The sequence below is a fragment of the Sturnira hondurensis genome, unplaced genomic scaffold (genome assembly GCF_014824575.4).
Source record: "Sturnira hondurensis isolate 20B ecotype Veracruz unplaced genomic scaffold, ASM1482457v3 Scaffold0018493, whole genome shotgun sequence".
Lineage (NCBI taxonomy): Eukaryota > Metazoa > Chordata > Mammalia > Chiroptera > Phyllostomidae > Sturnira > Sturnira hondurensis.
This window is the reverse complement of record NW_028091124.1, coordinates 1,313,218-1,382,703: the sequence shown is the minus strand read 5'-3', so window position 1 is coordinate 1,382,703 and position 69,486 is coordinate 1,313,218. Positions and strand designations below refer to the sequence as shown.

The 69,486-nt window shown below is 60.1% G+C and overlaps 1 protein-coding gene across 1 annotated transcript; it reads left to right on the top strand.

Annotated features, from left to right (window-relative positions):
* The first annotated feature begins 30,840 nt into the window (after positions 1-30,840).
* TWIST2 (twist family bHLH transcription factor 2) lies at positions 30,841-67,224 on the top strand. Its single transcript, XM_037069204.1, has 2 exons — positions 30,841-31,515; positions 66,571-67,224. The coding sequence occupies exon 1, from the start codon at positions 30,998-31,000 to the stop codon at positions 31,478-31,480; it is 483 nt and encodes a 160-aa protein (XP_036925099.1). The 5' UTR covers positions 30,841-30,997; the 3' UTR covers positions 31,481-31,515; positions 66,571-67,224.
* The last annotated feature ends 2,262 nt before the right edge of the window (positions 67,225-69,486 follow it).

Below are 69,486 nucleotides of genomic sequence, written 5' to 3'. Positions count from 1 at the left end.
TTGTTCCCCTCATTCCTTGCATAACGCTGATTCCAGTCAGAGGGGGAACACAAATCTTGGGGGGCAGGGGGCTCCTGGACATGCTGGCAGGTGAGAACCTCTGACACCCACCTTGTGGCCGGTCTCCTCTCACCTGGACCCTGCCCCTCACTGAGAAGGAGCTACCGTTGGCCCCGGCTCTGTTTAAACAGACCGAACCTGAGAGGGCTCCATCGTCCATCCATCGTCGGTGGATGGCAGCACCTCCACTTCCATCGTCGGTGGCCTCTGTCCCTGTGTCTTTGCAAAGAGGATTCACCTCTGGGGTCAGGCGCAGGTGTGCTGGGAGAGGCCAAACCCAGGTGGTGAGGCGTGCTCCCCGTGCCCTCCTGTGCGGGGCTTTGCTCTGCCTGTGCGGTGGGCGGGCCCTGGTGGCCGTGCCCAGCACACGGAGAGGAGAGGAGAGGAGAGGAAGCTGCTCACCACGCAGCCTGTCCTGCTCACCCCCTGCCCTCCCCGTCTTCTGCCCTGGTTCTCTGCGCTCAGATTCCTGCGGGCCTCTCACCCAGCCCGCCCCCCCCCCCGCCCCCACTGCCCCCAGCAGATGCCTGGACCCCTCCGACCTAGCATAGCCCCGCTCGCTCTGCTGTTCTGGGAAGGGACCCTCAGCTCAACCTGGGTGGGCACTTCCAGGACGCGGGCCTGGGAGTGCGTGGGCTCTGGCAGCAGGGAGAGCACTGGACGGCTTGGAAGGCAGTTCCGCTGCGTTGGTGCTGGCGCCCGCGCTCGCATCCCTGCTGCTGTCCCCACAGGCCGAGGAGACTCGGTGGGAAGGGGGTGGGGGCCACAGGCATCTCTTCACATGCCCAGCATTTTAAAACCACATCTTGACGTCTGATGACCAGCGGCTCCGTCTGCGCGACTCCAGAAACGGTGGGGAGTCCTGAAGGGAGAGGGGCTGTGCTGCGTCCCCCTGCATGGGGGTCGCACGGCTGTGCGTGGATACATTCGCCAAAACTAGAGAGGACGGATTTGACAGAACGCAAAGGACGCCTCTGAGAAACACGGAAACAACAGGTTGCGGGACGGGGAAGGCAGTGCATTTGGCAGACATTTGGGCCACGCCAGGCCAACAGCCCCCGGAGAGATTTTTTTCATTACCCAACTCCGTGGTCAGGCTACCGCCCGGAACAGACCCAGCACTTAATCCTACACACCAGCCAGGCTTTCTGTCTCTCAGCCTCCCCTTCTTTCCATCCTTCCTCCCTCTCCTGGCACCTCCCCGCCCCATCCTCTTCCTCCAGGACAGGAACCAGTGGTCCCACAGGGCACTGACCCTCAGGCCATGGGGGCGGGCATAAGACCCAGTAGAGCCAATCAGCATGCTTCCCTGCAGGCAGGAGGGGGCTGGTCTTGTGGGAGGGGCTGGCCCAGCATGCAAGTTGCTGGTGGCCATGGCCTCGCCTTGTGTGAGAAGACCAGACACAGGGGAGGGAGACAAAACTTATGGGCCAAGAGATAGGGTCACAGCGGTATCCTGCCCTGAGGCCGTCTGGCCCCGTGCAATACGTCAGCTCTGTGACATCCTGGATCACGGGTCCCCCAGAGCGGAGACCCCCTGGCAGCTGCCCTCAGGGCCCATACAGCCCCCTGACCCCCCTGGGGCTGGTGTCCTAGATCAGGAACCTCTCCTCTGCTCGGAAACTGCGGGCTTCACCACGTGCCCTTTGCAGCTTGGCCTCAGAAACGTGCCGTTCAACTCCACACGCACTTTAATTCAGTCATTTCCTCCCCTAACATCCCCTTAAGGAAATAATTATGAACGTGTGCAAATATTTAGCTGGGAGGGTGTTTGTTGCGTTTTGTTTAGAGCAAGGAGTTCGAAACAGCCTGTGCACTGTGGCCGTGTGTCATGGCCCGCCGTTCCCAGGGCTGTCCGTCGACCGTGGGGATGGTGTGCAAGGGCGGCTGGTGAAGTGACAGGGGCCAGCAGCGCGGTCTGCGGCTGCAGAGTGGGCCCGGAGGGGCGAGCACAGGCCCCGACTGCACGGAGGCCCCACGGGAGGGAGAGGAGGGGGCGGGAGGCACTCCCGAGTGGGGTCTGAAGGGGCTTTTTAAAAGCAAATTCTACATCCTGCATTTTCCACAATGAACAGATATTGCTTTTATATTAAATAGAAATAACAAGTTTGTAGTAAAAAGTGAGTCAAAAGGGAGTCACCATCCCTTTTCCTGAAAAATCTCACCGTGCAGAGGAGGAGGCGAAGACCAGGCGGGGCAGACGCTCGTCTGGGAGGGGCCGAGGCCAGGAAGGCCAGCTGGGCAGCCTCGGAGTCAGGCCATGGAGGCCCGGTCTCCCTGGGGAGAGGGCCCTCGGGGTGACAAGCTAGCTTGTGTGTCTCCTTTAGGGACAGAGGACCTGGGTCAGCCAAGACGCAGTTTTCTTCATATCCTTTCCTGGGTCGTCCCCTGTGGGGACGTAGAAACGTCCCCGATTTGCACGTACTGACTTTGTTCTCCAAAACTGAGGAGTGCGCTAACTTGTTAGCTCAGGAGCATTTCTGTGGACTCTTCTGGGCGAGAGCATCGGGCCCCGGTTGAGGGGGCTCTGGCCGAGGGGACGGTCAGAGACTGGGTGGCCGGCAGAGCCAGGAGCCTGGGCTGAGCAGGAAAAGGCACCGCAGCAAGAACAGAAAGAAGGGCGTCCTGCCACCTTCCGGCACCAGGGTGACACGGCCTCACCGGAGGACTGTCTCCTGTGGGGCACAGGGCACCCCCAGGCCCTCACACCCCGCGGCGGCCGTGTGGGTAAAACGGACCGAGGGGGAACGTCTGCCAACTGTGGCGCCGATGAAGGTGGACTGAGAAACGAGCACGGTGGCTGGGGCAGCTTTCTCTCAGAAGAGGCCAGGTGTGATGGACCAGGAGGGGGACGTCGTTCTGTCCCCACTGTCCCCCATTACTCTGGACTCCTGTCTGCCCCGCTGTGTGGAAGCGGGGAGAAGGGCTGGGCGGTGAGGACACCCCACTGACGCAGCAGGTCCCTGGAGGCAGGGGAGCCTGGCCTCACCTGCAGACAATTAAGTTTGTAGGGAAGAAAACAAACTTTTGAAAGGTTATCTCAAAGTACAGATGAAGATAAGGAAATTCTGGTACAGAAAATGATAGACGAAGGAGACAGAGAATAAAATGCAACCCAGGACGGGAAGAGAGAGAAGAGAGGGCAAACCAAAGTCGCCACGAAGGGGCCTCTCCTGCATCGGGGGACATCGGCGCCTCGCCCAGAATGCCGCTCGCGGTCGGCGAGCGCTGAGGAAGACAGACAGCATGACGGACAGCGTAAGTCCCCGACAGGAGACCGGCCACGAAGCCAAGACTGGGCTGTAGCCTGTCTCTAGAAAGCAAGGCGGAGTGTCATAGGTGAGAAATTCCTCCTGGAAGAATTCAAATTCAAATTCCTGCAGGATTTCTCTAACTTCACAAAAAGAGAGGCCTCTGGAAGAAGTCATGTGGAAATGGTTTCAACAAATAAGGAAGAAAAAAAGGAAAGAAAAGAAAGAATGGGAGCAGCCGCCTTCAATCCACTGGAGCCGAGCGGGTGCCCGGCCCCAGAAAGGACCCGGCAGCCGGGAGACTTGTCCGCGGGCCTCTGGACGCTGAGAACTGCTGGGGTGAGTTTCCAGCACTGAGCCAAGTTCGCAGGCAGGAAGGCCAAGTTCGCAGGCAGGAAGGCATGCTCCGGTTCCCAGAATGAGGAGGAGGGTCGCAGAAGTTGAGGCTGCCAGTGACTATGAGCAAGGAGACTCTGGCATGGTGCTTCTCATCTGAATCCAGGAGACGAGAAATTGGGAAGTTCTCTACCACGAATGAACAAGAGCAGGCACACCTCTGTGTTCTGGCCTCTGCCCCTGACCTGGGAGAAAATTTCCTATTTTATTTTATTATTTGATTTTATTTTTTATCCTCACCCCAGAGCATGCTTTTTGATTTTAGAGGGGAAAAAAGGGAGGGAGAGAAAACAAAGCTGTGAATTGGATGCCTCTCGAATGCACCCCCCCCGCCCTGGGGGACCAAACCTGTAACCTAGGCATGTGCCCTGAGTGGGAATCGAACCCACAACCTTTCAGTTTACGGACAACACTCTGAGTCACACTGGGCAAAACTTCCTTTAAAATGCTGTGAAACGAGAAGAGATGCAGCCTGTGCTGTGGGTCACGCTGGCCTCGGGGCATGGAAACGCCGCACTGAAAACCGAGCTCACACTAGGAATTTGCTGTCGGAGAGGCTGGTGTGAACTGAACTGGACCACAGAACCCGCATCCCCCACCTCCCCCAAGGGGAGGGCTGGCACCCAGAGAGGTAAAATTAATAGAACAATCGGAAAGAAACACTGAACTAAAAATATTAAACATTCAAAGGGCCATGGGAAGGGAAAGAATCTTCAAAACAAGACTGGGCCAGATATGAAACAAAAACAAGCAAATCTGAAAAACTGTCAAGCAGAAAGCCTGGGTGAGTGAGTTTTTAGGCTCCAGTAGCAGACCCGATGCGGTTGAAGAGAGGAATAGACTGGAAACACGTCTGACAGCGAGCCGGCACGCAGCACAGAGGGACAGGGGCACGGAGAGAGGAGTAAGAAACGGGGCCCAGAACGAAGCAAGAGGCTGCGAGGGGACCTCACGGGGGCTCTGGGAAGAGGACAGCGAGGCTCAGGAATAGGCTGGTTTGTAGAGAAAGAACCTGGACGTGTTCCAGAACTGAAGGAAGACGTGGGTGCTGTGATTCAAAGCCATCTCAAAGTCCTGGGTGAGGTAAATAAGAGCAGATTCACATGGGCACAGAGCAGGGGAACCTGCCGAGTACCGGGAAAGAGGGGGAATCGCCCCCGGGGGCAAAGGTCAGGCCATCCAGCAGGAGCCGCGGTGGACAGTAGGGGCACAGGCGAGAGTCTCCGCCGTTGTCACGCGGCCGGCACTGACCCAGGACCGGCAGGTGGAAGGACAGAAGAGATGACCCAGGAAGAGGCCAGAGAGGCAAGTCCTTCGGGAAGGAGGCGCCTGCACGCCAGGCCTGGGCGGAGCGGTCCTCTCACCCAGCAGCTGCTGGGACAGACAGGTGCGGTCACTTCCTCACCCAGCCACCGTCGTCAAGGTGAAAGAGCTAATTCAAAACTAGCCAGACTACAAATTGTGGTGGGAGTGAATCTAAAAATAAGTTTAACACCACTGATGGCGAACAGACAGTGCAGATCAAAGCAGTGAGTCCTCGCCAGCCGAGATCTTAAAGTGCTCATGCTGGAGGCTGGGAGGGGGCGGGGGACGGGCGGCCTCCTGGGGCAGGATGGGGACACCAAGGGAGGGGACCCTTTGGGGAGGTGATTTGGAAAAACGTATTAACTATGATCAAATGCTTGCTGCCTTTGAGCCAGTGATGCATGCTGGGTCATCTGCTTTAGAGAAATAATCAAAGATGGAGACAATGATTTATGCTTGAAAGCGTTTCTCAGCACCTCATTTATAATAACGAGATCCGAAAACAGCCCCGATGTCCGTCATCAGAGCCGTCTTGCAATAAATAATGGGCAGCTAAGTGATGAAATACCACACCGTTCGGGTAAACTGTCTCCCGGGCGCAGAAGAGGTACACGGGACCATGGCATGCGTGGAAAGGCAGGCCCTGTCCTGGCGTGGGGACGCCCCCACGAGGTCGAGAAAGGGCGGGAGCTGCTGGCACTGCCCGCGCTTTCCCCTGACCCGTCCGCCCGGGGCGGGGTCTGCTCTCCTCTGCACCTGCTCTTCCATTTTCCACCTTTTCCACCCTAAGTGCGGTGCTTCATAAGCACAAGAAAGCAGTGACTGTTAAAAGAAATCAGAACCCCAGCTGGGCAGAGAATCCCCAACCCCACGTGGCACTGTGGCTTCGAGACGAGACGTCGCCCAGGTCCTGTGTCGCTGGGCGTCACAAACCTTCTACGGGGAGACAGGATGTCAGGAGGAGCAACTTGGAGCCCAGGCTTTGTTCTGACATCAGCCTTCTGGAGAGAAGTTTCTAGAATAGTGATTGTCTTGTCCCTGCGTGTCTGCCCGTGAGCCGTGCCGCCTGTCACCTTCTCCACTTTCCTTGGAGGATTGGCCTCAATGCACAGTGTGGCCAGGACTGCGCCGAGGCTGCCAAGACGGAGATCAGTTAGGACAAAGTCAATACCCCTGCCCTGGGAAAATGGTGCGGGTGCCAGGGCAGTGCCCCGAGGCCGACGAGGCGCGGGGCTTCCTGCGTGCTGGGCCAGCAAGGCCAGAGATGAAAGGGACATGACGGGCCCCACAGCCTCCTGGGCCAGGGCCCAGTGGGCAATTAGTCCTCAGCATTTATTTATGGAGCTCGTTTTGCGTGTATCACTCTCATTTCCGCCTGCAGATAAAAAGCAGAGATAATGGGCCTGGCTGGCTGGCGGGGCCCGGGGTGGGGGCCGGGCGGGATGCTGGGCCCCTGGTCGGTTCAGGGTCAGAGTCCACTCTCTCCATCGAATCCTCAGAGGGGTTTTGGGGGACGGCGACAGGATTTCCACCCCTGAGGGGAGACACTTGGAAGGAGAAACAAGCAGAGAGACCAGACATGTTCTCCTGATGAGAGCCCACGAGGCGGCCTAGGGCCATCATCACAGCCAGTGCTCCCCAGTCCCCGCCGTCACGGTCGGACCGCAGCCACAAAGGCCACCGGTGTCAGCACCGCATTTCACCCGCTGACTGCCTCTGGAGTTGGCGTCTCCCGGAGGCTCACCCCTGACCCGTGGCGAGAAGTTCCACCCTGGGACAGCAGCTTCCCCCGCACACGCATGTCTCTTCACGTGTGTCTCTTCACCCGTGTTTCTGGGTCCCCCAGCTCTTCCCCACAACAGCACACACAGGCTGCAAGATCACGGCTGGAGACAACAAGGACTTGGAAAATCCGATTTGTTCTCACAAAACCGTCCCCCCAGTCTTTGGCCTGCCGCCGTTAGCATTAGGGTCAGAAGAGCTTTAAGAAAGAAACCTATCAGCCTCACTAACAACCTGCCGGCCAGCAGTGGAGGCCCCAGACGTCCTCAAACGAGGGTCTTTGAGACAACCGAGAGACAACGGCACTGCCCCCAACAGCCCACCCCCCAAAATAGCTGCGGCCTCTTCAAGACTGAAATTAAAAGACCAGAGAGAGAAATAGATGACCCAACAGGTTTTGAGATTTAAAGTTAATTTTGTTATGTTAAGAATTTAGAATTTTTCCTGCTCCGACGACCATGTGTCGGCTTCCTGGTGGCGTTTTGAAGTCGCCTCACACCAATGGCATCGCCTCTGTCGATTGAAGCTTGTTCAGAGGAAGTGGAACGATTATCGAATTCAGACACACGATTCATCAGCGCTGCAGTGAGGACGTTTCGCATAGATGGACCTGTGCCCCGTGCGACACACAGACTCAGCCACGTCTCTCGGGGCGTGGGGTCAGATCCAGTAACTTGAGAAAATAAATATGGTAATTCTCCCGCGAAACCTAGAAGCTGGTTTCTATTAGCTCTCTTCGATTAAGAAAACGAAACGAAAGGGACTTCAAACATATCGTAGCCTGGCTGTTTAAGGCAGGCAAGGAAGACCCTAAAAGCCGGGGAGAGCATGACCACAGAGGCAAGCCCGTCAAGTTTAATTTCAGTGTTCGCCGAACAACATGGTCCCCGTGTTTCGGGGACCGAAGAGGGGAACCTGGTGCTGCCTGGCGCGTTTCCACGCACCAGGCGTGGGTGGGGCGCACGCGCAGGAGACAACCTTTCCTCTTGCCCAGCCTGCCTTCCAAAACGCTCCTGGATGGCTAGCCCCTTCTCTGCGCCTCGGAACAGTTGCTAACTATGTTGTGATCATTGCTACAAGCAGAATCTTATTAGAAAGATGATGAAGAAATGAGAAGAATCAGCTACTTGAAAATTTGCGGCAGACGTTTTTGTAAAGAGGGAGCACCTCACTGAAAGCACCTCTGTGGGTCCTCCATCCACGGGGCGGGGGGGTGGAGGGGGGAGGAACCACCTTCCACTTCTGCTCAGCCCTGAGAGGGGCGGGGGTGTGGCCTGCGTGAGCCCCGCCCACCAAGTGGGCATGTCTCTGCGGACCCGTAGGGCCAGGGTCGGAGGCCAGGGCCCAGGACTCTGGGCTTCCCTGGAGTGCCCTGCAGCGTCCGCAGGGCGGCGTGGCGGCATTGACGGCGTCTGACACCTAACTTGCCGGGCCGGCGGCTGCGCTGGCACCCGTGGCTCTCTCCTGAGCCCTGGACTCAAAGGCCCCCTGGGAGATGTCGACTCCTACAGATTCATACAGGACCTTCAGAGTTAGCATTTCTCAGGCATATAGGACACTACCATCCTGCTCCCACACCCCAGTAGAAAAAAAAGTTTTCCAGAAACCTAAGCCTGTCCCACGTACACCAACGAAAGAGCAGTGCTCAGGGGTGAAGGGGGTGCTGCCGCCACCTCTGGGGTGACATGAAGACAGACGCTGGGGCCCTGTCTCTCTTTTCCGTGGACAGGTGTGCGCGTGTTCAACGATCAGGGCTCCAGCTCCTTCCAGGGGCCTCTCTTCTCTCTGCGGCTCAGGCTGGCAGGGTCTGCTGCTGTCTGTCCGACTTCGCCGGCTCTCCCCTCCGCCGCCTCCATTGCACATGCACTTCATCCACTGCCTTGTCTATTAGCTTTTCAGGGACTGTTCTTCAAGCATCTTGGATGCCATGTTTATTTTAAACAGATCTCACTTGACCTTGACCCTGGTGTGTTTCTCTGCATGTCCTCCAGTCCCCCGGTAAACTCTGTACTAGTGACCATAGTGAGCTTTGAAAGCCGCAGGGACAATGCAGACCAAGATCGGGCGGCCCGCTTGGTGGAGACGGGGGCCCCCGCGCCTGAGTGTGGCCCCACGCAGTGGCCCTTGGGGCCTCCCCTGAGACACATCGTGCCTTTCCACTGCAGGGCTGGGGGGTTGTGTGGCAACAGACCAGGCACTCGGCCCCCCTCCAGCTGGGCTTGGTCCTGCTGTGAAGGTCCTGAAGGCACAGCCTGGGAGTCTGGGGGGCTCCCCCCCAACACGCAGCTCTGAGTGGTGATACGGACTTCTCTGGCTGCCCAGTGCCTGCTTCGGCCGCAGCCTGCCGACCCTCACGGAGAAGGGTCCGGGCAGCCTGACTGGAGTGTGGGAGCTGAGTGCTGGCTTAGACTCCCACATTTGAAGCGCCAGAGTCCCGCCGACCTTTACCTTTGTGTTTTTAAAGGGTCTGTAGGCTATTTGTGCCTGGGAACCATCTAGAAGGCTCATCATCCGCTCTGGACAGGAATCCAGACCCCGTTTCTGGGACCCTAAACCTGGGAAGCCACCATCTGCTCTCTGGGGGGCTGAGGCCCCGGGCCCACCTGCTCTGGGCAGGAATGTGGCCTCCACTGAGCCCCTCGGTGGACATGTCCAGCAGGGTGGTGACCAGAGGGATCCCCTGCCCCTCTCTGCTGCCACAGGGCCCTGGACGCTGCCTGGAGGGAAGAGAGGCAGGGCAGCTAACTGCGCTCCAGCCCCCTGCGCCGCCCCGCCCCCGGGCCCAGGGGTCTGGACAGCGGGCCCCACCCTTGCCCTGCTGGGTTCACTGTGCTCTCCCCCGGCCCCGGACTAAGCATCCCACTCGACGGCTCCAGAGGTCAGAGGTCCACGGTCAAGGTGGCAGCTGGGCCAGGCCCCGAGGGGCCTCCTCCTGCCTCTTCTGGCCTCTGGGGGCTCCAGGCGTCCCTCGGTCGTGGCTGCTTCACTCCAGCCTCCTCTCTGTCATCACACGGCCTCTCCCCTTTTCGGTTTCGTCTCTCCTCTTCTGTTTCTTACAAGGACATGCGTCCCCAGATTCGGGGCCCTCTGGGGTGATCTTGCCTAGAGGCCTTTTAGGCGACTGCATCTGCACAGCCCCCTTCCCAACTAGGGCCCCAGTGGCAGGTTTCGGGGGTTGGGACGTGGACATATCTTCCCCCGCTGTGAGGCCCAGTCACTGAGAGGGGCAGACCTCGTTCCGCCCCCCCCTCTGGAACCAGAGCACCAGCCCTCCCTCCATCGGCTCCTTCTCCGGACCTGTCCTGTTGTCTTGGGGATTTAGGTCCCGGGTTTGGTTTGCTCCAGCCTGTCTCAGGGCGGTGCCCATGCCACAGGCTGACAGGACAGGAGGACTCTGATGGGAAACGGATTTTTTTTTAAAGTCATCTGGAAATCAGAGAAAGGAAGTTCCCCTGTTCACGGTGCCCTATCTGGGTGCCAGTGACCTGTGAAGACACAGTGAGGTTCTGCTCTAGCTGCAGGTGACGTTCACAAGGAGTGCGGGCGGCGGCCCAGAGCCCTCTGGGTGACGTGGCCCCCCGCTTCGGGCAGAGCCCCCGTTCCTGCCCCACTGCAGAGTAACTTTTTCCACGGCCGTGTCTCAGGGCGCGCTGGAGGGCCATACAACATGCCTGCTTGCAAATCAGCTTCAGACCCACTGGCCTGCACGTAGAAGATGTTACTTTATTTGCTAATTAGAACCATTTCTCTGAGAGTTTGCTTTCCTCCCTCATTTGAATAACAAAGAGAAGCAGAGACCCAGCCACATCTGTTGGGCCTTCTCAAACATTCCTGGGCCTGGGCGGAGGGAAAACACCAGGCACCAGGGGCCTGATGCGCAGTCGCCGGGGAAACCGGGGACGTGCCGCCGCGCAGATGGTGAGCCAGAGGAACAAATGTGTTTCTGTTTCTGCTCGGAATGGTCTCAGCCCCACGAGAAGCGGCCTGGGTGCACTTCTCCTCCCCGGCCGCGATTCGGGGCCGAGTCGGCGCTGCCCTGGCCCACACTCGGGTGTCGCTCGCCGCCTTCCCTCTCTGCACCCTCCACTTCCGTTCTGAACTCCAAACACGCTGACTTCACTAGGATGTCCGAGGACCAAAGAGAAGAGGGACAAGTGGACGCCCAGCAGACCCAGACGAAGATGAGACAACGCGGATGCCGGATGTCTGTGTTCCTGCTGGACGGCACTTTCACGGGGTTTCCAGTTGACAGTGCAGTCGGGGGTCCGCATTGCCAAGTATACCCGTGAGGGCACCCTTCTTCGACGTTTCATTTCAGCCATGTGGCCTCTGGGCACCAGTGCCCTTTCTTCTGGCTCTTTTCTCGCCCAGACTCAAAGGGGACCGCAGCCCCTCTGTGCAAGGAACCACCTTCCCGGGGCAGGCGGCTCCTGCCTCTGACTTTATAAGTTCTCCCACGGTCGGCCAGTTCTGCTGGCACTCGCCTGGTAGAGGAGCTGGAAGAAACGGGGGTGCTGGGGGTGGAGGTGGGGGGACGGGGCCTGCCGGCTGGGACCCTCTTCTGCCCTCAGGGGCAGCAGCAAGGCTCGTGTCTCCTGTGCTCATGCGAGTGATGGGGGGCAACAGGCCCCCCCTTTGGGTCTTGCCTTAGTTCCAGTAAACGTGGCTCCTATCTCGCATCCACCCTTGACTCACCGGGCATCACAGCCAGTTGGGGACAGGTCCCACTGAGGCCTCCCAGACGCTGAGGACAGTGGCCCTCACACGGTGTCCTTTATTTTCAAGTGTCGGCTCCTGTGTCCGGCTCCTTACCTACAGCCCCTCACGAAGCCCTTGGGAACTTCTGCAGGGTGGGATGACGGTGAGGAGGAAAAAGACAAGGACAAGGGGGCTGAGAGCCCCATGTCTAAGATCAGAAACCTGAGGATCCTGAGAGCTGGGCGTTAGAAGGCAGGTAGGGCCCCGGCTGGAGTGGCTCCGTGGATGGAGCGCCAGACTGAGAACCCAAGGGTCGCCAGTTCAGTTCCCAGTCAGGGCACATGCCTGGGTTATGGGCCAGTTCCCCAGTAGGGGGCACATGAGAGGCAACCATATATCAAAGTCTCTCTCCCTCTCTCTTTCCCTCCCTTCCCCTCTAATAATAAATAAATAGAATATTTAAAAAAGAAAGCAGGCAAGCAGGTAGGGACCAGGGTTCGGACCAGGCCTCGGCACCCCTTTCCTCTTGCTCACGGTCCTGCCTCTCCCCTCGGTCTCCCAGTCTCCTGTTGCTCCGCCCCCTCCGTCCCCACTCCTCCACCATCACCGTCCCTGCCTGGCCACTGCCTCTGTGCCCAGCGTTTCCTGTCCAAATCCTCCTTCCATTGACACTAAAAGCAATCTGTGCTTGAAATGTTTAAACAGTCAAGCCCAGACACCTTGGCCCCGCACCCCCTCCCTCCCCCTGGGGCCCCTCCCACATCCTGGCCACCCCCTTCAGCTCCCACACCAAGCCTCCTTCTCAGGGCCGTTATTCATTTGCCCATCACCTCAGGACAGCCCTGCCACCCCTTCGGTCACGTGCATGGGCTCCCAGGAGAGACCCTGGGCCCTCCCCTCCTCGGCTCACACGCCGTCCACCCTCAGGGACCAGTGCACACGCACCCTCTGGAGAAAGAAGTCCTCTCGGGGCACCGGGACCCTCGGGCTCTCGGCTGTCACCCACCTCCCCCAGGGCACCTCGCAGGCCCTTCTCTCCATCTGGTCCTCGAGCTTCCTGAGGTCGGGGAGTGCGTCCTCCTTCTCTGTCTCTCCATGGAGACTTCTGTGGCCCTGCCTGGGACTAGTTGGCCCTCTGCCCCCATTCTGCCACCAGGGTCCTCTGCGCACAGCCCCGTGCTGCTTCTTCCCTCGCGGGCAGCCGCTGGCGTAGGGGGCACGCTGGCTGGTTCCTAGGGTTCTCACCTCTCTTTCTGCTTATCCTAGGGACTCTGGACTGTGCTTCCAGAACCTTCCGTATTCTCTGGAGTCACCCTGAGCGGAGGAGACGGGGCCCATGCCGATGGGGTCTGAGGTCCCCTGCTAACTGGAGCAGGCCTCACCCACTCTGGTCACTTGTCCTCTCTGAGCACCTGTTAACTCCCTGGTTCCAGTCCTGGCTCTGCCTCTCCACCAGGCCCTTGGGTGGTGACACCCCAGCCGTGTGGCTCCCTCAGTTTCCTCACTTGTACACCGGAGAGATTTCTCAGCCCTCCCCGAAGGGGGCCGGGGAAGGAGAGGAGGCAGTGCACAGTGAGCTGAGGCTTCGTGGGATGGACGGGCCCGGTGGAGGGTGGCCCAGTGTCTTGCATCGCTTTTCCCGTGGGGGCACACAGTCCCCAGGCGTTCTGAGCGGGTGTCAGGCCCCGTCAGCCTCTGGGACCTCCCTTCTCTCTGGGGCTCCGTGGGTGCGCCCTCCCCCGGGGAAGGAGACTCGTCTCCTCCCTCGGGGGCACCCACTGCGCAGACGCTTCACGAAGCGGAGGAGGGATGGCTGGGCGCTGACTGGGTGCCTGGGTTGTCGCAGCGCGGGGCCCAGGTGGCTGAGACCACACCTCCGCCAGGCCCCAACCCCGCGCTGGCACCCCAGCACCTTGCCCCGGCCGGCCTCTCAGCTCCGCCTCGGCCACCATCTGGGCCACCACGATCCCCAACTAGATGCAGGTTTCTCTTCCAAAGAGAAGAGCCCAGGAGGCCCCTTGGACCCTTGGTACCGGGACCAGCTGGACTCTGGTGACGCGAGGCTGAGGTGATGTTGGAGAAGTGTGGGGCGGGTGTGCAAGAACACGCGTCCGACGTGGGTCTTCCCGGGGGTTTCGGGAGCAAGACAGACCTCAGAGAAAACTCGCCGGCAGAGCAAGCCAACCACGGCGAAGGAGGGGGACGTGGCTGCGTTTGGGTCTCACCCTGACCGCCTGCGGGGTGGAGCGGCTCCCCACCAGAGCTGGGGGAGGGGAGGCTGGGCACCCGGCCTCGGCTGGTGGTGGGACCGATCCAGGTCGGCCGGGCGAGAGCCAGCGCGTTGGCCTGTTCCCGTGTCACCCTGTTCTGCTTCCTTCAGGGACGCTCTGACTCTCGCCTCCCAACTCTTCCGCTGAAATGCAGATTTCAGGAACTGCGTGTCCTGTCTCTTTCTCTTCATGTCACTTTTATTCTCTGTTCCTCATTCAAACCATCTTGTTCTGGTTGCGAAGGCGAGGACATCTCACTCTGAAGACGCACATTATTCGTTAGAGCGCTTCCCCCCGCGATCGTTTCCATTTCTTCCGGCCCTTGTTCTCCTGGCGTTCACACCTGAGCTGGGATTTTCACGCCAGCTCTCCGTTTCTGCCTCGTGTCTCCACCTCCCACACGAAGAGCTCATCTCTGAAATTCCGGTCTGCGTCCGTTCTGCGATCCAGACCCACCGGCAGCTGGCAAAACCAGTTTGCTGGCCTGTCTGCCCCCCGACCGACTCATTTTACCCCGCATGTGGCCAAACCAGACTCACTCGGTCAGCTGGCCTGGGTTACAGCGGCTGGGCATTAACACGACTCATCGGTGGTTAATTACGTGGAACGCAATCTACGCTCTGATGTGGTTGTGTTCGTGTTAAGCAGAGCTTCACGCAGAGCCACCACCAAAGTGGACCTGCGCCCCAACGACTCCTGATTGGCAGCTCAGGGAGGGGTTGGGTTGGCTGGGGGCGGGGGGGCAGGGATGGAGCAAAAGGGAAAGAGGACTCACGGATGAGGACAACAGTGTGGCGATGGGGGAGGGGGCAGGTGGTGAAGAGGTTGATCAAAATAGGGGGATAAATGCTAACCAAAAAATAATAGTCAACAGCCAAATTAAAAAAAAGAAATTGATCCTGCAAAAGGTGGAGTGACTTTGCCCAAGACGATGGTATGTCGCCTGCGCTGAGTTGGCTGAGTGTGGACTGAGGCCCGCGTGCCCACCTTCCTCTTTTACGAGGAGCTTCCTGTTTCAGACCCCAGAGGCAGAGGCCTGGCACGCGCAGTGTGCCTACGCGCCTACCCCTGCCACCCGCCCCAGCGAACCGACTCCCTGGCGGTCACCTGGGAGAGCTGAGCACCCGGTCCAGCAACCAATGCCTGCACGTGGCTGTTTGCAGCAGTTTCGTTCACGATGGCCCAAACCGGAGCCACCGAGCTGTCCCTCCACAGGGACGGACAAATGCCCTGGGGTCCATCTGGCCAGTGGAACGTCACTCGGCGCTCAAAGGTATCAGCCCTCCAGCCACGAGAAGACCTGGAGGAACCTTAAACGCGCACTGCTCGGCGGGAGGAGCCAACCTGGAGAGGCTGCGCACCGAGTGGTTCCCACGCAGGACATTCTGGGAAAAGGCCCTGCTGTGGAGACTGTAGAAAACCAGAGGGCCCTGGGGCTGCGGGGGAGACGCTCAGGCAGCGACACCGCCTGTGAGACATCAGGATGGTGGGTCCGTGTCCCCAGGCGGTCGTCCACACCCACGGAAGGCGCCACACCAACAGCAAACCCTTGTGTGTGCGCTGTGGTCTCTGGGGGTGACGGTGTGGCCACGCGGGTCACGAACTGTCACGCGCACCGGAGGAGGATGTGGGGGGGCTTTGTGCCTGCGCAGGCCTGGGGGTCAAGGGAGGGTCTTGGGATCTTCCTCTCGATTTCCCTGCAAACCTAATTTGCTGTGAAAAGCAATAAAGCCTTAAAATCCAAAGAACCATGGAAACACCCCTTCCCTGGAAAGGAGCGTTTTCCAGGGCTGCAGGCAGGAGCCACGGGGCGAAGCCCCTCGGACACCACCGTGGAGCCCCAGCCTCGGACGTGGGGATCTTCGGCCCGTGATTCACGGTGCCAACAATTTCCTGCTGGTTCCTCCGAGCCTAAATCAACTTGACACCGCGCATTCCGACTCCACGTGTTCCTCAGATCCCGGCTCTGCCCCCGGCCAAGCTCCATGACGTAAGCGCCAGACAATGCGAGCCTGTGAGCATGATTAATGCACCATGTGTCGGTGGGAAGATCAAAGGTGGCGGGCGTGTGCGCTCTGGCGCGCGAGGCTGTCCCCGCAGCGTCCCGGCTCCCTGCCCTGTGGGAAGCAGGAGGGGCGCATGGCTCTGCTGAGTGCAAGGAGAAGAAGTCCCGGGGAAAGGCGCCCAGAGTGAAACGTTTCCATGGCCAAGGTAAGACATGTCGGGAGGTAGAGAAGGTAGAAGCCCAAGGACCAGCGTGAGTGCTGGCCACTCCTCTCTCTGCAGCTGGGAACAAGTGGCCACATCAGTGGCCCCTGGGTCTGTACAGGGGCCCTGCTCAGAGGTGCCCTTCATCTTCTCTGCACTTGACCCTGAGGAGCACAGACTCAAGACAGATCCACAAAGGTGTGGGCCATTTGCGCCCTTGGTGCTGACTCTGGCTGGATTGTCCTGCCTTCTGGGCCCTGGTTCCCTGTGGCGGGGCCGACCCACCCAGGCCAGGGTTTGGGGCACACCCTGGCATGAGCCGGTGCTGGGGCGGGCGAGGAGGCTGCGTTGGCCTGTAGGAGAGTCCCCACGAGGCCTTCAGCAGCAGCCTGGGAACCCGAGCTCTCACTGTCCAGGGCGGGGCGGGGCCAAGCCAGAGGCCCGGGGTCAGGAGACACGGGGCCCAATCAGGGGCTGAGATGCTCAGGGCCCCAAGAAGCTTGGCTGCGCTGATCCCTAGGATGAGGGTGGCTGTTCAATTTTTGTCCAAAAATGACACTTCTGAGAGTGAGGGGCCACCGTCACCTTCCCAAGGGGCTGTATAAGTCCTTCTACAAGGGGGCCCAGCCCGAGTGGACGCTGTGAGAAGGGGGCGGTGTCTCTGGGTGAGCCTGCCCCACGCTCGGCACAGGCAGGGCACACGCGACTCTCCATTCAGTCCCGAGTGGGGGGTGGTGCTCCGGTAGGATGCCCTCAATAGTGTTGGACTTTGCTGGGAAGCCCCAGCCGCCCCGCCTGTTGGGGTGTACAGGTCAGTCCCCCGAGCCCGGGAGGACCAGCAGCATGGTCTGACAAAGTGGCTCGTTGGACGGCAGTGACTCTGCCCTTTGGTCATGAGTGGTGACCGGAAGGCCGTGCAAACGCTCCCGATGACACAGTCAGGGACCGGGGACACAGCCACGCCACGTGTCTTCACGTGCCCGGAACTGTGACTGGCAGGGGGACATGTCTCCACAAGGAGACGCCGTGAGGAAAGGCTTTCGAAACTGGGTCAGCGGAGTCCTGTCTCTGCTTAGGCTCCACGTGAACGTCGCTCCCACCCTAACCAGAGGAGGGGCCGGAAGAGCTACAAGATGGTAACTTTCCCCACAGGGTGCCGGGCCCCCTCGGGACAGGAGGGACAGGAGGGACAGGAGGGACATTTCACTTTTGGTGGCACGTGGGAAGAGGTGGTTACCAGAAAATGGGGCAAAAAGGAAACAGCTGAAATCTAATGATTTCTCAAATGCTGGGTGTGGGTGCATTGGGTTGAATGGTGGCCCCCGCCCCCTGAAGCAGTGTCCAAGTCCTAACCCCTGGAACCTGCTGCCTCACTTGCAGGAAGGCTCTTTGCGGGGGTGACTCGGTTCAGAATCTCGCAATGACACCTGCCTGGATTATTCCAGGGAGACACGGGGAGGAGCCCGACACAGAGGCAGGGGCGAGGCAGCCAAGAGCCAAGGACGCCAACGACCTGGCGAAGGGCCACCAGAGGCAGGAGCTAAGTCTCCCTGGGGCTTTGTGGGGGCTGGGGGTTGGTGGTGGCCCTGACCCTGACCCTGACCCTGGAGATTCGATGCAATCCCGTCAAAGTACCAGCAAACATAGTTTGTGGAAATTCAGATTCTGAAATTCGCAGGGAAGTGCAAAGGACCGGAGTAGCCAGACAAGTTTGAGAAAGAAGAGCGAACCCGGGGGCTCCCAGCACCTTTTCCCAAGGGCTGCTGCAGAACCGCAGAGATCAGCACAGCGTGCGGTTTCGTAAAGACAGACAGCTGCGATAACGGGACAGAATAAATGGTCCAGAAACTGTCTCACACAATCTTGGTCAATTGATTTTTGACAAATCTGCAATGAAACTCAACTGGGGGAAAATACTCAGTCGGGGCTGCAGCGACTGGACAGTGAGCAGCAGAGCGAACTTCCCCTAGGACCTCGCCCTGTGCAGAAGTGACCGTGGGTGCGTCACACCCCCACCCACGGGGCTGCAGCAGCACAAAGTCCAGAGGAAGGCACAGGAGAAGATCTTTCCGACGTGGAGGCAGGCACAGATTTCTTGGGCACGATATGAAAGGTACAAACCATAAAAAAGTGACAAATTTGACTTTCTCAAAATTGAAACCCTCGGAGCTTTGAAAGACACTTCAGAAAATGAGATGACGGACTAAAAACTGAGAGATAAACCCTGCAAACCACAGATTAAGGAAAGAGCTCGTATCCAGAATTTATAAAAAATTATATGATCAGCCCTGGCTGGTGTAGCTCAGTGGATTGAGCGTGGGCCTGCGAACCACACGATAGCGGTTCGATTCCCAGTCGGGGCACATGCCTGGGTTGCAGGCCAGTTCCCAGCAGGGGACTCATGAGAGGCAACCGTACATTGATATTTCTCTCCCTCTCTCCTTCCCTTCCCCTCTAAAGATAAATAAATACATAAAAAGTTCTATGATCAACAGTAAGGACACAGATAACCCAGCAAGGAACTGGGCACAATACCTGCACAGACACCTCCCCAAAGACCTGCAAACAGCAGAGGGGCCCATCGAACGAGGCCCGTCAGGCTGGGCGTTCTTGCGGGTGAGGAGGTTCCCCAGGGCTGGCGGGGGCCTGTGCACGGTCCAAGGTTGAAGAATGAATCCTGCCCTTTGCGACCCCACGGATGGCCCTGGAGGGTGTTGTTTGAGTGAAATACACCAGACAGAGACAGACAAAGGCCAGGTGATGTCCCTTACAGGTGGAAACTGAAACACAAAGTGAATGAATGGAAACAGAAACCAGCTCACGGATATGGAGAAAAAACGATGGCTGCCAGAGGGGTGAGGCAGGGGTGGGGACCGAGTGACACAGATTGCTGGGTACGCAGCCCCTGGGATGTGGGGTTCAGTGTGGAGAACACTGTCGCTGACACTGGGGACCGTGCGTGGTGCGGGGGGCGGGCACTGGACTCCTCCGGGAGCCCTTCGCAGGGCGCAGCGATGTGTGATCCCTAGAGGGTGTACCTGAAACTAGCACAATATTGTCTGCCACCTGAATTGGATTTTTAAGTTCAAAAGAAAAAAGAAAAGTGGGGGCATATCCCCAGAACGCAGGCGGGAGCCCGTGGGCCGCCCACAGGGGGCGCTGTGGTTTTGTGAGACTGGGTCCCCCCTGGGGGGAGGGCACGAGGGAGCCTGGAATGATTTCTGCAACTTTCATGTGATGCTAACAATACTTCAAAGTAAAGGTGCCGTTTGGCAGGAAAGAAGGCCAACATCCTTAGTTACAGTGAAAACACAAACGACCACTGCCGTGAGCTGCTCCGAGCCGCCCAGCGGGGCTGGAAGTGCGGGGCCCAGCACGCGCCAACCAGGACGCTCGCAAACCGACTTTTCCGTTGTGGTTGCTGTCGTCGCCGTCGTGGTAAAAGACACTGTGACGATGAACTTCACGTGCCAACCCAACTGTGCCGAGGGGTTCCCGGGCTAAACGTTATTTCTGGGTGTTTCTAGGCGAGCTCAGCATTTCACTTGAAGGGGTCGGAAAAGCAGGCGCCCTCCCCACAGGGTGAGCCTCCTCTACTCTGCCAAGAACAGAAAAGGCAGGGAGAAGAAGAGTCCATTCTGTTCGCTTCCCGTCTGCCTGCCGTGCTGGGACGTCCGTCACCTGCCTTTGGACTGAGATGACACGAGCAGCTTTCCCCGGTCTCCGGCTGGCCGGAGGCAGGCTGGGGTGCTTCTGAACCCCCATACTCACGCTGGCCAGTTCCTCACGAGAGATCTCTTCACACTCTACCCCTGCCCACCCGCCCTCCGTCGTCTCTCTCCCCCTACCTCTATTTGGTCTCTCTCCTGTTGGTTCCATTTCTCTGGAGACCTCTGACACACACACACACAAAAAATTTACCGTGGGGACAGTGAGCACGCTCGCAGTGTTGCGTGGCCATTGCCTCATTCCAAAACGTCTTTAACCCCTCAAATGCCAACCCCACTCTTCCCGCTGTTTGAAAATGCACCTGGGATTTGTGTTAATCAGCTGTGGTAAGGCGCACAGACACAGAAGTGACTGTCCTTTGAAGATGTTTTTAATGCTCTCGCACACATAGAAACAGGAAGCGGGGGGTGCAGGGGAACCCCGGGCTGGGGCAGGAGGCAGAAAAAGAGGGGACGCGTGGGCAACAGCTTTCTGTTGGTTTTCACAGGCAAGGCGAGGTGGGCAGGGAAGTGAGCTGGGCAGACCTGGTGCGGGGCGGTTCCGCGCTTCCAGCTCACTCTGGGCTGGAAGGTGGTTCCCGGTTGTCCCGACTGGCCCTGGGGTGACTTGGGGTGGGGGAGTGTGTCCCCCGCTGTGGAGCCTGAGGGTATGAGCTGGGTGAGCTGTGTGGACCAGAGATTGGTTAGTTTGCCCATCAAGGGCGTGTTCTCGGGCAGGCTGTTGGCCATCTGGAGGAACTGGGGAAGTCCAGAGGGGCGACCCCTCTCTTGGTCTACAGGACCCCAAGATGTCTCAGCATTGTAAAATTCAGAAAATAAAGCGTGTGATTAACACCCCCCCTCTCTCAGCCCGCATTGTCCTGTGTGCTTTTGGTTTCTGTGGATTTGCCTGGGGGGTGAATATCTCATATAAACGGAGCCAGACAACAGGCCGCGCTTTTCCTCCTCCTGTTGTTTTGCCTGCTTTCCAGACGTGCCCGCGCCGCAGCACACATCGGCAGGCCGTCCTCATCCTGGAAGAACGACACTCCGGCCTGTGGCTGTCCACCTTGCTACCCACTCGGCCCCCGACGGACATGGGGGTCGTGCCGCCGTCCCGCGACTGCGGATGCTGCCGCCGCGAACGTTTCTGTTGGCCCGCCCTGCTTGAACCCCGCCGTGCAGTTCCTTCGGAAGCGGGGTGGAGCGGCTGGGCCAGGCGGTCGTGCTGCGTTTTGTGGAGGAACCGCCAGACTCACTCAGGGCAGCCGAGCGGGTTTGCCTTCCCACCAGCACGCATGGGGGGCCCCACTTCTCCGCCTTCTTGCCCACACTTGTTACTGTCGGGGGTTCTTTCGTCTGTTTTGTTTTTATCATAGCCCTCTGCAGCTGAATTCTCACACACACACTCGTGGCACAGGCACCAGTTTCCGGCTGTTTTGGAAACTGGCGCTTTCTTCCGAAGTGAAGCGTGAGCTTACACAGGCCTCAGCGACTCCGCCCCGTGCTGCCCCCCTGGGAGAGAGCAAAACAGCCCCCAGCAGTGGCTGGAGCGTGGCTTCACTCATAACCGCCCCAAACCGGAAAACCGGGTGCCACCACCGGTGGATGGATGAACGAACGTGCCGTCTCCACACCGTGGAGCACTCAGCCATAGAGAGGATGGAACCGTTGCCGCCTGCAAGCACGTGCGTGGAGCTTACAGTCGTTGTCATCCTGTGAGGCACGGGCACCAACTGCTTTGTCTTGCAGGACCTGGTGTGTGTGACCTTCCGGAAAAGTAACAGCGCGCAGAGATGGCATCAGTGGCTGCCGGTGGCTGGGGCGACGGGGAGGGGGAACTTCGGGGGGGCACGGGCAGGGTTTTGGGTGAAGGACACGTTCTCGTCACAGAGATGGCTCCACATTTGTCAAAAAGAATCAAATTTTAATCTTCCAATGGACATGTGTCACACCTTCAAAACGTGGTCGATTGAAAGAAATGAGGAGACCCCGTTCTCTCTCTCCCATGGAGACCCCCCTTGCTGGTTGGGTGGGTGTGTGTTCGCCTGCCTGCGACTGAGGCCCAGGTGCCCGAGACAGACATCGAGGGCGACAGAGGAAGACGAGAGCGACCGGTCGTGTGGGGCGCGGGGCCACTTCCCCGCTGAGCTCAGCGGCGCGGGCTCAGGCTGTTTGTTTCTTGGTTTCTTACCAGACGGTGCAGCTCCTTCTCCTGCTCCTGCTCCTTCTCCTCCTTCCTCTTCATTGAACTGATTATTTTCCTTAAATTTGAGCAGGAAGATGATACAGTTATTTGAAGATGCCCACTACTGCATTGTTATTGATTATATACCAAAATATTATTTGTGGCATTTTCCTAATTAGACTTCCGGCCAAGATGGAGGCGTAGGTAGACACCCTGTACCTCCTAGCACAACCAAAATAAGGACAACAACAATTTAGAAACAAAATAACCAGAACTGACAGAAAACTGTATGAAAGTCTGACAACCAAGGAGTTAAAATAGACACATTCATCCAGATTGGCAGGCGGGGCAGAGTTGGGCGGCTGAGCAGAGAGGGGTCGGGGCACAAAAGCAGTGGCACCAGGCATGCAAGGCACTCCAGGTGTGCAACACGGTAGCAGGCGGACCCTGGCGCGCAGACGGCGGGTGGCAGACCCCGGGTGCGGGGTGGCAGCGGGCAGACCCAGCGAGGTGGTGATTGCGAAGTGGGGTGCTGCGTGCAAGGTGGCTGACCCGGTGGTCCCACATTCGCTCAGAGATAAACCAGCGAAACTGGGGAGCGAGACAGACGGCGCAACCCAGGGCCCCAGCACTGGGAAGTAAAGCCTCAAAACACCGATTGGAAACACCTGTGGGCATTGAGGTGCAGGGAGAAACTCCCAGCCTCACAGGAGAGTTTGTTGGAGAGACCCACAGGGTTCTAGAATGTACACAAGCCCAACCACACGGGAATCAGCACAGGAAGGGCCCAGTTTGCTTGGGGGAAGCAGCGAAGGGACTGAAATCCAGCGGAGAAAGGAACAAGCCCCATTGTTCCCTCTCGGACCCCGCCCCCACATAAAACGCCTCAACCCAGTGACTGGGTTGCCCCACCCTGGTGAAAACCTAAGGCTCCGCCCCTCATACGTAAACTGCGAGACAAGGCAAAAAAAAAATGGATCAAATGAAAGAACGGATCGAAGTTCCAGAAAAAATACAACTAAGTGATGAACGGATAGCCAACCTATCAGATGCACAGTTCAAAATATTGGTGATCAAGATGCTCACAGAATTGGTTGAATTTGGTCACAAATTAGATGAAAAAAATGAAGGCTATGCTAAGTGAAATAAAGGAAAATAGTGATGGGATGGAAACTGGGACTCAAATTAATAGAGTGGACCAGAAGGAAGAAAGAAACAACCAAACAGAAAAGAATGAAGAAACAAGAATTCAAAAAAATGAGAGAAGCTTAGGAACCTCCGGGACATCTATAAATGTTCCAACATCCAAATTATAGGGGCACCAGAAGGGGAGAAGGAACAGCCATGAGTAGAAAACTTATTTGAACAAATAATGAAGGAGAACTTCCCTAATCTGACAAAGGAAATAGACTTCCAGGAAGTCCAGGAAGCTCAGAGAGTCCCAAAGTTGGACCCAAGGAGGAACACACCAAGGCACATCATAATTACATTACCCAGATGAAGAGCTTCTCAGATAAGGTCAAGTTAAAGGAGTTCATCATCACCAAGCCCTTATTATATGAAATGTTAAAGGGACTTATCTAAGAAAAAGAAGATAAAAAACATACATAGAAAAATGACAGCAAACTCACAATTACTAACAATCACACCTAAAACAAAACCAGAAACAAACTAAGCAAACAACCAGAACAGGAACAGAACCACAGAAATGGACATCGCTTCCTGGAAGGTTAGCAACAGGGGAGTGGGGGGTGGGGGAGAGAGGGGGAGAAGGTACAGGGAACAAGTAGCATAGATGGTGGGGAGAAAATAGACAGGGAAAGGGCAAGAGTAGTGTGGGAAATGTAGAAGCTAAAGAACTTACGACACATGGACATGAACTAAACTGGGGGAAGGTCGGTGGGAGGGGGTGTGCAGGGTGGAGGGGAATGAAGGGGGGAAAATGGGACAACTGTAACGGCATAATCAATAAAATATATTTTAAAAATTTTAAGAATTAAAAATGAGTCCAGACATTTTCTCCCTTTTAAATTGCCAACCTCCATGCGGCCCAGACCGGGCTGACTGAGGTACTAGCTGCTCAGGCACAGGCCAGCCGCCGTGGGTTCCAACGTGGACAGAGGGCTGGGGCACGGCCACCAGCCGGTCAGCCCCAGGGACCTGACACTGCTCTCACAAAGTGGCCCTGTGGGGGCCGGGGAAGCAGGGGACAGTGTCACCCTCCGACACTGGCGTCCCGTCCTGGGAAGAACAAAGTAGCACTGCTTTCCCTTCACCCCGAGTTCGGCGAGCACCGCCTCGGAGGGGGAGGGGGAGGAGAGAGAGCCCTGGGGGACCAGAGAGGACAGATGGACTCTGAGGATGGAGCCGGGGAATGGCGCGTGGGGTGGGGGACCCCTGGGCTGCTATGCATTCACCTTCCCTCCCAGGAGCTAAAGAGTTAAAGTAGGAAAATGGAATCAAATGAAATCATTACAAACCCTGCAAACCCCATGTAGCCCAGAGCAGCACAGGTCCCCCACATCCCTCCGGAAACACCCGCAGGGACATCTTCCTCTTGAACTAGGACCTCAGAGCCCTCTGTCCTGGTGAGTGCATGGCGTCCCGCACCCCACTGCCCCGGCGACCCCTGTGCGGGAGGAATTGCCACATACCCCACATGCCCCCTAGAAGGCTGCTTTGATGCGTATTCACACTGAAGGTATCATCAGAATTTTATTGATAATTCCAGGTTTATCCCCTAAAATGACTGGGTTAAACCGGTACATTTATTTAAATAAGTGCTTGGGATTTTTTAAGTCCAATTTTCGACAGATGAGGTTGGAGCTTCCTGAAGAACACTTAAAAACATGTCGTGTGTCGTTTTAAATTAAGATCTTCCAGCACTCAACAGCGTCCTGCAGCACAGAGAGACCATAATTTCTAATTCTACGGGGCGGTGGACGATAAATTCCCACGACCTTTTCAGGGAAGTTTATGAGGAAGCCACAGACGGGCAGGGGCTTTGTGAGGGGTCAGGTGTGTGTGGCCACCAAAGGCCACCCTGCCCTTTCCCGAGACAGATGGGACAGAGTCACACTCCCATCTCGGTGGGATGTGCACCCCCCTTTCCAAAAGGCATCCGAGCGGGATGTGATGCGTGAGTCCCCCGGCAGGGACCTCAGTTCTGGAGACAGGCGCTGCGCCTCGTCACATTAAGGGCTTCACCGGGATTGTTTGCCCCAACCTGCTCTTCCACAGAGGGGAACCGAGCCCCTAGACAGCGTCGGAGCCCAGAGCCTGGACTCCTCGCCCCCGTTCCCCGGTTCTGTTTCCGTGCAGCCGGCTGCCCCGGTCCGGTCCTGTGGATGTGTTCCTTACATGACAAAGCAGCATTTAATCACGTGTCTCCTGGGTCCCAAAGAGTGCACCTCACAGCGGAAACATAATGGGCAGAGATGGGTGGCTGTGGCCCCCGGGTGAAGCCCAAGCCTAACTCCAGGTTCACGGTTGCACTAGAAGGAGTCAGACCCCTGAGCTTCTCTCCCTCAAGGGCCCTCCATTTGCTCCTCACAGGCCTGTGCCACCCCCAGCACCGCCAGTCCCTCACCCCTGACGCCTGGTCCCCTGGTTTCCTGTTTCCCAAGTCCCAGGCTGCCCGGTCGGCTGGCAGGGCTGTGAGATTGCTTCCTATTTGGCTGTCATCCTCCAGCTTTCTCTCAATAAAAACGTCAGCGGGTCATCGTGGGCCCCGATAGCACCCCCTTCCTCCCCCCCCCCCCCCGCCGCCATTAGAAGAAAACCTGAACNGCAGAGATGGGTGGCTGTGGCCCCCGGGTGAAGCCCAAGCCTAACTCCAGGTTCACGGTTGCACTAGAAGGAGTCAGACCCCTGAGCTTCTCTCCCTCAAGGGCCCTCCATTTGCTCCTCACAGGCCTGTGCCACCCCCAGCACCGCCAGTCCCTCACCCCTGACGCCTGGTCCCCTGGTTTCCTGTTTCCCAAGTCCCAGGCTGCCCGGTCGGCTGGCAGGGCTGTGAGATTGCTTCCTATTTGGCTGTCATCCTCCAGCTTTCTCTCAATAAAAACGTCAGCGGGTCATCGTGGGCCCCATTAGCACCCCCTTCCTCCCCCCCCCCCCCCCCCCCCCCCCGTCGCCATTAGAAGAAAACCTGAACTCAGTGTCTGGTCCTTCGAGACCCTTGAGAGTCAGGCATCACCTGGCCCCCTCAGGCCTTTGCCCACCACTGGACACACGGTCCCGCAGCCCGGCATTTTCCAGTGGGCACCTCCCCACCTGAGGGGCCCCAGCCTGCCCTCCAGCCCCACCCACCCTGGGAGCAACCACACAGCACAGCTGCCGGGGCTCCAGCCCCACGTGGGGCAAGGGCAGCCTGTTGGGATGCCAACTTCTCTGCTGTTCCAGGCAGCGGGAGGGCCTCCATGCAGCTGAAGGGCAGGGGGGGGGGCACAGGTCCTCGAAGCCCCTGACGCCTGCTGAGCCCCGGCCAACACAGTCCTGTTCAGTCCGGCAGGTTTGGGTTGTGCTCACCCTCTTGGTTGCTGGGGACATACCCACACCCGGCAACCCAGAGGGGCCTGGCCACTGAGCCCGAGCCCCACAAGCGACCCCCTGCGGGGCACCACTGCCCTTTTCCCCCGTTAGGGCTCGGCACGGGCTCATGTGATCACTGAATGCGCCCCTGCCTCCTCTGCCCCAGGACAGGCGTGCCCTTCGCTGACATCTTTCCCCGCACCCAGATGCCGCCCCGCCGCCGCCCAGCCTGTCCTGTAGCCGGGCATCCGAAGCCCACCCCAGCCCCAGCGAGCAGCGTGATGCCTGCTGCCCTCGTCGGCACCCACGAGACACACCTTCAGTGATGGTGAGTGAAAGGGCACCGTGTTCACCATCCCCTGGCTTTGATTCCCTTCTCCCCACTGTGTGCAGTGAAGCGCACATTCTTCTCAGGACAGAACTGCAGGTAGGTGAGGAGTGAGGTCCCCAAAGCACCTGCCTGAAGGGCAGGGGTGAGGAGAGAGGGCGGGACCTGGGAATGACAACTTTGAAGGCTGGAAACACACTGGGTAGGGCAGTGAAAACTGTTTGGGGAAGCGCATGTTCAACTCAGAGGAAACGACGGAAACGAGGTGTCCATTTGGGTTGTCAGGGCTTGGGTGCCATTTATTGCTTTTCTTGCAAAGCGGGGGGGGGGTGGGGGGGGGCAGAAAACGGCCTTCCTGGTTCACAAGTCACAGTGGAGCTAAACCGGGTCCAGCCGCTCCCAGGACAGCGCTGGACGAGCTGTGGTGAGGCCTTCCCAGCAGGACTGGGGCCCAGGCGTGCGGGGCCCAGCACCAAGCCTAGGGGCACGGGAGCCGCTGTTAGACCAGGAGAGGAGAGCCGGGGGCTAGCGCTCCGCAGCCTGCTGGAGAAGCCACGTGGCGGACACCCGAGCTGCCCCAGCCCACGGCCTTCTGACCACCAGGCCCATGGCTGAGGCCGCCCGGGGCTGGAGCTTTGCAGGAGGTGGTCTGGGCTTGTCTTGTCCGTGTCTGGCCCAGACCCCGAGCCAGCATTTCTCCCAGGAGGGTCCACGACCAGCCGGGACACGTGCTTGTCACCAGGCGGCTCAGCGTTGCTGGTCTCCCCAGTGGTCAGGGACAGGAGGTGCAGTGCTCAGGAGGGAACACCTGGGGCGTTCACACCGATCTTCGCTGTGAGTGCCGAGGCTGGGCTCCCCTGGCTACCTCACCGCGTGGGCACCTCTTTCCTCTCCGGCAGAGACCTCCACGGTCACAGGTGGAAATACAACCATTTGTCTGTCCCGCCTCCAGTTCCAGAATGACAATAGCGATGCTGTTACGAAAATGCCAGTACAGTTAATACTGTTCAAACCTTTTTTCTCCTTTTTTTTTGCCTTTGGAGCATGGCCCACTCGGGGTGTGCAGCCACGCTAGGGTATTTAAACCTCTCTGGAATGATTCCTGTCTGCAAGGTGAAGCCACCAGAATGATACACAGTCAGGTGCCTTTGCTGGGTTTTGCTTTTGGTTCTTCAGGGATTCCTACTGTGTCCATTTTGATGGGCTTCTCTGTGATTACGTACAACACGTAATGGAGTCCACCGTCTGCATGTGCACGCACAGGGGCCTGGCTTCCGCGCAGCCCGCACCCTGCTCTCTCCCCTTCTCCTGGGGCTGCGGGCGAGCTTTCCACCGTTGCTCTGAGTTGAGATTTGGTATATATTCTAAGGCCCCCTCCCTCCCCAAAATATCCTAATGTGAGTTTGGTGCAAGAACAACTTTGAGGAGCTCTTACAGGCGTTTGTAAGAGTGTGCAGAAGGCCAACATGGGTTGCACATTATGAGTGGGACTTGGGGTGTCAGAAAACGCACCCTGGGGAGGGCCCTGGTATCCGCCTCCCGGGTCACCGTCGGGGTGGGTGCCCCAGGCAGGTGCCGCTGCAGTGAGCAGGACCCTGCCAGCTGGTGCAGGTGGGAAGCAACCTGCTCAAGGCCGCGCTGGGGTGGTGTGGCGCTGAGTGAGCGGCTTCCGGCGCAGTTCTCCGGACGGTGGAACGGAGCTGCGGCAGAACGGTGACCCTGGAAAGGCTCCTCACCAGGGAGCCGCTGCCCCGGCCCCAGCCGTGCTGCTCCTGCTGGGCTACACTCAGAAAACTCTGGTTCCTGCCTGCAGATCCCATGGCCAGATGCCGTGTTGCCATGGAAACCACACATCCCGCCGTGGCCTCCACGAGGACCTGGCCGAGCGCTAGGCCCTCTTCCCCCACAACAGGCCGGGGCTGCCGGGGCTGCCGGGGCCTAAGAAAGGCCGTTTGGAACCTCCTGTTCCCTGCAAGTCAGGCAGGGATGGCAGGGGACGGATGGAAGGACAGTGGGCACCCTCCCACCAGACACCGGGGGTTGGAATGTCATCGTGACACTGACCTCTGTGCGATGGCACTAGAAAGCTAGTCACATGCCGCTTGGCTATTTTTAAGGGGAAATCTTTAAAGGGGGTTTTAAAAGAGAACCTCACCCACGTGTGGCGTGGGCCTTGGAGGTCCGGTGTCGGCCCTTTCTGCGTGCCCGGGCTCTGCGCCAGCGTCCCTGCCGTGCTTCAAGCAGGGACTGGCCCCCGGACCTGGCTCCCAGAAAGCCCTCGGATGCCCATCGCCAGCAGGAGATGCGCACACGGGCCAGGAGAGACACGGTCTGCGCCCTGGTTCGTGGAGGAGGGTTGTTGCTGTGATCATTTAAGGAGGGCGGGCAATGGGGGTCTTGGTTCTGGGTCTCCCCCACCCAGTGACCCACATGGTCAGTAAAAGACCCTCGAATGGTGGCTGTGAGCAGGCTGTGAGAGGCTACTGGGACACACAGGTCTATCTGTGCCGGCCCCAGGAAGGGCTGAGCCCCGGGGGGCGGGGGCAAGGACCACAATGGAGCAGGCTCCTCTCACTTTCTTTTTGTTCTTGAAATTTTTACTTTAGAATGTTAAAGAAAGGGACATGCCAAATCGATTTTGCTGTGCTGGATACGCTGGGCCTTCCCAGGGTGCAGGCGGCGGTGTGGGGGCGGGGGGCAGCGCAGGCAGGTGGGCTGCAGGGACTCCAGAGAACCCTTAAGTCTTAGGGTCACAAGACCGAGGGTCAGGAAGAATCTAGCTCCGTTACGTAGCCACGTTTATGTGAGGGCCTGCTCTCCTCTCACCAGACTGTTGGGGAAACGTCCCCTCAACGTCCAGGGGCCCGCGCAGGCCTCCCTCAAGTTTCCTAAAGCCAAGTCCCGCCCGCAGGCCAGAGAAGCGGGCGAGGCCGAGCGTTCTGCGGCCCGGAGTTCAACTTCAATAAAAAGGGCCCAGCCCGCCCTTGATCTTGCGGCTGGTCTGACAGCCCAGCTCAGGCTCGGGCCTAATTGAGCTCGGGCCACCTGGGAATAGGTTCAAAGGCATGGAGGCCGTAAACCACCTCCAGGCCCTGAGCCAGAGCAGCCCGGGGAACAAAGAGCCCCCCCCACAACCACTTCAAACGGCCCGCGCTCGGCGTCCAGATGGCGCGGGCCGGGGTCCACGGTGTTGCCCACCGAGGCTGAGCCCCGCCGCCGCCCTGTGCCTTCCCGCCGTGGCTATCCGTGGGTGTCCAGCGAGGATGAGGCGCGCAGCCACCCAGCACACCCTCTGTCCACTGACAAAGGGAAGGGGAGCAGGGAGGCTGGGGTCCCGAACCGCGGGCCTAGCGGGCGCACTCCGCTCCCAGCCTGCACAGGGGCAGGACCACGCAGGTGGGCGAGGTGGGCACCCAGGAGGAGGGTCTGCGAAGGGGGTGGCACCACGGGCCCCAGCAAGTCGTGGTGAGAAACGTTCCCGCCACGGGGCCTGGGCACAGCAGGTGGAGACTCTGAGGGCCTTAGGTGCTTGGGGACCGGCATCTCCAAGGGCACGGGAGTGTCCCCACACCCTCGGTGGGAGCTCAGGGGTCCCCACCCGCGCGGGTCCCAACCCAGGCTGAGCGTTCGGGCCCGGTGGAGTACTCGCTGCGCGCCCAGGGGCGGCCAAGGCACACCTAGGCCCCGGGGTCCCCGGAGACTCCCCGCTGTGTCCTCACCTCCTGGGAGCGCCTCGAGGGTGCGGCTCACCACCGGTGCCCCACGCACCCCGGGAGAGACCCCGCAGCCGGTGGGGCCCGATCTCCACGTCAAGGAGCAGACAAAGCCTGGTCGGCTGAGCCCCAGAATCGGAGCAGCGGGAGAGCGGCCAGAGCCCGGGTGGAGGCGCGGGCAGCGCGCGAGGTCCAGGCCTCCGAGGTGCCCGCCGCGGTCAGGGCCGAAGGGGGAGGCAAAACTGAAAGTGCCGCGCCGGGGGGCGGGGGCGGCGGGCGAAGGCCCCAGAACTTGTCCGGCCCCCGGCCGCGGCGGCCAATCAGCGCTCCGCCCCCGCTCCTGACAACTATTTAGCAACCCAGCCCGGCTAGAGTTTCCAAAAAAGTTAGAATAACTTCCTCTCCCGGAGACCTCGGTTTCGCACAAGCCGGCCTTGAAATCAGAACCTCTCCAACAGCCCGGGGAGCGTGCGCTCGGCGACCGCGGGCTCGGCCAGCGGCGCGCGCTCCGCGCTCCGCGCCCGGCGCCCCCGGCCCCACGCGCGCCGGGCGGGCGCCATGGAGGAGGGCTCCAGCTCGCCCGTGAGCCCCGTGGACAGCCTGGGCACCAGCGAGGAGGAGCTGGAGCGGCAGCCCAAGCGCTTCGGCCGGAAGCGGCGCTACAGCAAGAAGTCGAGCGAAGATGGCAGCCCGACCCCGGGCAAGCGCGGCAAGAAGGGCAGCCCGAGCGCGCAGTCCTTCGAGGAGCTGCAGAGCCAGCGCATCCTGGCCAACGTGCGCGAGCGCCAGCGCACCCAGTCGCTCAACGAGGCCTTCGCCGCGCTGCGCAAGATCATCCCGACGCTGCCCTCGGACAAGCTCAGCAAGATCCAGACGCTGAAGCTGGCCGCCAGGTACATAGACTTCCTCTACCAGGTCCTGCAGAGCGACGAGATGGACAATAAGATGACCAGCTGCAGCTACGTGGCCCACGAGCGCCTCAGCTACGCCTTCTCCGTGTGGCGCATGGAGGGCGCGTGGTCCATGTCCGCTTCCCACTAGCGCCGCGCCGCCCACGTCCGGACCGGCGCTCCAGGGTAGGTGTCCAGCGCGCGGAGGGGCCCTGCGCCCCCGGGGGCCGGAGGGCGGGCCCGCGCGTCCCTCCTTCGAAGGCTGAACTGGCCTCGGTGGCGTCGTGGGGTGCACTTTCCCCGGCAACAGATGGGGATCGGCTGGGAAGGTCCCGTGTCCCAGGGACACCCCGGGTCCTTTTACAAGCTTCCATTCGGGGTGTCGGTCGGATAAAGGCAGATCGGGGACCGTCGAATTTTCCATTCTTGGTGTCCAGCGGGGGCCCCTGTGGGTGACTTTTGGGGCAATAAGCATCAGAAAAACCTACTGGGGCGGTCCAGGGGCAGAGAGGTGGGGACCGGCTGCCTTTTGCCTCCCTCTTAGTGGTAGCCGGCTGGAAGCTGCCCACACCGGGTAATGCTGGGTTGTGGCTCCGCACTCTTCTCGGGAACGAACACCCAGTTCTCCCTGGCAGCTCCTGCAGGGCGTCCTGGCCAGCGCGTCGGCCTATCGGGCGGGTCCCGGGGTGCGCACAGGGAGCGCCCAGGTCTGCCTGGAGAGGGCAGGAGGACCGTGCTCAGTGCCGGTGGCTCTGGGGCCGGGGGAGCGGGGACGGCCCCGCAGCGGAGCGCAAGGGAACTGGGGAGGCTGGTGCGCGCCGACAGCAGCGCGGAGGCCGGGAACCCCGGCTGCCCGTGGGCAGGTGGAACAGACCTCCGAGGAGCTGGAAGACTCTGGTCCCAGCCTTGAACCTGGACAGTCCCAGAAGGGACGTCTCCGCACCGCGTACGGGCTCCGTCCCAGCCTCCCACACGGCAGGGAAGTGCCCGAGGTCCAGGCTGGGAAACAAATTTGGAGTGAATGGGAGCCCGTGCTGGCGGGTCCGCGGCGCAGGCAGAGGGACACGGCTGCCGAGAGCCCTGGGAGCCCCGTTCTCTCTGGAAGAACGCTCAGGGCTTCCCGCCCCGGCGCCCTGACCTCAGACACCTTGGAAGTCCCTTCGGCTCTGACCGCCAGGCGCCTCCCTCCCAGAAGGCTCTGTGGGGCAGTGGCTCCCGCGGGCGGGCGATGGAAGGGCGCAAGATTTATTGGGGAGGGGATGTTAAAAAATCCTTCCTACTCAGTATGTTTAGTTTCTTGCTCACCTCGCAGTGTTTTCCTGTGAAGTCTCCACATTGCACAGCAGGAATTTAGATTACTCAGAAGCCCGCGGCCGCCCACTCTCCCGACAGACTCCTTTCTTTTTCACGCGGTTCTAGACCTGAAAATGTTTTTGTTGTGCCCACGGAGAGCTAATCTAGCACCGGTGGGTTTTATTTTTTAACTTTTATTTTTATTTCTGTGCCACTGAAAATTCTCCTGAAGAAATCGCCTTCTAAAATAAGGATGGGCGCACAGATCCTGAACAAAGAATTTTAGCAGAGAATAACTTAAGGGAATCTTCTCCCGTCCTTGTCAAAAGCAGACGCAAAGAGCCTCGACCTCGTATTTCTCTAGGAAAGAGGGTGTGGACCAGCTGGGTACGGACGTGCTGTGGTAGGTAATGCCCAAGTTCTGGGTGTTGCTGCCTAAATTACCAGCTTCCACTAGTCAGTCCCACTTACCCACTAGCGCACCCGTAGTTTATGGCACATCTGAAATAAGAGAAAACAGAGGAGGGACCTCCTGTTTTGAAAATATACACATACAGCTTTGCGTAAGGAAAACACCAACAGAATTATTGTTAAGGTTTTCCTCGAGGAAATTATTAAAAACAAATACCAGGAGATATGATTTAGTGCAGAATTTAGTAAGGTCATTTAAAATTCATCACAAAATAATGGCATAGCCAGAGCTGCGAGAATCAGACAGAGGTCATAATGAGAGATGATATAAAAGTAACAAGTCGTGCTTGTAATAAGTAAACGATGTGTTAAAGAGTTTGTTATGGAAAAAACCCTTGAATTGTAACAGGTAACACATTCAGCTGGAGAAGACGTGATCTCTAGGGGGCCCATTTATTTTTATTTTTATAAAATGGTATCTCGTTAACTAGTTCCAATGAGCAGGCTTCTTTAAGTAGACAGATACTTGCCCTGCCCAGGCAGAGGAGGCCACGGGATGTCCCTGGTGTAGGCACGGCCCGGGCCCCTCCTGATTGCTCGGGAGGCCGACCCTGGGTGTTGTTTCTGCCTGGAACCCGCGCCCGCGTCTCTGTGAGTGTCAGTGCGGTCAGCATTGGTTCTATTTCCCGAAAGTGTTGCTAAATGGCATTTGTTATTTATTTGCTGACTTGTTAACAGATGTGTAGCATGTTAAAGAAGCATTAGTTACGTGCTTCAGCAGAGAAGCTATACCTTTCAGGAGAGGGTGTGTGATTTTACTGACTCACGTGGGGAGTGTGTGTGCCCCCCAACACACACACACACACAGAGAACCACGTCTGGGTGAACAGCGGCCGCGGTAGAAGGTTGAACACGGCCCTCTGAGTCAAAGAGAAACACGGGAGACCGTAGGGCTGGTGCCGATGCTGGTCCCGACTGTCCTCTTTGGCCTGGTGTTTGAAAACACAGAAGTAAATCAGGTGTCTTCGGGCCCTCAGCTGGGCTCGTCCAGGGGAAAACTCTCTGAGGACTTTCCAGTGTTTCCATGAAACGCCTGAGCTTCGGGAGCAGGGTCTGAGGCACCTGGTGTGGAGAGGGGGGAGGGAGGCAACGATTACTTGTTAGACCGTTCTTTCCTCTTCTTCCCTGCTTTGTGGTTAAAAAAAATCTCTCACTTGGGCAAAGTCCGTGCAGATTTTCAGTGGGTCGGTGTGCTCAGCACACGACCCCGCTTTTCTCCGGGGGCTGGAGTTTCCTCCGAGAACAAGCGTGGCCAATACGCATAAGCTTTTCCTCCCTCCCGAAAATTCGCTTCTTGGAGGTGTTCGTTCACCGCTGTGATCTGAGTGCCAGCTGGTCTCAAAAGAAACTGAATTCCCCGTGGAGAGCGGACTTGCAGAATCTCAGTAGAGCTTCTGATTGGTCAGGAGCAGCAGAATGAGAGGCTGAGCTGCCTGCACTATGAGCCGTGTTCTGGGATGAAATGCCCGCCAGTGAGACCAGATGTGGGGAGCGGACCTCGGCGTGTGGATGTTGCTCCCTTCCAAAGCCTGGGGACCCGTCAGGCCAGAGCGGGGCCGGGCGGCTGGGACTTGGAGGTGGCGGTTGGGGGTGGACTGAGCCAGAAGGCTGGGCCGAGCTGCAGGGAAAACAGCACCGCTTCCAGCCAGGCCTTGAGCCTGAAACCTCGAGTTCTCGGCATCCCCGCTCCGGCGTGTTCCTGACAGCGGCACAGATGCCAGATTCCCGTTGCCTGGCACGAAGCTCGTGGACTAAACGCTGCGAGCAGAGCACTATAATAACTCCGAGTCTTAGTTTAAGTCTGGGTTTTAAAAAAACAAATATTTTAATAAGCCAATTTTAAAGGCTGAACTTTTATGACAGTTTTCAAGCGTCGTATATATATTAATCTATTCTCACTGGTGTCTTTAAAACCCCACGAATGTGCGCTGGAATGTCTGTTTATATTTGTGTCTTTTCATGGGAAAGGATAAATGAGCTGCAGAAGGCAAACCCAAGACAAAGCTCTCACCAGCAGAGAGCTCGGGGATCAGGCTGTAAAACTACAAGACGAGACGAACACGTTCCTGTAGCCAAGGAACAGCCACACAGAAGAAGTGGATTCTAAGAGATACAGGCACGGATACATTCAAAGCAAAGCCAAGATGAAGCACTAAAAACAGAAACTGCTAACAAGATGTTCCCCGGGCCACCCGCGTCCACGCCCGCCACAGGGCGGTGGAGCGTGCGCGTGCACACACAGGCGGGTAGCGCTGTGGACCCGGGGAGTCGTCTGCAGACGGCATGGGTGCCCGCTTCCCGGCTGTGACGCTGTGCAGTGGCCTCGGCACAAGGTGCTGCCTCTGGGGAACCGAGGCCCGAGGGTGGTGGGTCTCTGGGTGTTGTTCCCCACGACCTTGGGTGAGTCCGCAGGGGCCTCAGAATAAGTTTTAAAAAGTTACCCCACAAGAATTAAAATGTTCCTAACTCGAGTAAATTATACCAGGAATTATTATGCATTATCTTAGAGTAATGAACGAAAAAGATGTATTTTTGAGCAAAAGTCCAGTTTCCCCTGATGTCATTTGTATTGTTGTGCTTCTTTCAGAATCCGAGAAATCTCGACCTATTTCTTATAGGGAATTAATTAGAGGTGGTTCTTTAAAATTCCCAAATAGTAGAATTCCAGAAATCTGAGAAAAACGCCAATCCATACGTTTATTCCCATACTAAGGAAGAAAATGGTTTTTCAAAGAAATTTCAGGAAGCATTTTCCCGAATCTGGCAGAGTTGCTTTTCGCTGAGTCTGTACTGACTCACCCCCACGGCAGACACGCGCTCTCCCGCGGGCGGTGGTTTATAAAAACCGATCACTGAGCAGCGTGCACTCTGAAGGTGTAGCATTTAGAGTGAGAGGCAGTGGGTGGGGGGAGACGGGGGGGAGAGAGGGAGAGAATCCTCAACTCAGCCGTGGTCATTTTAAATTAACGGTTGTTTGTCCTGAGAGCATATTTTGTATTGGGTTCAACAGTGAACCTTTGCATGCAGTTTAGTTTTGGGAAGCGCGCCTGCATTTCACGTTAGTTCTGGAATGAGATACAGTGACATGGGATTGGGACTCGATGTGGCTTCCACGCCGGGGTGGACCAGAGACCTGTGGGGTTTTGCTTCAGTGATTACTGACGGCTGTCACGTTAGGAGACCGGACTCAGAAAGTGGGAAGCCACAGTGTAACTTTATCCTGACGTGAGAGAAGCCTGTAGCGGTTCGTTGAAAATAGAGTCATTTGGAGTCAAAGCTGTTTTACGTGCTTTGAATGCCCACACCGCTGTCCCCGAGACCTGACCGTGTAGAGCCCCGCGGCCCTGGGTTGCGCGTGAGAGGGTGCGTGACCGAGTGCTGTGTGCACCGTGTCCGTCCAGGCTGTGCGTGCCCGCCCACGCCCACCGCGTTTCCTGCCACGACAGCCTTTTCCTCTGTCACTCGACCAGGGAAGGAGTCCGATGACCCAATAGAATCGTAATCTCGCTTCTCAAATCCTAGGAGCCACCAATGCCTTTAACATCGGCACGTCCCTCCCTCCTTAAGGTCAGAATTTCTCTATCAATTAAATGAAGGACAGGGTTGAACCCGAAGAACTTTCAGTTTTCAAGTTCAGTTATTCTGGAAAACATTCTTTATTCTTAGCTCACATTCAGCCTTTAGAAAATGGCCTTCAGTGTCTTTGGGGGGGAAATTATAAATTCAGTTATGTTGTCTGGCATTAGATGTGTATTTCTCACAAGTTTGACGGGGAATTCACATTTGTTTTTCTGGCTGTGCCGTTCTGGTGTGTGACGGATGGGAAAGATTTGGGGGGGAAAAAACCTCTTGATTTTTATTAACTCTTTGATGGCCATCACGCATCAGGCCCCCACCTCGAGGCGGAGGTTCCTGGTGTGGTCGTGGGGCGGCTTGTTCAGGGTGCCCGGCAGTCGGCCGGTCTCAGCCTTTGGCTTGTGGGGGGGGGGGGTTGTGGGCAGCCTTTATCTGACGCCCCCACGGAGAACAGATGCCCACACTTGGGTCTGAGTGCTGTTTTCCTGTGCTGTACAAGTGAAATGCCACACTGGCCTTTTGTTAAGTTCTCTGTGTGCCCCTCCTCTGAAGAGATCTGAGAGATTCTGCCTGCTTCAGAGGTGAGCGGAGGCTCGGGGGGAGAGAGCTTGGAAAAGGGTTGCGCTCCCTGAAAGAAAACATGAGCCGTGGCTTCCAGTTGCCTGGGCTGCCGGGCGGCTTCTCTGTGTGCTGCTGTGAACGTCCGCCAGTCCCGCCGCAGGCAGGCCGGGAGGCCCGTAAGTCAGCGCTGGGTTGCCTCTTCCTTCGTGAACCTGGCGGAACCTCGGCGGGTCCGGCGCTGTGCCGTGCAGAGGTGCAGAGGGGTAAGAAGGGAAAAGCGAGTCACTTTCTGGTGCGAGTCACTTTCTGGCCCTGGTAGTGCGAAGGGCCTGCTACCCAGTCCTCGGTCCCTCACTTGAATTCGGAGGAGCCATAACCGGGCAAGCCGGCCCTGCAGGGTCAGCCAGATCTGTACACTCTCTCTGGGTCACTCGCGGAAAGCCCGAGTGAATTTAAAGCCCCATCCTCCGTGAGATGGCCTTTGCCTTGGTAATTCCCAGCCAAGAGCTTCCTGTGTCTTCGGGAAATGCCAGCAGAGGGAGGGAGGGGTGTTCTTGTCTCCCTGAGCTGAGCGTCTTGTGTCTGTCGGGTTTGGCTAATGAGCCACGACTTGGTCGGAATTGAATGTTCCTGAATTCTCAGCATTCCACGTCGTGTGCCCCGTAGACATCAGTCCCGAGGGAGTCCCCTGAACGTGCCAGGCCACCTGATGTCCCGTCACTCACGACACCTGTGCCGAGGTGGGAACCGGGGAGAGGAAGATGGGACCTTGTGTGTGGGCTTCTCCTGTGTGGCCGGTGGGACCTCTGCAGCCACGCCACGCCCCCGCCCCCTGCACATGCGTGTTGTCTTTGTCCACGGTGGTGGTCGCGGAAGTCGGGTGGGCTTTCTCGGTGTAGGAAGTGACAAGGGACAGACAAAAAGCCCAGTGTCAGGTCCCAGGCACAGCCCCGTCACACGGGGGAGTTGACATGCCATCGGGACCCTCTGAGCGGAACGTTTCTGGGGATTCTGGAATTGGGGGGCTTCTCGGGAATAGAGGTGCCCCCACCTGTGTCCTTAGTTGCCTCCACCCCTGTTTTCTAAGAAAACTGTTCCGTTGTCACCAGGCCAGAAGGGTCCCCGGGGGAAATCTGTGCCCGGGAAGCCGGTGTGTCATTTTGTTGATTTCTCTCGTGCAGAAGGACTGTGCGTGGCTCATGCAGGGACCCCAGGCCTGTCTGGGACGCCTGCCTCGAGGGGCCTGGGGTCCCTGTAGCAAAGGGCCCTGCAGGGCGGCCCTTTCAGGGCAGAATTAACTGAAGGCTGGCTGCTTGCTGGATGTTCCATTATGGGCAGTTCCAAACCCAATTCGAGTGTTTGTTTTCCCAGAATCGAGGTTTTCCTTTAATTACGCAAGAAGCAGAGACATGGACTGGGGAGCCTTCACCTGTGCGTCTCAGCTGCCACTGTTACGTGGCACCCGCCGTCGTTCTCGCACGTCCCGCATGTGAACGGTCCCATACAACTGTGTGGTCGAGCACTGTGACCTCCCTGTGTGTCCCCGGTGCCGCTGAGTGCAGGCCTGTCAGGGAGGACAAAGCGAAGGCGAGAGTGAGGGTTTGGCCGGGAAGGGCAGTGGGGATAATTCCACGAGCAGTGGGACAGGGCGGGGACCGGCTGCCTGTTCCCTCTGCTGCCCGTTACAGGGAGGGTCCCCCTCCCCCGGGTCCCCTCAGAAGAGAGAGGCTTAGCAGGACAAGTGCCCTACTTGCCTTCCCAGAAAAGTGACATTTGTAAAAATTCCAACGGGGCCACCTCCACGCTGCCCTGGGCCACAGCTACTGCACAAGGACCCAAAGTGCCTTCTCTTCTCCTTTGTCCCAGGTGTCCCCGCCACCCTGTGAGGGGCAGCTGAGAAGCCCCATCGGTGGCCCCTGCCTGGGAGGAGCCGACCGCAGGCACCAGGGGCTGCAGGGGCCAGAGCAGGCAGGGCTCCCTGAGAGCAGGGTGGTGGGGACACAGCAGAAGGGCACTTGGCTCGCCTGGGTGGTCTGGAGGGACCCCCAGTGGCAGGGGGGAGCCAGAGGGAAGAGCCTGCTGGCCCCACTGCCCTCATACTCCTGGGGCCCCCAGTGGATGGGCTGGGATTAGCCCGCAGGCCCCACCGCGAAGGCTTGAGTGGGAGCCCCACGCCGCTTGGCATTGGCTGAGGTTAATGAAAGGAAGCGATAACTCAGCCTTCGTTTCCTCCTCCTGGAGTTCGCGGCTGCACCAGCAGCCACATTCCTCTCTGAGCACTTTGGCTCATCTGTGGACGGTCGGCTTCCAGGGGAGACCACGCCACCCACCCGCGGCCTGCAGGGCAGCAGACGCCAGGCTCTGCGGCGGAGCCAGAGTCACGCAGCCGGGGTTGCACAGCGACCCTCTGCGGCAGCGGCGAGGGAGTGGGACTTCCGCAGGTGACCGGCTGGTCCCTCCCAGCTCGCCCGGGGACCCGTGTCGGGGGGGGGGGGGAGTCTGGGCCAGCCCCGGGCTCCAGCGCGTGCCGTGTGCCTTGTGAGACCCACAGCCAGTGCCGTGTCACGCTAATTGCATAATTTCCTTTTTTCTAACTGGAAAGAGGGAGGTGGGCGCCCCGTGGCTACGCCGCGTGCGCAGCGTGAGGCTGTGGCTCGAGGGGCTGAGCGCTGGCCTGTGTCGTGACGACGTGTCATCACTGTCCACAGTGGATCTTGCGACTTACAGAAGTCATTGTTTCCGGGACAAACCGCATGTCACTCTTCCCCTTAGTAAGAACCATCTCCAAGGGGCATCGTTCTATTTCGGGAAATTTTAATTAGACAGAAGCCAAAGGCTGTGGCTTGGCAGGCGCGGGACGGATCCCCAGTGGGTCTGGGGGGCAGAACGGGTCGCCTTGTGTCTAGGGCGTCCCTCCTCTGGAACGAGACTTCGAGGTGTGGCCCAGAGTGGGGCACACGGCTCAGTCCCGTCGGCCTCCCCGGTCCGAGGCAAGTCAGAGCGTCCCTGAGTCTCGGTTTCCCCATCGAGCCGTGAAGGGCAAGTACGTTTCCGATGCTGACCAGGGAGGACTGCTCTCAGAGCCCGCAGGACCCTCTGTCCACCCTCGGTAGCTGCCCCTCAGGGTTGCAGACAGGGCCCCCCACAGGTGCCCGGCGCTCTGGGGGTACTCTTCACTGTGGCCAGAGGGAGGCAACACCAAGTTCGCCCGCCGAGGAATGGGACGGAAACCCTGGTGTTGCCCCCGCCAGGGGCCTGCTCCTCAGCCGGACGGCGGGAGGGCCAGCTCATTCCCTCTGCAACCCGGGGGAGCCTGGGAACGTCGTGCCGAGTTCGAGAGGCCAGACGCAGAAGGCCAAACAGCGTGTGATTCCACCTAAATGAAGTATCCAGAGCAGGCAAAAGTGAGTTCGAGGTTGCCAGGGCCCGGGGGCAGGGGGGCGGGGCCTGATCGCTTCTCCGCTGTGGGACTTCTGTTTGGGGCCACGAGAAGAAGGTTCTGGAACTAGATAGGGATGATGTTTGCACCACAGTGGGACTGAATTCCACCGACTTGTGCACTTTAAAATGGATGCAACGATAAATTTTATATCATGAGTATTTTACCACTGAAAAGAAAAAGAGCCCGTGACTCAGCCCTGTGGGCCTCCCTGCTGACGGTAGGCGGTGTGACAGGCCTCCAACTTTCCCCCAGTTTCCAGAGATGCCGTCCAGCTGTCCACATGATTCAGCATGCACCGGCGACACGCACTGTCTGGTCCCGTTGTGCTTCAGGGGGAGTCTTTTCCTTGCGAAATCCTTTTCCTGTGTGTTCACTGAAAAAGTGCCCCAGGCAACTGTGAAAGCACGCTGCTTCCTCTCTCCCCCGATGCCAGGGGCTGGTCGCTGGTGCCTCCCCAGGGGAGATGGTGCTTTCACACTTTGGGGCCTGGGGGCAGGGAAGGGCTACGGTTCTGCAGGTTCTGCGTCCGCCCAGCAGCCGGCTGCCCAGAGCCAGACCGGTTCAGGCCAGCGCTTGGGGGCAGAGATGCTGGAGGGGTTGACCCTCCACCAGGGATGGCCCAGAAAAGTGGGGCTCAGGCCCTCCACCGCTCCGGCTGGGAACAGAGCAAAGCTCAGTGCCTGTGGGTGTTGTCCTCGAGAGAGGGACGCCGGGCAGAAGGGGGCACAGAACCCTTCAGGGCCCATGGGTGGGCAGGTTTCTCTCCTCCCGCCATGCTCCTTGAGCCCCCGGTGCCCTCGGACCCCCCTTTAAGGGGCAGGCGGGACAGTGCCCCGCTGCCCCTCAGTGCTGTGTGGTCTGCCCTGCGGGCCCCTCCCAGATGGACCCAGACTGAGGGCCCAGGAGGACTCTGAACAGCTCCGCAGAAGCTGACCAAAGGCCAGAGGCGGAGAGCTGAGGGAAACTGGGGGGTGGAGGTTGCTGCTGTCGCCTGCTCCTGGTCCTCTGGCCCGGGCACAGACACCCCCCCAGGCAGGGAGGGACAGGCCCCCAGGAGCTACTGAGAGGCCCCGACGGAGGTAGAGGACAGGACCCCGATCGCCACCACTCCCCTAGTTAATTCGTGCTGTCAGCCTGACCAGAGCCCGGGTCCCCCCAAGAGCCAGACACGTCTTGTTTCGGGGCCCGTCTGTCACTGCCGCTGATTCCCCACAGCAGCAGAGCTGATGTGCTGCCCAGCACACGTGTGTTCCGGGGGGCGCTGCTGTCCTCTCCAGCCACTCTGCTTCCTAGTAGCCGGCTGTGGCTCATCCTGGGACCCTGCGGCCAGCCTGCCAATCACAGCAGAGTGCTTGGAAGAGCTGGTCTTCAGAAATGCCATGGAGGGGACACGCAGTTGGCTCTCGGGAGTGCACAGCATGTTCCCTCCTGCCTACCCCCGTTCTCCTCTCTGTCCCCGAAGCTGGCTGTGCCTGGGTGTCACCCCGGTCGGTCACCCAACTTTTCCCTTAAAACAGCTGCACCAAAACCAGTCAGGAGCCAGGCTTCCTGGGGAATTCTGGTGGGCGCCTTGGCTTTGCCCCAGCGAGGGCCGTGGCCCCGTCCGGCGGGGGTCCACCCACAGCCTGTGGCCCCGCCAAGGATGGAACGCAGAGGGATGCCTGGGCGCTGCCTGCCGCCCCACAGAGTCCAAGGGACATTCAGGACACTGATGTGACATTGACTGGGGTCACTCCACAGCCCCTGGTTTCTAGAGGTGGCCCTTCACAGTACAGCAAGCCCAAGTCAAAGAAGAAGAGTCGTTCTGACTACATTAAAATTGTAAACTTCTAAATACCTAAACTTCTAAACTTCTAAACTTCTGATAATCAAAATTACACAGGAACCGGGAAGGAAGTATTTACTATCTGTCTCACGATGGATCAGCCTCCTGAGCAGATAGAGCGCCTGTGAAAATTCAAAGGAAAACCGGACAGTCCCAGTAGAAAACAAGGGAAAATATAAACGCACAAAGGAAGAAACTCAGTCGGCCAATAGCTATGTAAATAGTGTTGAACTTCAGCAACAACCAACACATTGAAAGTAGAACAGGGGGGTGTTGCTCTTTATTCATTTGGAAAGAGTGTGACGATGGCCCCCGAGCGGAGGGAGGGGGGGGCAGGGGGGCCCAGGCCATCTCGCCCTGCCCAAGGGCAGGTGGAGTGAGACCTCTTTCTCAAGAGGTGCTGACAGTGAGAAAAGACTTGAGAAGAGGACACGCCCCTTGGGCAGGCAGTTCCAGGTTTTAGGAGCCTCTTCAGTGAATGATGCTGACCTGCCTCGCCCTGAGGACGTGCTGTCAGCTTCGCTAATACGCCGAAATGTTCCAAACGGCCTGGGAGGCTGCCTGCGCACCGAGCGGTTTTTCCAGGCCCTGGGACGTGACGCGGCAGGTTCGTGTGTGACAAACCAGTACCTGGTGCAGTGAAGGGAAAGGTTGTGTGGGGGCAGACCCCACGGTCCCAGGCCGGACAGTCAGCGGTGGGACAGTCAGCACATGGGACAGTCAGCGGTGGGACAGTCAGCGGTGGGACAGTCGGAAGTGGGACTACCTAAGCCAGCCATGCTCACCCTGTTCATCCTGCAGCACACAGACTAATTACTGAAATCTGTGGCACACTCAAAAATATGTTTTCTGTCAACCTGGGCAAGAAAAATAGATGTAACTGTGACTCGTTCACACCGGAGGTTTCTTGTCATGCCGGCCAAGGTCCCGTTTCAACCGACCCCCCCCCCCCGCCCCCCGCTCCCCCGGGAGGGAGGTCCGTGCCCCTGACGGTGGGTCAGGTGGGGCCATAGTGAGGATTCTTGCAGCGCACGGGGGCGCCGGGTGTGGGGGGGGAACCCCGGCTCTGGACCGAAATGCCAATGAAAGTTCTCCCCGTTCCTTCTCAGTGGTCCTGCCACTTGCTTTCTGAATCTCCTGTGACTTCTGCAGTTGAGAAAGCAAAGCCAAGCTTTGTAGAGAGGCGGCCCGCACCCCGGCCATCCCTCCCTCTACCCGGGACCCTCCACCTCCCCCAGCCCCCAGTCCCCCCGCAGTGAGGCAGTGAGTGCCCCCCCACCCCCAAAATGCCTCCCCAGGGAACTTCCTCACCACGGTGACTTTGGATGCTGCGGAAGGCAAGCAAGGAAGCGGCCTTGGGAACATGGCTGTGCGTCTCCCGCACTCCGCGTCGGGGGACTCTGCGCAGGCCCGCATGCTGTGCCCGGAGGTCAGTCGTTTGGTGCCCTCCCAGCCCCCGTGCAGACCCACGGACCGGCCTCTGCACATGGCACCTGAGGACTGCGTGGGCCGGCCCCGCCCCCAGTCCCAGCACCCCATTTGTCTTTGTTTTCTTTTCCTTCTTGAGGCGCTCAGGGTTGCATGTTCTTCAACACAAACTGCTTCCAACCCTCAGGAGCACAATGAACTCACTCTCTTCCACCAACCCACCCAGGCAGGAGGGGTGGGGAAGACCCTCCCAGCCTCAGGGGGCATCTGTGTTGTTCCCAGTCCCTGGGAACACATTCCCCTCTCTCCTTCCTGCCTCCTGGCCTCCTGGATGCCCAACGAGGGTTCCAGGCTGAAGGGAAAGGTGGAGCCGCCCGTGGAACCCGCCGGTCCCCACCGGGGCCAGGTTCCCCCAGGGCTGCACCTCCCAGCGCCCCACCAGCCGCCATCCCCAGGCTTCCAGTCTCACATTTCTTCCCAGACCCCAGGCACAGACTTTGCACTAGGCCTGCCTGCTTGCACACCCTGGGCTGCACTGGATGTGTTGTTCTGGCAAATTCTGGGGCCGAGCTGGCCAGATGACTGAATCCTCCTCAGAAAGACGGCTGAGATGTTTGTGTAGCTTCGTCACCGCGGGGCAGGGCTGGGCTCCCAGGAGGGAACCCGCACCCGCACCACCGTCCTGGCCGGGCTCCTCCACCCACGGTTCTCTGCGCACTGAGTGGCAAGCTGTGCGTGGCTCTCAGCCCGTGCCACTGCCACCTCTCGCTGCAGAAATGCAGAGGAGCCGAGAGGTTAGGTTCGGGCAGGCCCCGAGTGGCCCCCCGCCTGGATCAGCCTGGGCTGCAGTGACTCAGAGCCCAGGCGTTTAGTCTTCTGGCTGCAAGTAAGCAGAGCAGGGAGGCTTCAGTGGGCCGCCAGGGCTCCTGGCCAGCAGCTCCCGGCTCCCGGGTTCGCCTGGGCCCAGGGGGTCGGGACCAAGACCACGTGGGACCCGGGCAGAGAGGTTGGTACCCACTGGGCACAGCAGGGCCGGAAGGGGGTGGGGGGGGATGCAGGCCCTGGCTGCTCTGCAGAGATGCTGGGCCAGGTCCCCCTGCCCGGGGTCCCCCTGCCTGGGGTCCACCTGGGTTGTCCTTCAGAGGCACACAAGGATCACTGTTCCGTAGCCACCTGCTCCCGATGTACCTGTCAGGTGCGTTGTCACAAGCCGTTGCCCTTCTCGGAGCCCCCGTGCTTTACGGAAGGGGGCCCTTGGGGTCTTCCCTCCTCCAGACCCTCTCCACGGTTTGGAGTGTGAGGTGCATGGCAGGGCAGGGCCTCGGGGTCTGTGGGAGCCCTGAGACGCCTGGGTGGGAAGCCGGGGTGAGCGCTCGGTGGGCCGCCCCCAGCACCAGGCCTGGCTGCCAAGCGGTGTGAGGACGCCCCTCCTTCCCCGGCAAACTGTAAAGGGCAGAGAGAGAGGGGGGCAGAGCCCGCCGCCTGGGGACAGCATGGGGCGAAGGGGAGCGAAGATGACGCCCCTTCCCCGGTCCCAGCACTCAGCACAGTTACCTTTATTCTGAGAAGGGCCCCACGAGGGCTCTTACTCCCATTCCCCAGGTGGGGAGACTGAGGGCCTGGATGCTCGGCTGCAGGCGTCCAGCTGGCAGTGGAGCCCGGGCGGCCTGCGCCTCATGTACATTGTCTGAAACCAGGGCTGCCCCCTGAGTCAAATGGGGCCCAGTGAGCACTCCCTGCGCCCCTGCCCACCGTGTGCGGCGGCCTGGCCAGTTCTGCACCAGGTGGCAGTTGCCCCTGCCTCCCGCTCCACCCCACACGCCTGTGCGGTCAGGATTCAGCAAGACAGGCCAGGCATGTTCAGCCAGGACACGGGTGCCCTGGCATCTCCTGGCTCTGGTGGTCCAGCCACACACCCCCAGACTCAGCCTGCGAATTAGGAGGGCCCAGGGCATAAGAGGACCCTCGGCTTCTGTGGGATTCAGAGTCTGCTGGTTTGGAGCGTGTGTTCCTGCCCACCCAGGGACCCCCACTGCCTCTTAGACGTGTGCTGAAGGTGGCAGGCAGGCATAAGGCTCTCCATCAGGAAGGACCACAGCGTGAGTGTGTGAGCAGCGTGATTCCCAGGGACGCAGGGTTGCCACACAGTGCCCAGTGGGGGTGGGGGCCCTTCTTCCTCCCGGCCTGTCTCTCGGGACCTGTGACCCTCCTCTCCAGGTCATTCTTTTACATGTTTCATTTATTTTTTAAGTTAAGACTTTACATTTTTTTAGAGCAGTTTAAAGTTCACAGGAAAATCAAGGGTTAGGTCCGGAAATCCCCACGCGCCCCTCATCTTCCCACTGTGTGCCCCTCCGAGGGGAGCATCGTGGCCATCTGTGACCCCAGACGGACACCTCCCCGCCACCCGGAGTCCCCGGTGGACATTAGGTCCACTTGAGGTGTGGCATGTTCTGTGGGTCTGGGTGAACGTGCCACGACACGTGCCCACCGTCACAGGACCCGAGAGAACAGGTTAGCTGCCCGAGAACCCCTCTGTGCATGGCCTGCCCACCGCCCTGCCCTCGGAGCCCTGGCCCCCACGGAGCTCCTCGCCGTCTCCACAGCGCTGCCTTTTCCAGCGCGCCGTGGAGTTGGATCCACACAGCATGCAGCCTCCCAGACGGGCTTCGTTCACTCAGCAACATCACTCATGGCCCCTCCGCGCCTTTTCGTGGCTTGAGAGCTCGTTACTTTTTAGTGCTGAACGACGTCCCACCGTCTGGATGGACCACAGGGCATGTGCCTACCACCCAGGGAGGGACAGCTTGGTGGCCCCGAGTGTGGGCACCACGAATGAAGCTTCTGTGAGCATCCACCACTTGGCCGCCTGGGGACCCCGTCTCGGTCACACGCAAATCACCCAGGAGGCCCACAGCTGGGCATGCGGTCTGTGCACCGCCTGTTTGCCCGGTGCGGACATGCAGGATGGTGAGTGGGCCCTGTCTTCCTAAACACACGGAGAACTTGTGGGGTGTCTGTGACACAGAGATGCCCTTTCTCCGTGACAAGGAGAAGCCCCTGTGGTGGGCGACTGCCTGGGGGACATTTCTGGCAACTTGGGGGCCCCCGGTTTACGGGGGACAGAGTCCACCTCACCTTACAGGGCCTCCTCTGTTCCAGAAGCCGGTGGCTGTTGGCGGGAAAGGAGCCGTGACACTGAAGGGAACACGGCCTCCAAACCGCTCTCTGAGGAGGCGAGAGGGGACAGCCACGGTGGGGGGAGACCTCAGAGGACAGAGTGCACATGGACTGCACTGGGGGCGGGGTTTGGGCAGTGAAACCCTGTGCTCCATGTGACGTATTCTGCCCCCCAGGCTGTGTGCCGGGCCTTTGGGAGCGGGGGCAGCACTTGGGGGCACGGCCAGCCTGACCCCGGGGACCCTAGCTGCCCCAGGGGACGCTGAGGGGGATGTCACCGTGAGACCACCACGCTCCGGGCCTGTGACACTGCAGGACCGCGCCCCACGCTGGCCTTGGCTGGCTACGGCTGGCCACACAGCTACCTGAGCTCGGCGGGTGGCAGAATGGGCTGAGTGACCGTCACAGTATGGACGGGACTCGTTCTAACAGCTCAGCAGGCACTGAGGGAGCCTCGGCTGGCCGGGCCAGGACAGGGACTGCCATCATCTGTTCCATCCCCCAGATGGTGGCGCGGTGGGCGGGCGGGCATTCATGGGTTTGCTGGAGACAGGCGTGGGCCGCAGAGGGCTCGCCACGCTTCAGGTGCAGCAGGTGCGGGCTGGCGGCCGGGCTGGGGCCCCTCAGAAAGCGAGCGGTGCCGCCTGTTCACGCAGGGTGGGGAGCATTTCGGGGGGGCCCGTAGAGACGGCTTCACAAGAAGCCCACCGCCGTTTCCTGTGGAGACGGCTTCCTCCTCGGACGGAGCAGTCTGCTCTCTCTGCCAGGCGGCAAGAGTGAACGCACGCAGTGGGGCCGCAGCCAGCTGGGGGGGCCTGTGTGTCGGAGAGCAGCTCGCAGCAGCCGCTTGCGGGAGGGGAAGGAGGAATTGCAAACCGTGCGGCCGAGGTGCGGTTTCTGCCTGGGACGTCGAGGGAACGGCAGCACTGGGCCAAGAAACAGTCTCATTCACAAGGGGGCTGAGGGCTCGAGCAGACCTCCCTCCAGAGATGGCCTACAGGTGGCCGACGCGTGCATGCAACGATGCTCAGCCTCACTGGTCAGAAATGCACACCAGAGCCACAGGGAGATGGCCTCACACGTGCTAGGGCAGCTGCTGCCACAAAACTGCAAATGGGAGTCGGGTGCACCCCCAAGAAGCGGGAGCCCTGGGCACCGCTGGTGCTGCCCTGGGACTCCGAGGCCGGCCTGGGCAAGGGCTGGTTGGGTGCAGGTTTGCCCCGGGCTTTCCCCGAGGGGTGGGGTTCTGGCCGCCACGAGGGGACCCTCCCTGGACTGTGGCGTGGGCTGCAGGGCCGGGCCCACCTGAGGGTCTGGAGAGTCTGAGGCGCGTCCGTCAGGGCTCCCAGAGCCTGTCCCTCGGAAGCAATGCTCACCGGGTTCAAAGAGGAGGAAGAGGCCAAGCCTTTGCGGAAACCAGAGCCCACGAGCCCCGTTTGTCCGTATTATTGAGATCTGGTGGCTTTCCAGCCAGGCCCCTGGAGGAAGGGGTGATGCTCTTTTCAGAGAATTGAGTCAACTGTCTGCTAATCTGAAATGGATACAAGTCTTCAGGGCCACTCAGATTAAGGGCTTCAGGATGGCGAGTTATGTGTTCGGAGCTGAATTATGAAGGAGCGTGTGGCCTGGGAGGCAGGCGAGCCCAGCCAGCGTGGCCCAGGTTCAGTCCCTTGGGGCACCAGCGAGCTGCCCAGGTGCCCGGTGGTTCCTGTTCTGCAGACGCACCGTGGGGGGGGGGGGGGCACCGGCCCTCCCCCACTCCTTGTCCGCTGCCCTGTCCCCAAACCCTTCCTGGGCAAGGGGACTCACTGTGCATCTGCTGAGCTGGAGTGCTGGACACGCGTCCCTAACTTGATCTGTACTTTTTCCGGGAAAAGTAACTACTCACTAGCGTTCTGCAACGAGTGGAGACATGGTCCATGTCTGGGAGACCTTAGGGACTCGCCTGGGGGGGTGATGGGTGGGGCTGCCTTCCCAGATTAGAAGGTCCCAAGGCCGGTGACCCAGGGGCTTAGCAGCCACCACTTTTCCCAGGAAACACAGGGGTTGGAGGACACGAGCGCCCGGATTCTCTCATTGAAAGCCGCGTGTGACTAAGTCCAGAAAACAAGAACCTCATTTGCTTGGAAATCTGGACCTTCCTGCTGTGGCTGCTTGTCTGGACGGCCCTTGGGGGTCCGCTGTAGCCTGCGCTGCAGCGGCTTGGAGCGTCCCACTGAGTCATCCCACGGTCTTCTGCAAAAGAATGGGATAGGGCCCGGGGGCTTCCGCAGCGAAGGCAGGCTGCGTGTCTGCGTCTGGTGGTTGGGGCCAGTCCTCCCCAGCCCCCACCCAGCCCGTCCCCAACCCCCGAGGTGGCTTTCTAAGGACTGACCCTCGGCTCTGCCGGCCTCCCCTGAAGAAGCCGCAGAGGCTCCCGGCCCCGTGAGGGAGGTTGAGGCATCCTTCAAATGCCCTTGGGTAGGAGAGAGAGGCTGCCCAACCGGGAGTCCGGTGTCTCTCTCCGTCTGCCCGCCCCCATCCGCACCCACTCGCCCCCTGTTCCGGACAGCGCTGCCCTCCTCCGTGGGCAGCTGTGTCTCGAATGCACAGAAGATCTGAAATGGAGGAAGGGCGGCAGAGTGCACGCCGCCGGAGTGGGTTTGTTTTCTCCGACGGCCAGAAGTCTCTGGGCCCAAGGGACACATCATCGCTGCTCCCACCTCCTGGAAGCTCTGACACCTGGTCAAACATGGGCCCATTGCTGTGTCCCACGTGGCCGTCATGTGTTGGTGAGGGAGCCCCGGGGCTGCCTTGGGCAGGGACCGGCTCGCCTCCAGCTGGATGTTCAGGAACCCGCGGGAGCTGAGAAAATGCCGTGAACTTCGGCTCCCTGACTGGGTCACGGGACGGCCATAAATCAGGCCAGGCAGGTTCCCCTGCCGTTAATCACTCGGCCCCGTTCCTGGGGGTCACAGGGCTCTGCAGATTTCTCCCCCGCCCCCGCCAAGGACCAAAATAAATACATTTCTAAATAGATGGCAAGGTTTGCTCCCAGAGCCTTGGCGGAGAACCTGAGATCGCACTCGGTCTGGAGGGAGAGTGTACTTCACAAGATTCTGATGCAATAGGGAAAAGTAAACAAGAGCTCAAGGACCCGTTTCTGGTGGGACTTCCCCACCTGGCAGGGCCGGAGGCCCGGGTGGAGCCCGAGGATGCGGAGCTGGCCAGGGTCAAGTCCTCGCTCACTTGCTGCCTGTGGACTTGGGGCCCGCAGCCTGCCCCTGGGGGGTGGGGGAGGGGGACCCTCGGCCTCTCCGGAGGCACAGTGGCAGCTGAGCCCTCACCACACAAAAACCAGATTGGGGACCCGGCCTCCCTGGCAGTGGGACCAGGGCATTCTCGGCGTCTCATCCCTCCCCTCACACACCAGAATTTCAAAACGGGGACGAGCTGGGCCTCAGGGAAAATGACTGTCCCGTGTCTCCCGAGCTGCCTCCCGAAGAGACACGGGGCTCCCAGGGCGTCCTGTCTGGGGGCTCCCTTCTCCTTCCGAGGACCATCTGGCCGTGACGAGGCACCTCTGGGGTGTTGGCTCCCCGGGGGACTAAGAAAGAGCCCCTCCCTTTGGGGACAGTCCCCAACACAACCGCACGGGTGCAGAGCGAAGCAAACCTCTCCGACCACTTGCCATAATCATGACACCCAGACGGGTTGGAGTTAAAAAAAAAAGAACCCATTTCCTGAGGACGTAGAAGTAAATCACATTCTAGGAGAAGTACAAGGAAAACAAATACAGCGATGTTTCCAGAGCGTAGGGCACACGCCAAGGAGGCTGTGTTCGCCGACCCCAGGAGCAGCGGACACCAGGCCTCCGCGCAGGGCTCCCATGCGCCCTGACACGGCGTCACAGGCGTCCCAGGCATCGCTGTTGCCTGTGATTTTCCCTGAATCTCACAGCCCACCGTCATCAACACGAACAAACGCGAAGCATCTCAGTGGATGCGGAAATACCTTAGGGAGAATTTAACATGTTTCTGGTATTAAAATTCCTTTCCTGGCTTCTCAGTCTGCAAGCACGCCAGCACAGACCCCCCACCAGCTTCCTAGGCAGAGTCTCTTCCCGAGTCGTTCCAACAGAAGTCATGAGCGTCGCCGACAAACTGTCGTGACCGTGACCTGCCCATTTTCAGTGATTCTGAAAACCAGGAACCAGCCGTCCAGGGAAGACTATACACAGAGAAACATAAAACTGAATTATTTGGAGATGATGACACACTTGTTTACCAGAAAACTTGTCCCCACCTCATCACCAAAAAAAAAAAGTTCACTCAAAACCATCAAAAGTGATAAAACCATTTAGAAAGGAGGCCCATCACCAAGACGAGACAGCAGTTTTTAGAAGACCCTCACACACGTCAGCAGTGACCAACCAGACCACATACGAGATGTAATGATGAGCCGTGAAAGCAGGAATATCTGAGCCCCGCCCTGGCCCTGGCCCTTCCTTGGGGCCCACCCGTGACACCCTTGGACGGCCCCCCTTCCCTGGCAGGACTGTGGTGATGCTTGAACTCACCCCTTGTTCTCACCCACAGTTAAAGAGCCGCCGGACCCCACCTCCAGAGCACCGTGCTGTAGCCGGAGTGGGGCCCTGGAGCTGGCTCAGGCCCTGGGACCCCTGACCCCTCTCTGTCCAGCACCCTCCCGGGGAGTCCTGGGGTCAGCACCTGGAACAGGGGGTGCAGGCCCCGCTGTCTCAGACACTGACACAGAGCAGATTTTCCAGGGGAAGCCTCGGTCTCCGGGGTGAGACGAGGACATGCTTCTCTGGGACCACCGACTGCACAGGTTCCCCGGTGCCCCCGGCCCAAGGCTGCATCCGTGGTGAGCCAGGGCCTTGGCTGGACACTCAGCTCCTCTGTCCGGACAGGCAGCGACCACGTGTGGGGGCCGATGCGCCTGCGCAGTGTTCCACTTCGGCGCTGTTGGCGGAGGTTGCAGGAAGGGTTCACCCGCGGAGAACGCCATGTGAGGGTGCATCCCGGCCAGTGGGGCCCAGTCGCCCCCTGACAGACAACAGAATTCCAACTGTATAACATCACATAGAGGTGTGTGCTTTCTGCCAGGAAGGACCCCAGCCGGCCCCAGAAGCCGGAGGGTCCTGTCCCGGGTGGACCCTCACGCTCTCGCAGCTCTGCGCAGTGGAGTCTGCGCCCCCCCCCCCCGCCCAGGGAGGGCCTGCCTTTGTCTTCCCGGACCCGGCACGAAGGCAGGAGCAGTGGCGACCTTTCCTGTGGCTCCTCTGCGGGGAGTCCCGCTCACGGCCACAGAGGTCTCCTGGCTGGAGGTGAGGACGGGGCGACTCAAGGCCCCAGGCAGGGAAGAGCCTTGGACAGAGCCCTGGGGCAACTGGCGTGCTGGGCCGTGGGAAGAACAGGGTGAGACTCTCAGTGTAATTGTTATGAATCCAATGAGCAGCGGGCACCAAGGTCAAGGCCATGGGCTCTGTGGTCCTCACCTCTTTCCTGTGAACGCTGGCTGAGTGTGGTCCTGTCTCAGCTCATGGGGGGGCGGGGTGGAGAGCAATTATCACCCCTCAGGGCTTCCCCACCCCCAGCCCATTCCCTCTCTCCCTCCCACCCTCCTGTATGCCGGAAGCCAGCCGGCCAGGTCCCTGGACCCACGTACCTGCCTCGAGAGTCGCTGGCGGCAGCCGCCGGGGCCTGGGTCTCTGAGGCCGGCTGGGCTGGACTCTCTCTGGGCAGCGACCTCTCTGAGTCTCAGCTCACGGCCTCCAGCAACAGAGCCCAGGGCACAGCCTCTGCCTGTTGTCCTGTGCCCACTCCAGGGGCGCTCTGCGTCTGTCAAGGCTGAGGGCACTGTCCGGGGGCCTCCCAGTGCCGGGCAGGGGAGCACTGGGCACTGCCAGGGNGGGGTGGAGAGCAATTATCACCCCTCAGGGCTTCCCCACCCCCAGCCCATTCCCTCTCTCCCTCCCACCCTCCTGTATGCCGGAAGCCAGCCGGCCAGGTCCCTGGACCCACGTACCTGCCTCGAGAGTCGCTGGCGGCAGCCGCCGGGGCCTGGGTCTCTGAGGCCGGCTGGGCTGGACTCTCTCTGGGCAGCGACCTCTCTGAGTCTCAGCTCACTGCCTCTGGCAACGGAGCCCGGGGCACAGCCTCTGCCTGTTGTCCTGTGCCCACTCCAGGGGCACTCTGCGTCTGTCAAGGCTGAGGGCACTGTCCGGGGGCCTCCCAGTGCCGGGCAGGGGAGCACTGGGCACTGCCAGGGTTGGGGTGCCCGCCCACAGTCAGCCTGGACTTACCACGCATGGGAGCCACCAGCCCCAGGGCAAGTAGGAGAGCGAGGAAGTGGCCCCACCTCCCTCCCTCCCTCCCTCCCTCCCTCTCTCTCTCTCTCTCTCTCACACACACACACACACACAGAATCTTGCTCAGTGGGCACACAGCCAGTCAGGATTTAAGTCCAGGCCTGGCCCGGAGCCCCAGGTCACCCACCAAGCCTCCAATGTTCTTCCTGCCGCCCCAGCCGCCCAGGCCCCCCAAGCCCTCGGGGCCATAACCCAGGTGGCGGCTGGAGACCCATCGGGCCGTTTCCACTCCAAGCAGCGCCGAGCAGCAATGCAGACGCCAAGCGTGCATCCCTCCCGGGCCAGGGCGCGTGCGGGTTCCTCGGGCCACCCTGACTCAGGCTACTGTCACCTCACAGCCACTTGGACCTGACGCCAAGACAGCGGCACCTCAGCCCTCCTCCCCCATCCAGCCCCGGGCCTGGAGCCGAGGGTCTGCGGAAACACTTAGACTCTTGAGGAAAACCCCTCGAAAGGAGCAAATTAGTTTGTAAGCCACACATACACTTCGCCCCACGGCGAGGGGCCAGCTAGGGGGGTGGTGTGCTTGGAGTCCTGTGAAGGGACAAGTCAATTTCAGGGGTTCCCTGTGGCCGAAGCTTCACTCACAAAACAGAGGGATCCTTTCTGAGGATCCCTCCAGGGACCTGGGGCCGTCGCGGCCGCTCAGAGCCAGGCAGCAGTGACGGCAGCCGAGGGACAGGCAGACTCAGACCAGGTGTGCACCCAGGATGGGCAGGATTCGGGTCCCAGCCAGGCCTCCAGGCGACGGACGTCTGAACCCTGCTGGGTCTCAAGGTCCACTGGCCGAGTGCCCGGGGACGGCTCGGCCCGCGGAGCTTGAGGGGCAGAGCCCAGGTGCTGGGCGTGGGAGGTCTGCCCCTCAGAGCTGCCTGGAGGGCAGAGGGTCGTCCATCCTGAGACCGTGACCTGTGAGGGTGCTTAGCCTCTGGCCAGTGTGGCCCTGAGGGACTCAGGCAAGAGGACTTTGAGACCCTGCCTTCCCTCCAGCTTCTGTTTTTCTGTGGATGCTTCTAGAGCCCGGGGCGAGACCTGTGTATTCCGAACTCTCCTCTCGTGGTGCTGAGGGCCTGGCAGGAGAGTGCCCCGTGGAGGAGGGTCCTGCTTCGTCGTGAGGACAGGGCCGCCGACTGGGTCCTCGGGGGGTCGTCCTGCAGTGCCTGTGGGGCCCGCAGAGCCCGTCCGCAGTGGAGACCAGGGCCTTCGCCACGTCGCTCGTCCTGAAACTCTCTGCCAGTCTGAGCTGCTGGTGCTCCGTTCCCCATCTGCTGGTCTCTGAGGACGGGCCTGGTGTCCTGACGTCGCCCAGGAAAAGCAAGGACAGAGAAACAGCGAGGGGAGGAGGGACAGAGGTGGCCGGCCCATCCCTCACCCCTCATGAGCCTTTCGTTCCAACAGAGGAAGGAGCAGGGTTTTGGAGACAGATCACGGGTAGCTTTCAGCGTTTTCTGGAAGGCCAGCCAGGGAAGACGCCTGTGCTCACTGAGGGCGTCGGAGGTGGTGCAAGCTCTCAGTGCTGAACATCTTCGGGAGACAGGAAGCACCAGCTCTGGGAAGAGACTTGCTGGACGCCGGCGGTGCCCCCAGACGGAACGTGTGTGCGAGCGCTCCATTCTCGAGATTCTAAAAACTCACAAAGACCCCTGAGCCAGGTCCTTGCTTCTGCTGGGCGGAAACGAGGTCTGGTTTGAGGACAAGATGTGACCAAGATCACTCAGCCAGCAGGCGGCAAAGGGGAGCTTATGCCTGAGGGCAGGTCCTCAGAGTGGAGTCCTGAAACTCCTCCCAGTGTGAGGTGCCTCCCTTCCCCCACTGGCCACACCATCGGGGTCCACAGGAAACCCCGGGCAGTGGCGTGATGAGTGAATGGGCTTGCATGCACCACCAGGAGGGTGGGTGGGGGGCGTGAGCAGCACCCTGGTCCCTGTGTGGGTGCTGGGAGGAGACAGGCTTTGGCTGACCAGAGCCCAGCCTCTGTCACAGGTGAGGGCTGCCGTGGAGGGCCCCAGGGCCAAGCAGCCTGCCCCCTGTGCTGGCAGCCCTGGGCCCCCACAGGTCCCACAAAGGTCCCTGTTACTGAGCTCAGGTGAGGGGGGAGTGGAAAGCTGGCCCCTTTGGGTGTCTGGTGCGCATCTGACGGAGGGAAGAACAGGGTTCTCGTACAGAACAGCCGAGCAGGGTTCTGCCTCTTGGGCTGCCTGGTGTCCGTCACGTGTCAGCCCTCCGCCCGGCCAGAGATGTCGAGATCGGACGCCATCCCTCCCCTGGGTCCTGTGGGCTGGTGCCAGGGGTGCTGGTGGGACTCTGTGGGATGGCATTGAGGGCGAGGGTGCGAATCACCATCGAGGCCCCTGAGAGCCCTGAGAATCGCCTTGTTAGCACTCTGTGCAGCCCTGGGAGGTGAAGGGCCCGTGACTGGAACACTTCAGGGTCATTTCCAAAAGGGAGCCAGGGCCTCTCCACATTTAGGAGTGTGCTTGTGATGCTGGTTGCAATCACAGTGCTAATGACTTCCCCCCAAGACATGAAAACGTGCAGTGAACTTCATGTTCAAGGCCAGCCGAGGCTGCCCTGTTTACTGCCTGCCAGGACCCTGCTCGGGGTCTGCGTCCCCAGCCGCTGGTGAGATGATGTTAACCCCTGCCCCCTGCAGATGTTCAAGTTCACAGACTGACTTGGTGTTAATTACATCTTCAACTGGATGAGGAGAATGCCTGGAACCCTGGCTCAACTGTGTCGGGGGAGGGTGGTCCCTCCACATCCACTGGTGCCCCAACACACTGTCACTTATGGCTCTCCAGGCCCCCAGGGTCTGGGGCCAAGTTGAGATTCTGTCTCAGAAGAGGCTGTGGGGTCGCCAGCGCTGTAAAGATAAGCCCAGTGTAGGCGGGCACCCACCAGCCTGCTTGGGGCTCCCGTGCTGGAGACTGGGAGTGTGGGCTTCCGGCGGGTCTCAGAGACCAGCTGTGGCTGTGAGGGGCGCCCCAGGCCACCAGCTCAGTGTGCCGTACCTTCCGTGCACAGGTGACTCGGGGATGCAGGCCAGCGGGGAGGCAGGGGCGTGGCCTCGGAAGCTCCTGTTTGGTCAGTGAGTGAGACACCTGTTCTGAGCCCAGATTCCAAGCAGCCGAAGAAGCTTGCTGTGGAGAGGTTTCAGGTGGCCCAGCTGTGGCCTCGTGTCCCACGTGGTGCTAGCAGCCCGAGTCTCAGTGACTGCCTGGGGTGGAGTCCCAGCCACGTGAGCGGGCAGGGAGCCGAGGCTGCTGCCGGGGCCTCGGACAGGGCTGCCTTGCTCTGTTGAGGGAAACTGTCTGTAGTGAGTCATTTCGGATCCACGTTTGAGGAGCTGGGCTTCGAAAGCCCCTGGCACTGCAGCTCTTCCCAAATCGTGAAGCTTCTTCGGGGTGTAACGTGGCCTCCTCGGCCGGTCAGTGAGTCACTGACCAGCGGCAGGCTTCCTGGAGTCACTCAGGAGGCGGCCAGGCATCGGCCCCTTCGCGCTCCCCTTGAGCGTCACTCTGGACTCTGAGCCTGGGTTCAGGGTGCACCCAGAGTCCTTGTTTTCGGGGTCCTGCCTCCGTGTCGGGGTCTGTGGGGCTCTCTTCTCCCTGCCGGCTTTGCTCCTCTGTGTTGGCTTGCGAGGTGGCGTTTTATTTTAAAGTGAACTTCAAGCTGAATTGTTTCAGATGGCTCAGTATGTCTGTGTGGCGTCTATTTATTGACAGATCTTGCCTGGGGGGGCCGGGAGGGAAGGTGGGGTCCGTGTGCGTCTAGGATGGAACGTGGATGCCGGAACCCGAGGCACCGGCTCCGCTCTCCGTGCTCACGGGTCTGTCTTGGCCAAAGAAATTACTGCGGGAAGTTGAGCTGAAGTTCAGACGGTAATTAAATGCGTGAAAAACGGGCAGAAAAGGGAGGAGGGTCCCCACCTGAGGAGCGGTAGCCCTTGATTCGGCAGGAATGTCGCAGCGAACACCCGCAGACTTCACTCCTCGCGTTGAGAGTGACCCCGAGTCTCGCTCCCAACCTCCCGGCCTTCGCTCTGCTGCCCTTCAGGGGAGGCAGCAGTTTCTGGCTTCCGCACTCAGGAATATTGCTGTACTCCGTTAAAAATGCCCGGGGACGTCTGGGAAAACACACGACTGAGCCCGCCACGTGTGGCCGGCGATTCCCACGAGAAGGGCCGGCTCCACGGAAGGAAAAGCCAGAATATCCTTCGAGACGTGAGTTCTCCTAAGAAGAGGGACCCGGCACCCTCCTTGGGCGCATCCGCCCTGCCGGCTTCTTCCCCATCTGCGTCCGGTCCGCGGCCACCCGGCGTTCCTGGGGTCCCAGAGGGCTGTGGGGGGACCGGAGACGTCGCGTGAGCCGCCCCTCAGCGCCCGGCGTCCACACCGACCTCTGTGTGAGGGGCCGGGAGAAACCACGTGAGCGGGCGCTGTCGACACCAGACCTCCCATTCAGACATGGCTCAAACTTGGGACAAAGGTGACGCTTCTTAGGGAGGAATGTGTGTGTGGGGTGTGGTTTGTGTATGTGCGGTGTGCGCATATGCACCTTCATGTACACTCCCATGGCATGCATGACGTGTGATACACGCACACCGTGTCTGGAAAATTGGGAAACACTGAGGCACGGAAGCCACTGCCACCTGCCCTGCCGCGTCCCCCCGGCGTTTCCTGGGTGCAGAGTGGGGCGCCGTGCCCTCTCTGTGCGCGGCAGGCATGAGGGTGGGACGGTTACGCTTCAGAGAAAGCTCCGTTTGCGTTTGCACCGTGCAGTCGGGCCAGGTGTTGCGTCACCCAGTCCCGGTGGAGTCGGCTCCCGTGGCCCCAGCGGACTCGTGTCCAGCGGCTGCTCTGGGTGTTCGCTGCGGGTCACTGAACTCCAAGTGAGCGTCTCCTAGGGGCAGGTGGTCTGTCGCCTGCCAGGCAGGGGGAGTCAGCCCATCTCACAGAAGGGCATCCCCCGAGTGCCCACTTGGTCTTCAAAGGCTGTCCTGCCTCTGTCCTCCGCTGCGAGGGGTCAGGGCCAGCAGACCCCAGCACCCGTGGGACAGACGGAGCGCATGCCAGCCCCCCAGCCCAGCAGGCAGCCCCCCTCGCGGGTGTCCCTCAGGAACGCAGCCGAGGTGTGCGCCCCCACGCTCCCCTTCTCAGCAGGTCGCTTTCCATGAACTCCTGCGGTTTGGGAAAACACGGGTAATTCAGGTCTTTTTCTTTTTCCTACTCAAAAAAATTTGAAAACAAAGTAAATTCCATCAGGTTTTTTTTGAGCAAGCTGTAATTTGCAAATGTGGGGTTTCAATCCAGGAATGGTGAATTTTTAGAAGTCGAACCAACACGAACCCAGCTCTGCTTCTCCTCCCTGGACCCGGGGCAGAGAGCCGTTGGGGACGGGCGCGCTACTCCTCAAACTCCGAACCCAGGCCGCCTCCGCCGCCGCAACGCTCCAGGGCTTCTGCTCCTGAGGACCTGCACACCCCTCCCACCCCCAGATGAGGCCCCTCAGTCCCCAGAGTCACCAAGCACCAGGCTGAACGACTCAAGTCCTTCTCGGACGCCATGGTGTGCACTCACACACGGCGGAGGTGACACTGACCGCCAAGGAAGGTGACGCTGCAGGTTACTTGTGGGCCTGTGGCCTCTGCTGGCCCTCGCAGAGCCTCCCAGATTCAATGTGGACAAGGAAGTGGTCCCATTTGCTGGTCCCGTTTCCTTATGTTTGCGTCTCGTGAGGTGAGAAAGTCCCGACCCAAAAACACGTGTGGGGGTTGAGGGCTTTGTGGGGAAGCGTCGGAGGGCCATTCCTTTTGGGGGAAGCGTCCAGCGTGTCTTCCAGCAGCTGCACAGCCCCGGTGCACCAGGGTCAGCAGCGTTGTCCGGACCGTATCTGGGGGTGGGACTCCTGGGAGCCCCCGGGCCAGCAGTCACCTGGCTAACCCCACAGAGACATGCTCCTGACCTCGGGTCTGTCCTGGTGACCAGCGGGGGCACCTCTGTGGCACCTTCTCAGACGTGACTCGGGGCCCACATCCCCTTCTTGTGCAGGTCTGGATGTTGGCCTTGACCTCTGCCACTGGGTCTGCTGTCCCTGAGCCTCAGGGGCTCCCAGGTGGTGGAGGCCAGCAGTAGGAGGTACCGGGGAGTGGGAGGAACGGTCTGCCTGACGTCCCTCCCCTGCTGACCTGTGCCCACCTCACTCTGCCCGCCAGAAGGAGGCCCAGAGATAGGCGTAGGTCGAAGTTCGGGGGTTGGGGTCGCCTTGGCTGGCAGAGGCTCCTTGCTCTGGGCGTGCGGGGGCCTGGAGGAGAGGCGCCTGCACGATTCCCAGGTGGAGCGGCCCACCCAGCAAGCCCGGCTGTCCTCGGGGGCTGTGCTGCCTCCTGCTCCCCACATCGGCCCCCAGACGGGCCGAGCCTGTGCTCTGCGGGCTCGCCCAGGTGTCTCCTGTCCGGATCAGCAGGAGAGTCAGACGCCGCAGGAGAATGTGTCTTCAGTGCAAGGCTGGGAGGTGGGACTCCTCGCATCAGACAGCGGGGTTTGTTCATGGGCCATTTGTCCTTTACTCCTCCGTTGGTCCGTCAAGTTCACCACGTCTCCACTCCCCCTTCATTGGTCTGTCAGTCCACCATTTGTCCATTCTTCTCCAGCTCTTGTCTGTCTTTAAACCACACACGTTCTCCCTGTTTGTCTCATGTGCTGGGGGGTGGCCTGGCTCCAGTAGCTCCCGTCCTGAAGAGGATCTGCACACCTTCCCTGGGGACCCCAGGACCTCGGCTCTAAATGACAGTGGGTCCTTTCCTGGCCCGGACGCTCACTGCCCACAGACACACCTGGGGCTGCTCGCTCACCTGTCCTGCGTCTCTGAGGCAGCGTTGCCAAACGCCCCATTTGCGTTTGCACCGTGCAGTCGGGCCACGTGTTGCGTCACCCAGTCCCGGTGGAGTCGGCTCCCGTGGCCCCAGCGGACTCGTCATGCACGCCCCAGGGGCCTCGTGTCCAGCGTGTTTGCGTCGAGACGCAAACATAAGGAAACGGGACCAGCAAATGGGACTGCTTCCTTGTCCACATTGAATCTGGAAGGCTCTGCGAGGGCCGGCAGAGGCCACAGGCCCACAAGTGACCTGCAGCGTCACCTTCCTTGGCGGTCAGTGTCACCTCCGCCGTGTGTGAGTGCACACTGTGGGCAAAGTCTCCAGTGCGTGAGTGTGTGACAGTCGATTCCTAAATATGACATATTTCCCAACGGAAATTAGTCTCACTCTCATGGGGCTAAAATTCGAGAGTATAAAATGGGCCAAAAGTGACTAAATCCAGAGCTTGGGGAGGAGGGGCCTTGTCCCGTTGCTGAAGGGGGGTGAGTTGGCCAAGCCCCCAGCCCCCACGAGCTGGGACATCACAGCGCCTAGGAGTAGAGCCTCCACACTGGGGCCGCTGCACACCACTGGCTTTCCGGAATCCACCCCGTGTGTCTCTGGTGTCTGCCGCAGCCCAGCATCCCACAGGTCGCTGGGACTGGAGGTTGGGTCACAGCGTAATTCCTTCCAGAGCTTAGTAAGGTTTTTGCCTTCTTCTGAATATGCACGGATATAGGCAAATACTTCAAAAGTAGCATATTTTATCTGGGTCCTTCACAGAAAGGGTGCCCGATAAGGTAGACTTAGGTGTGATTGTGTCTGCAAAGCGTTTTGAGTTTTAAGAAGTGTCTACTTTTCTGAGGTTAATGCTGGGAACTAGAGCCGGCCACGGTAGTCGGGGCTCATCCTTAGAGCCGATTCACTACCGGAGGCGGTTTGGGCCCTTTCCCGCAGTTCACGGACACCGTCTTGCAGCGGCCTTTCCACGCCCTGAAGACCTGTGCCCCGTGAGGGACGGGGCTGCTGCACACGGTGGGGCCAGGTTAATTCTTGTCTTTGTCCCCTTGCTGTGTGGCCCTGGAGGTAGTTGTGTTTCTGTTGAACACGTGGGAGGGGAGGGCGCCCCTTCAGGAGGTTTTGGGGAGCCTTCAGAGAATTCCCGGTAAAACACACAGGGCCTGGCCCTCGGGGCGCGAGGGTTGGCCACTGTCAGTCCCAGTTCCTGGCACACTCACTTTCTCTACGTGTACGGGAGACTGTTCCTATGGAGCCAGCCCACACTGGCCTGGGTCTGCCCTCCGAATGTGGCCTGGTGACTCCTCATTGCCAAGGCCAGGTCCTGGCTGACCACTTGGAGGGAAGTCCTCCCTCCAGCAGGGGGCACTGCCCTCCAGCGATGCGTGTGCCCTTCACAAACCCTTCCTGTGCAGCCTGCCCCACATCCTCTCCCTGAGCCCGCCCCCCCCCCCCATGTCTGCATCCCTAGTTGTGCCATGGGTGGGAGCTAACGCCAGTCTCCCCACTCCCCTGTGTCTGAAGCCCCGCCCCTGGTCTAGGGCCTGGGCTGTGATTCCCGCTGAGTGAACTTGACCTCAGGACATCCGGAAACCACGTACAATGCACCCCCACCCCCAGCATGGGTCTTGTTCTTTCCCCCACAGCGCCTTCCCTTGCGTCTGTGTTCAGTTCCTGGGGCCATGGCCCCGCCGTCCCCGGCCAACCCCTCAGTGCCCTGGACGACCCTCCAGCAGGGCCACAGTCCGTCCTGCCTGCTGGCAGCCCCGCCCCCAGGCCCCGCCGGGCGCCTTCCCTTCCAGCTGCCGGGCGCCCGCCCAGCCATCTCTGAAAAGCAGATCCATCAGGCCAGAGCCCCTCACACTTCGCATGGCTTCTGCTGCCTTGGGGGGTCCCGCCCAGACACACTGCTTCCCATCCACCGACATCCTCCCCTTCCTCCAACCCACCTGCCTGGGGCCCTGGGCCCTCGCCTCGGCCCAGGGGCCCTCCACCCCACACCCTGGGAACCAGACATCCCTGAAGACCCAGCTCCCACCCTTGAAGCGGTGAAGAGCTCCCCCGAGCCCCCGGGAACCTAACTGTTGTCCCCTCTGTGCTTCTATCCTGTATGTTTTAGACCTTTATGATAACACGTTACATTTTGCTATAAGCACTCATACTGAGAGCACACAGTTATATTTATAGTGAAATAGTCGTGGCTGTGGTGTTAATTCTGTTACACCGTCATCAGAACACGTTCCAGTTTTGTGATGAGAGTTTATTGTCCGCCCCCCACCCGTGACTGTGACCCGGGTGAGGGTGGGGACTGAGCCTGCTCTGTGTGACGCGCCAGCACAGCCCGCGGGTCGGCCGCCCTTGCCCTTCGCTTCCTGCTCTCCTGAGCCGGCGCTGCTGCCCCCGGGCGCCGTGTTTCCAGATTCTCACTGGTCAGCGGTGTGAGGACATCAGGGCCGCTGGCCGTGGACACGGGGGACAGGTGTCGGGGGAGGAGGCCTTTCTGGCCCAGGGCCAGCCGACCTGTGTTCTGGGGTGACTGCACCCGCCTGGTGACTTGGGGTAAGTCACCACTGACCTTGTCCCTGACAGGACATCATCGAAGGCACTTCCTGCTGCACCAGCGGGGGGGCCCTGCGGGGCAACTGCCCTCCCCGCTCCCCACGAGGGGGCTGTATTTGGAAGCTGGCCGTGGAGACATCTGGAGAAAGCATCACTTGCCAGCAGAAGTAGCTCTGGGTTTGGGGGCCCACGCCCTGGGAGCAGGCTGCCCCCACTATCTGCTTACTCAGGGCCGCCAGCCTGCCTATCTCGAAACCCTCCAGCTCGCACCGTGACTCACGCAGGAGAGATGAGAAGGGGCGAGGCTGCACCGGGTCAGCGCCGAGGCGCGCCCACGGGAACCCGGGCTTCCGGCTGCAGCTCCCCGGGAACCCAGCGGCCGGCCCAGCCACCCTGGGCAGGGTCTGCAGGGTGGGTCTGCCCAGGGCAGGGACGCTGGGAGGCACCGAGGAGAAGTGCTGGCCACGAAGAGGCCCCCCTGCCCTCTCCCCAGGCTGTTCTCAGGCTGACTTCTTGGCAGACAGGCCGCTCCAGACCCGGTCAGCCTGAACCGCTGAAGCCCAGCCCCCGGGGAGGGGTGCTAGCAACGCTGCTGCCCCGAGGGTGTGAGTTCTGCCTTCCTGGCGGGCAGGCCCAGAGCCTGCAGGAGCCAGCAGCGCCCCAGGGGAGAGCCCTGGCTTTGGCTTCCTAACACAGTCGTTCCAAACAGGATTCCTCCTTCTCACGCACGGCAGGAGCCAGGGTCTTGGCCTGAGTCATGGAGCTCGGGAGAGGGGCAGCCTTTCCTTCCCTGCTGTCTCCCTGCCCCACAATCCCGGGCCTGCGGACCCTGAGTGCAGGGGTCCCGCTCAGGTGACATCTGCAAGCTTGGGGCTGGTCATAGGAGCAGAGAGGGTCCAGAGGGCGTGGGAGTGTCGGCAGTGCTTGGCAGCGGGAAGGGTGTCTCTCGGCGGCCATCCTGGCCGAGTCAGAGCCCAGCTCTCTTCCATCTGGACGTGGAACACGAGAGATGTGTTTTCTGAGGCCATTCACGCTTAGACGTGTTTCTTTTGCTCTCCCCACACACACGGTCCCTGATCTGCCAGGGTCTAGTCGTCAAGGGATGCTGCTCTTTTTCCACGGGGACTCTGCATGGCCCGGACTGTCTATGACAGAGTGGATGGATGGGGAGGCGGATGGGTGGATGGGAAGGAGAGAAGAAGGGAGAGAGAGGAAGGTTTAGAAGATGGATGGAAAGCTGGGTTGCTGGTTGGGTGGGTGGGCGGGCGAGTGGGTGGGTGGGTAGAAGCCCACCCCTGCCTCGCTTTCTGGAGACTTTTCACTGATGTTTCACTTCCTGTGTTGGGTCCCAGGGAGGTAGAGTCGAATAAGACCCGACGGTCTCGGGTGGGGGAGGGGAGAGCAGCGGCCCCAGCCCCGTCCAGCCGCCCCCACCTGGGCCTGCAGGCAGCTGTGGAGCCGCACGCACACGGTCTCAGGTGGCGCTCATCTGTGGGAGGCAGCCTGGGCCCCAGATGGTTCACATCTGTGGCCGAGAACGCCGTCCGTGTCAGCAGACGCCGCTGGGGTCGGGGTGACACCACGGGGGCGGGGCCCGCGGCTCTGGGTCAAGAAGACTAATGGCCCTGCCCCGGGCCCCCCGCCCGGGCCTGGGGAATGTGGAGCGAACCCTGGAACCCACGGCTGCTGGGGGACGGCCCTGTCATATCCGCTTTTCTAGATGAGCCTGCCTTGTGCCGGGAAGGGCGGGTGCAGCTCAGATATCAGAAGCCGTGGTCATGCCCCCCCCCACCGAGGAAGGGTTCCATTTAGCCTTCTCCAGCCCCCCGTTAATTATCTAATTACAACCACATTCTCCCAGAGAGCAGCCTTGGCAGCCTGTCCCTCGCTGCCCAGGGACACTTAAAAAGGCCGCCTCGTCGGAGCACGTCGAGCTGCAGAGGAGGCGCCNCCACGGGGACTCTGCATGGCCCGGACTGTCTATGACAGAGTGGATGGATGGGGAGGCGGATGGGTGGATGGGAAGGAGAGAAGAAGGGAGAGAGAGGAAGGTTTAGAAGATGGATGGAAAGCTGGGTTGCTGGTTGGGTGGGTGGGCGGGCGAGTGGGTGGGTGGGTAGAAGCCCACCCCCGCCTCGCTTTCTGGAGACTTTTCACTGATGTTTCACTTCCTGTGTTGGGTCCCAGGGAGGTAGAGTCGAATAAGACCCGACGGTCTCGGGTGGGGGAGGGGAGAGCAGCGGCCCCAGCCCCGTTCAGCCGCCCCCACCTGGGCCTGCAGGCAGCTGTGGAGCCGCACGCACACGGTCTCAGGTGGCGCTCATCTGTGGGAGGCAGCCTGGGCCCCAGATGGTTCACATCTGTGGCCGAGAACGCCGTCCGTGTCAGCAGACACTGCTGGGGTCGGGGTGACACCACGGGGGCGGGGCCCGCGGCTCTGGGTCAAGAAGACTAACGGCCCTGCCCCGGGCCCCCCGCCCGGGCCTGGGGAATGTGGAGCGAACCCTGGAACCCACGGCTGCTGGGGGGCGGCCCTGTCATATCCGCTTTTCTAGATGAGCCTGCCTTGTGCCGGGAAGGGCGGGTGCAGCTCAGATATCAGAAGCCGTGGTCATGCCCCCCCCACCGAGGAAGGGTTCCATTTAGCCTTCTCCAGCCCCCCGTTAATTATCTAATTACAACCACATTCTCCCAGAGAGCAGCCTTGGCAGCCTGTCCCTCGCTGCCCAGGGACACTTAAAAAGGCCGCCTCGTCGGAGCGCGTCGAGCTGCAGAGGAGGCGCCAGGCGGGGGGGCGTGTTACCTGCACGTGAGTTTTAGGGAAAGTGTGTCTCAGCCTCTTCAAATCTTTGTCTTAATTCGGCAAAGGTTCGACACCCTGAGAAACGGGGTGTCGGTGTGGAGCCGGGGGTTCCGTGGGAGGACCTGCAGCCGCCCGCTGAGCAGCCTCGGGGTCACACACTCACACTGAGACACACTCAGGCGGACAGACACACTGACACACAGACACACACCGACCTGCTCACACTGACACACACCTTGCCCGTCACTGTTTCAAAAATGCGCCTGCACCCTGTGCCTCCACGCATCTCGTCCCAGGGCCCGGGGCGCCTCCCTGACCTCCCCCCTCCCCCAGTCCCCGAATCCATCCCTGGGCCCCACCCAGCTTCCACCCCTCCAACTCAGCATTTCAGCTGGCAGCCACCCCCCCATGCACCCTTGGGGCAAGGGCATGTCCTCCTTGCATAGGGTCCCCTCAGGCGTCCTGGGGACCAGGATGCCACCCTTTGGGTTGGGTGCTCCCTGGCTGGCCTGGGCCACAGCCGCTCTGTGTCCTTGCCTCCTGCCCCTCACCTGCCGGCTCGCCACAGGGTCTCACAGTTGGCGTTGGGGGCCCTGCAGAGCCCACAGGTGGCACCTTTGGTGGGTGCAGGAGGCGAGTGTGGGGTGGGGAGTGGTGCCCGGCATGGACCCCTGCTTGAGGGGGGCATCTGGCAGCTGCCCAGGGTCCTCGACAGGAGGCTGCCTAGCCCGTCTCTGCTGAGGCGGATGGGGAGGAGGCGCCTGGCCCATCCAGACTGGGCCCCTGGATGAAAGGCCAGGAGGCCCCAGGATGCCCAGGGGCGGCAGAGTCTCATGTGACCCTCCTTGTCTTCCAGACTCTGCCGTGGGGCTGAGGGGCACGAGGAACAGGGACGAGTCCATGGCTGTGACTTCTGAAACCCGATGACCTCGAGGAGGCCCCTCAACCCTCTCTGCAGCAAGAGCCCTGGACAAGGGGACAGCGGCCACGATGGACGGAGACCTGGCCCGGCAGCCTCCTGCCCCAGAGACGGTCCCCACGGAGGAGGTGGCACTCACAGTCCCTCTCACTGGTGACATGCTCATTGTCATCTTCGCCACTGTTTGGATTTTTCTTCTGGGTTTTATTGGGGGGGAGGGGGTATTTCTTTCTGGAAAACCTCTAGATTCAAGAACACATCCACGAGGATTTGGATTTTGGATTTGTATTTCCCTCTAAATGCATTTTTAATGTATATTTTTTTAATAAAACAGAGATGCTTTCCTGTACCTTCTGTTTAAACTGGACCAAGGCTCTCAGAGAAGGACCCCCGCCCCCTGCCCCTTACCCCCCCCCCCCGCATGCTTATTTCCAGTAAGCCTGGGGTCGATTCTGCCCCCTCTGCTTCCTTCGCTTTCTCCACAAGGCGCTCAGTTAACCATTTTTTATATTTCCTGTTTCAGTGTATATGTTGCTTATTTGTTTTATTTATTGAGATATTTTTTAACGAGCTCAGTGACTGCAACGTGGCTGTGTACCCTCCCCTCCCCCCCGCCCACCCGGGACCAATAAAGACCGAGCAGCCCTGGGCTTCGTCTGTTCTCTCCTCGATTCCGCAGCTTGGGGACGCCCCAGAAAGGAGGGACGGGCCGCAGGCGTGGCTGTCGCTTTGCTTTAAAAGGGACAAGAAAGGGTGTGAGGCATTTTGTGGCACACGTAATCGGAGAGCTTTCTAGAAACTTCCACCTCCGCTGCCTTAACCTTGGGAAAGCCAGGAGGTTGGCCTCAGCCCCTCCCCACACCTACCTTCCCAGCTCCTCCCCACCCCCCACAGCCTCACCTGCTGCCCGCCTTTTCCTGTTCCTCAGATCAGATGAGCCCCTCCCATGTCCCATCTCTGCCCTCCAGGGTCAGCGTTAGCCAAGGCCAGGTCCACAAGCGTCCCCTACTGCCTCAGCCCAGGTGGGACTCCTGACTGCCCAGATGTGACATTTATGCCACCCCTGTCCCCTTCTTCAGACGGATCACTGTCTGTCCAGCATGTCCACATGCGGCTGTCCGGCCCCTGGTGCCTGCACAGGGCCACTCGAGGCTGTGGGGGGTGTGCCCGTGTGACGGGTCTGTCCGGGATGGAGCCTTGGCCTGGAAACCCAGCAGGGCCCCCATCCACTGGGACTGGAAGGAGCCCATGGCTGGGGTCTGCTCTGGGTGGTCTGGGATGGTGCAGACATGACTCCACAGGGGTGGGAGTCCCACGCCCACCCGATGGCCTCCTGATCATGCCTGCTGGCACCAGGGGATTGTGGTGGCTCCGAGAGGAGGGCTTCCACTAGGGAATGGCACGTCACCAGGTCACCACCTGGGCCACTGAACGCATATGTCTCGGGGGACACCTTGTACCAGGGTCTGCTGGATGGAGCCATGCAAGGACCTGAGGCCACACCAACACCCACTCCCAGACAGTATGGACTCTGGGGAAGGGGGCCCCTGGCAGGGTTGTAGAGGTCTGGGATCCCACCCCTGTCCCTCCTCCTCCTCCTCCTCCTCCTCCTCCCTGGTCCACCAAGGGCAGGAGCTCCGGGAAGGCTAGCTGACCTAAGTTCCCATGGCCTGCTGCTCCCAGGAGGGCCTTGATGGAACTCGGCCTCCCCTGGGGCCGGCACCACCTGAGGCCCCCTGCATCCACCTGGGGCTCAGCCCCTGCAGCATGGGCCCAGCCCCCACTGCACACATGTGAAAACACATGCACACACGTGCACAGACGCACCTAAACCCCATGCAGATACTTGGGAAGGCATGGCGGTGGGAGGTCCGGCCCTGCCTGGCACTGCCCTGGAGGGTCCCCCAGAGGCCCGAGAGCTGATGTGGCCTTTGCCTGATTCAAAGGAGAACAGTGCAGAACCCTTTCACCGAGACTCACCAGTGGGCAGCCCCAGCACCTGTTCAGGAGCCAGTCTGCCTGCCCAGTGGCTGCCCCCAATCCCCACAGCAGGGGACCAGGCCCAGTGGGCCGCCCACACCCAAGCACAAACCAGATGCTTGGCCACGCACGGCCACAGTGGGGGACAACAGATGGACCCCCTCGGGAGGAACTGAGGTCCCGTCCTGGGACCCAAGACAGCCTTTGCCCCTGGGCCCTGTTCTGCCCAGGCCCAAATACACCCTCGGGCACACTCGTGCCCCCAGGGCCCAGCACTCTCTGTGAAAACGGTCATGCTTAGCCGCATGATACCCGCTCTCCACATGGGTTTCCTTGGAGTCCCCCCACCACGGGCCTCCCTCCTCCACCACATCGGATGCTTTCTTATTAGGTGCCCAAACCGTGGCCCAGGAGGTGCGCGTGGGGAGCAGGACTATGTGAGGCATGGGGAGCATTTTCCAGAAGATGCAGCTGCTTCCACTGTGTCTCCGAGACCAACAAGGTCAAGGCTGCCGTTCCAGGAGGTCACCGGACACACGTCATAGAAAAGGCTCCCGGACCTGTGGGGAGACGCGGGACAGAAGGACGAGGGGAGGGGAGGCAGCCAGTGGAGGCACCTGCGGAGGAAAGGGGAGGATGGGGGGCTTGAGGTCCAGACTCGGGGGAACGGAGATGGGGGACAGCGGCCCTCCAGGGTTGGCGAGGGGGCCGGCGCTTAGCTTCCTGGAGCTCTCTCTGCGCATGCGCCTTCCGCTTCCTACGTCAGAGGGACGAGGACAGGCCTAGAGCGGAAGCAGCGCCAACCCAGGCGCAGGCCTGCGCAGGCCGGGGGCCGCGCAACACTGGGCTGTCGGGGGCAAAATGCTGTGCACC

What these genes read in the sequence shown, in the direction of transcription:
- TWIST2 (XM_037069204.1), top strand. Translation starts at nt 30,998, where the DNA reads ATGGAGGAGGGCTCCAGCTCGCCCGTGAGCCCCGTGGACAGCCTGGGC.